The sequence below is a fragment of the Cornus florida genome, unplaced genomic scaffold, assembly GCF_030987335.1.
Source record: "Cornus florida cultivar Cherokee Brave unplaced genomic scaffold, ASM3098733v1 CherokeeBrave_3.0.0_Hap2_Chr05, whole genome shotgun sequence".
Classification (NCBI taxonomy): Eukaryota; Viridiplantae; Streptophyta; class Magnoliopsida; order Cornales; family Cornaceae; genus Cornus; species Cornus florida.
The window spans coordinates 31,220,050-31,292,138 of record NW_026775575.1 but is presented as its reverse complement, the minus strand read 5'-3'; the positions used below and the strand labels follow the sequence as shown (position 1 = coordinate 31,292,138).

General features: G+C 36.7%; 2 protein-coding genes and 1 pseudogene across 5 annotated transcripts; 2 read left to right on the top strand and 1 right to left on the bottom strand.

Annotated features, from left to right (window-relative positions):
• The first annotated feature begins 23,937 nt into the window (after window positions 1–23,937).
• LOC132310683 (small nucleolar RNA R71) lies at window positions 23,938–24,036 on the top strand (annotated as a pseudogene).
• Window positions 24,037–30,807: 6,771 nt separating this feature from the next.
• LOC132309121 (uncharacterized) lies at window positions 30,808–31,284 on the bottom strand. The gene has a single exon (XM_059807471.1). It carries the CDS (start codon window positions 31,282–31,284, stop codon window positions 30,808–30,810), a length of 477 nt encoding a protein of 158 aa, XP_059663454.1.
• A 4,189-nt stretch (window positions 31,285–35,473) lies between these two features.
• On the top strand, window positions 35,474–51,731 carry LOC132306242 (beta-glucosidase 11-like). 4 transcript variants are annotated; one of them, XM_059803565.1, is made up of 13 exons: window positions 35,474–35,649; window positions 35,993–36,059; window positions 36,254–36,309; window positions 47,746–47,821; window positions 47,916–47,987; window positions 48,068–48,155; window positions 48,259–48,514; window positions 48,789–48,904; window positions 49,073–49,293; window positions 49,538–49,566; window positions 49,654–49,741; window positions 50,444–50,534; window positions 51,341–51,731. In XM_059803565.1, exons 1-13 carry the CDS (start codon window positions 35,515–35,517, stop codon window positions 51,585–51,587), a joined length of 1,542 nt encoding a protein of 513 aa, XP_059659548.1. In that variant the 5' UTR covers window positions 35,474–35,514; the 3' UTR covers window positions 51,588–51,731. The 4 variants fall into 4 exon arrangements, 3 of the variants coding, with proteins under 3 accessions (XP_059659548.1, XP_059659550.1, XP_059659549.1); XM_059803567.1 differs by lacking the exons at window positions 35,474–35,649; window positions 35,993–36,059; window positions 36,254–36,309 and adding an exon at window positions 47,270–47,354; XM_059803566.1 differs by lacking the exons at window positions 35,474–35,649; window positions 35,993–36,059; window positions 36,254–36,309 and adding an exon at window positions 47,349–47,367.
• Window positions 51,732–72,089: the final 20,358 nt, after the last annotated feature.

Below are 72,089 nucleotides of genomic sequence, written 5' to 3'. Positions count from 1 at the left end.
ATCGGATATGAACTGAATCTTGCATGCTTAGTATATGTTAAATTGCTCATTTGTATGTGTTTAACTTACTCTGGAATTGTTCTTGCAAGTTTAGATTTCACTATTTGATCTTACAGACTAATTAATCGGTAACTGTTTTCATTATTGTTTCTAATGTAAACTGTTTTAAATAAATGATGGGGATCATACTGGATGAAATTTAGACTGTTAAGATCAATATTTTTGAAGAACAGAAGGGTTGGAAGTGGCCGGAGACGAAGCAGAAGGCCAGAGAAGGTTCAGGGCTCTCCGAGAGAGAGAGAGCTTGCTCCTTGGAAGAGGGAGCCGGCTCCCCCAAGTGAAGAGCCAGCTCTGGGGGATGTAGAGCTGGCTCCCACCCCTCTAGAGCCGGCTCCATGCTTGATGGAGCCTGCTTTCAAGTTTTGAGAGTAGACTCTCTTATGTTAATACATTCTGGAATTTCTCTCGGGCACTATTTGAGCAATTGGGTCTTCCTGAACTATTTTGGGACTTTACTGGGGGTTTTTATTATTAATTTCATGTGTTATTAAACCCTCTAATGGCATAATATATTCCGTATTGCTAATAGAATGAACAGTACGAAATTAAGCAACTTTGCATGCTGTTAATAGATAGAAAGGATCTAAATTGTTTAATTCTGTTTTAACAATTCAATGGACTGTAGTGGACTCTAAACATTAGATTATGCTGTATTAGAACCCACACTACAGAATTAATGCTTTCAGGATATGGGATTTAACAGTAGGAATGTTTAAACAATCTTGCATGCTGTTAACGGATAGAAAGAGATTAAATTGTTTAATTTGGTTTTAACAATTTAACGGACTGTAGTATGATTATAAATCTTGCTTTGGATGCACAATAGGGTCATTTACTTATCAGACTTGATCTATGCTTACTTAGGATTCTAATTGCTGAAATAATAAACGCTGTTCTACAATTACATGGATTATTGTTTTGGTTACTAATTGCTGAACTATTAAACTAGGTTCTGTTAATTACATGGATTACTGTTTTGGACTTTAATTGTTGAACTATTATATCATGTTCTGTCAATTATATGGATGTTATGGATTGTATGCACTGGTATGGGATGATGGCATACTAGGGATGGATTAGCTCAAAACGCTAAGTCCTACCTTCTTGGAATAAGGGAATGGATTGTAAAAATTGAATCCTACTTGTCAGATTAACTGAGTAAGCTGAGTGACTACCTGGATTAATTGTTATTTGTGGTTAAGTCAGATCAGCTGAATAAGTTGAGTGACTAATTGGATTAGTAATCTTATGTCAGATCAATGAACAATTGAATGACATACTCTGGTTTTGAACGGACTTTAAATATATAACTATGATACCACGATATGAGCTTGAGTTTTAGGATCGTTGGTTAGGGAGCGTATATGCATGGGGATGCATAGTTGGCTATGATGGTTGAGGTGTACCCTGTTAGGTCTAGGTACTCATGCCCACCTCTGGTGCATTTTGCATGGTGCCTTCTATTCAGGTTGAGACTACTTTGTAGTCCATTGAGAGTCCCTTAGTGTGGATATATATATATATGTATGGACTAGATAGATACTGTTGAGATATCTAGGATGTATCTGCGTATCGGGTCTCTGTTTAGATTGTAGTTAGAATAGAACTTATTCGTGGGCCTGACCCACTATTATTTTTCAGGTATCGGACGGTTCCAGTCTTAAGGCTTGTTCGGGCTGAGCAGAGATGGTCATTCACTCTACCGACGACGTAGGATTTCATTCCATGTTTTAGATTTGGATTTTATCTTCAGTTGTTTATTTTTCAGTAGGGATTTTATTTAGAGGTCCACTAGATGGATTCCCGAGTTGTACTCTTAGAGGTTTTGGAAAGGTTGGATTATATTAATCTTTAACATTTGAGGATTTTATATTTAGAATTCTTTCAGCTTTATTATTTATTTCTTAAATCTTTTTGTATTCCTGCTTGTTTATATATTAATTGTTTGGTATTCCCTTGGGTTTGGGCATGGGCCTGATCAACCCATGTCTCGGAGTCGAGGGGAATCACAGCTATGTTCTTAATTTCGAGGACAAAATCTTTTTAAGGATGGTAGGTTGTAATGACCCGGTCATTTTCTTTCCTTTCCATTTTCTCAAATTTTACGAATTTTTTTTTTTTCGTCGATTTTTTCTTTTCGAGTTCGGGTTTTCATCACTTTGTGTTGTTTCGAGTACTCAGGAATTGTTTTCAAAACTTTTTCTTTTGGTTTGACAACGTCCTTGAGAGGATCGCGTCATTTTCACACTTTCAGTTTTTTGACATTTTTCTTTTTCACCTTTTTCCCGGTTTCGTTTTCTTTTGTGTAACCTATTAGGTCGTGCTCAGATTTGATTCTAGCCTTGCATGCATCTATTTTACTTGATTTTCCTATGATGCACATTTTTACTTTTGTAGAAAAGTATGCTAGATGTTTATTTTTACCCGTAAGGGTGTAAATGCAAAGATTCTTGAAAATTATTTTTTTTACTTTGGGTCTTTTTCGTAATTATCTTTTGATGATATTTTGTATTTAGAGTATTTATATATGTATATTTTGAATGGCACTTCATTTTGGGATTTTTGGGAAATTCACTTTTTGAGTTATCTAGTGGAGGGTTCTTTGTGTAATTATTGAATGTTTTCAGAAAAATTTCTCGTTTTGTATTCAAATCTTCATGAGGGGTTCCTTTTCACTTTTTATGGATTTTGAAACTTCCAGAATATTTTTTGGATTTTTATTTCATTTATTTTGAATTTTCAAACCCCGTTAGTTGTCAAATTTGTCTAGGGCATATCTCCTCGCCCGGGACTCGGTTTTTGACGCCGTTTCTTCTGTTGATCTTAGAATTCTATTTAGAAACTTTTTTGTTAGCATACTATCTTCATTTGAGTGCGTCTTGATAGTTTTCACTTTTTGGACCCGGACGGGGTCCGTTCGGACGATTCGGGACACATTTTTGACTTATTTGAGGTAGGTGGAGGAGAGAGAATCACTTTTTCATTTCTTCTCCTCCAAGCTCACTCCCAGCCGCCATTAATGGAGCAAGGGGCTGCCATCATCTCTCTCCTCTTTTCATTTCTTCCTCTTTGATTCACCTTTTCCCGATTAAAACTTTTTTGATGGCCTCGACGACGCGGTGATTTCTATCCGTCCGGATTTCAATTTGAAGCATTTTGATTTTTGGGGTGTGAGTTCAGGCTTGGATTTGGGTGTTGTCACAAGAGAATTTCTTGCTCTCCTTGTTGTCCCCGTCAAAACCCCAAAGTTTCATTGCATTTGGTGAAGTTCGATTTTGGTGTAATTTGAAATTTTCAACTCAAAGTGAGGTAGGGGGTGTTTTATGTTTATAATCTTAGTATTTTTCATATTTTTGGGGTTTATATAACTTGTATACATGTTTATAGTTTAGATCTAGAAATGGGTTTTATTTTAATTAAATGATGATTTAATTTCATGGTTGTAGCATGTTTAGATTAGACTAAAAATATGATATTTAAATAGCCCATGACTTCTTGTTTATCATATATTAATTTTGAAATTTTTGGATGACTTTTGAAATCTAGAGATTTATAATTAATTAAGTTAAATAAAAATTAATTTAGTATTTTAGTGGCCTAATTAAACTTTTGACTTGATATTTGTGATAATCATGGTATGTTTGTTGATATATGTTAATTTCATGTCATTTGGAGATATTTGCAATCTAGAGAAATTAATTAATTTTTGTTTAATTAATTTCCATTTATTTGTCTTATGATTTAATAATGTCTTTGATGTTGTTCAATGTTTATTATGTTACATGCCATGGTAGTTGAGGACTTAGGGCATGTCTTGTGTGCTTCCATAATTTGATTGTACATGGTATTTGATTAAGTACATTTAATATATGTGTATATACTTGTTGCGCATAATTTGTTGATTTTGAAAACTTGGGGATGTCGTAAGAATGACCATGGCTAGGGCTCTACTCTAGTACGGGGGATTTGAGAGCCCTCTATCTTTTAGTGCTCACTTAGGGGAAGGTACCCACGGGTTAGTAACCCAAAAGTGGCCTTATATGTCCGATTCTATTCTGGCATGACGTCTAAGTATCCATTTGGTTGAATTCGCATTTTAAATTCCAAGTAGTTTACTTTGAGAATTTATATTTTATTATTTGGTGTTTGATGTTCTAATGTTGTATAAGTTGCATTTCTATTTTGGTTTATGATGTGAATGTTTTAATGTAATTAGGATGATCCTATAGTCTCACATTGAATATAGACGTTAGGTGACATGACCCACATGGATTGATTTATATCAATTTGTAAAGACTTGTAAAACTTTAGGTTATACACATGTTCATTTCGTACGAGTAACTTGTTTACCCACCCTCGTTGTTTGGGACATTTTTCAGGTAAGGAACCGTGTTTTAAGGATGTATAACATCCTTGAACTTGCTTTGTGGCTTGATGAGTTTGGCATATTTCCTTACATGCACTTGCTAGCATGATTTTGCTTTATTTTGGGATAATTATGTCAAAACTGATGATTTCTATTTGGGATTTGTATTAAGTGCTTAAATGCACCCTTTGAGACATATTTAACTTATATGTGATGAGGCCAAGGGCCAAAGACCTTATGCTTTACTTTTATCCTATTTGACTGTATGCTTAAATGTGGGGAAAATGGAAAATTGTGATGTTTTAACATGTCATTTTCAGCTTGGATAGTGGGAAGTGTGCTTTAGCACATTCCCTAGTGCTTATTCATTATATATGACATGTGGCTAAGGGCCAAACGGTTTTTTGAATGTATCTATGGTGATTAACTTTACATTTTGCTTAAAAGGCCATTTTTCATGTTTTAGGGGTTTGGACATTTCATATTTTTCTTTGGGAGCATTTTGAGGTCATGGACCATTGAAACGCATTTTATTATGTATATTACGCTTGCAAGAATGTTCACTTTGCACAAAATATCACGGTTGCATGATATGGATGTTAGTAGGCTTCAAATTTCCATTTAAAGCTAATTTTGAGGTTTAATAGGTTGGATTTTGATTGTACATATTTGGGGGTCACAGACCAATCCCGTACGCTTTAAAGCACTTATTATGTTTGCGTGCACAATCGTTAGAGCACACAACTTTATATTTGGTCATTTGAACACTTGAAGCAAACTTGCATTTTTGGATTTTTCGTTAAAACTAATCTCAAGGGTATTTTGGGGATCTTACGTAAAAAAATAAAATTTTCTTTTGACATCGTCAGCTTGGAAAATTATTTTTCCAAAAAAAGTATTTCGGGGTTCGAATTTGCTCTCAGTTCTAGGATTTTCTGGGCAAATAGTTGCTGTCAGCAAGCTGACTTGCCACGCGTATGGGCGCGCGCGCGCGGTGCGTGTATGGTGCTTGGTTTTGGTGTCCCCTTGGTCGCGACGACGTCTATTTTGTTTTCGATCGTTCTCCTCCGTCCGGACTCCGAATTAAGCGATTCTTGAGTTTATCTTCGTTACTTTTTTGTTGTCTATCCAATGGTGTGCTCTGTAACACCCATAACTTTTTAAAAATTACTATTTTGCCCCTAGGGCTAAACTTATCCGTTTTTAAAACGTCGCTTCCACATTTTGCTTTCTTTTAAGTTCCGTGGCTTCATAGGAAGTCATGTTTGTGTCTTAGGGATGACGTACATCTCTCGAGACTTTGTTTTCTTGTAAAATGACCATTTTTCCCGCGGGGGCTTACTTGGTCAATTTTCACCTTTTCGCTTCTGCATTTGTTTTCTTTTGGTTCCGTGACTTCATGGAATGTCACCATGGCATCTTAGGGATATTGAACATTCCCATAGACCTTATTTCTTTGTTTTCGCTTCCGCATTTCGGATCCGTTATTGGATCAACTTTTGGGTCACATTAACATATCCGGGTTTGTGAAAATTCGGAACGTCACAGAATAAGACTCCTTAATGATATGGCACTAAATCAGGGAATTATTTATATATATACTATCAATGCTGACTTTAGACTCTAATTTTGAAAAAAAGTCCTAATAGTAACATGTTATATATCTTCCCATTGGTCCAAGTTTTTGCATCAACTTGAAGTAATCCTCTATTATTGCAGCCCATTATAAAAAATCATTCACCAATTAATTAACTATAATTAATTGGATTAAGAACTTTGTCAAATTATTCAATGCCATATGGCCGAATAATTTTAAGGCGCAAACATAATTTGAGTTAGAAGGTTAGGACACTTACATACATGGAATGTTTTTTAAAATTTCAAAATCGGGATTTTTCTAAGTGTTTAATCCTTCTGTTCAAGTCTGGCCAGCTTGAACCGGTTCCATGTGGCTGAACCGGTTCAAGATGCATACTTCGAACTCCTTAATTCACTGGCCAACTTGAACCGGTTCAAGAACTGTGAACCAGTTCAAGCTCTTCTGCAGATTTAGGTAACTTTGTTTCCTATTCTGTTTAAACTTCCTATTTGATATAGATTTCTTTCCAAATGATCTATGCAAGAAATTAACTTCTTTTCTAAGCATATCTAGGTTTTTGAAAGTTTATATAAACATATTTTCTCATCTAGGTTTGTGTGGCTTTTTTGTATTAAAACTTCTGATTTTTTTAAAAGCCTTTTTGAAAGATATTTTTCAGAAAATCGATTTTGATTTTATTTTTGAACACACATAGAAACACAAGAGTGATTTTAGGGTGTTGTTCAAATCCTGATCGTGTTCAAAGTCTATTGAATATTGCATCTACAACAATCAGAGAAAGCTGATCTATTTCTTCGATCAACATCAAATCAGATCTTGAAAAAAAAGGGTGAAGCGATCACACTTTGAAAGGGTCAAAGCATTCTTAGAGTGTTGTTTGATCTACCAGCAATCCTTTTACAGAGATCAAGAGTAAGCTTGGAGTCAAGAGCTGTTGGATGGGACATCGCAAAGCTGTAGATTGTTAGTAATTGGTTTTATGGTAGAACGATAGGGTGTGAGCCCGCATCAAAGTTCATTGTACTTTGTTTCAAACATAATGGATCGTTTTGCTATCGACGCACCGTCCACGAGGTTTATTCCACAATGATTGGTCTATTTTGCCAATTGAGGTTTCCTCACTAAAAATCCTGATGTCATCTCTCGAACTTTATTTGCTTTTATATTGCATATGATTGTTTAATTATTTGCTAATTTAAGTAAAACTAATTGAATAGAAAGACACGTGATTAAATCCTCTCTAAGTAAAAATTTGAACTTTCCACAATTTATTCCGCCTGAGCAGCTCACACTCTGAAGCAAATCGAGCTCTTAAAAAAGCTGTAGATTTTGTTGGAAGCTCTCTTCTTTGCAGCAAACTTAAAGCAAACCGAGTTCTCTTCTCTGCAGCAAACCCAAACCGGAATCTCTCTTCTTTGAAGCAAACTAAGCTCTCTAATCTATAGCAAACCCAGAGCTTTTACTTTGTGATTTTGTATTCTTCGTAAATAAAAAAAAATGTTAGCAACATTGGTTTATCGTCTTTGGAGGCAACCCAAATTTGATATTGGGTTTTCAATGAGTTCAAACTAGCATTTTTAGCTCCGATATGATGTAAAATTATACATCTGTAGCCCACTAGATGAAATTTAAAATATGTTTGGTACTTTGGTTTTCTAAGTTATTTGGAATCAATCTCACTGAGACTTTTGTTTTCAATGATATTTCGAGTCAAGCCAAACATCATATAGGATTTTGAAAGATTCAAAGCAAGGATTTCTCTGCATCCGATATTTAATTTGTTTTGTCACTGTCATATTTATGTTTGAGTTGCAAATACCCCCAATAAAATGTTTTATCTGTTATAATGCATAATAAATGTTAGAATGTTATAAATGATTTTGTAATTGTGTTGTGTTTTCTATTCGAACATGTTCTATTTTGTAAAACCATTGATTTTTGATTTCTTTATGGTTGACTTTCAAATACCCCAATGAAATCTTTTATCTAAGCCATAATAAAATTTGGAAGTTGTGTATATAATGATAAAATATTTTTTGGTGAGGATTTTATTTTTTGGTTTTGAACTTTTAAGCCTAGCCATTTCAAAATCTCAACTGTGAATTCCCAACTAAAACAAAGACGCGAACTTTAGTAGAGTTTTAGGGTTGTGCAAAAATTTAATGCTATTTTTCAGATTAAGTTGAGAGTTTAATAGACAAATAAACGACGACAATAATTTTGGTGAAGAATACCAGAGAAACCGACATGAAGACTAGACCAAGACGAAGAGGGAGACAATGTGCGAAGACCTATTTTCATTTAAAAAAAATTGATTCTGGTTTAAAAGGGAAAGCTAAAGTACTTGAGGGAAATATAAATATTGTATATGATACGTATAGAATATAAAGTATAATGTATAAATTATTTGTGTTCTATATGCAAAAGCTTCGTGAAAAAAAATGAAATGAGGTGGGATGACTCAATCACAACCAATCACTGCCTCACTAGAAAATTTGTGTTCTATATTGTATATGAAAATTTTTTATTGGTTGTGATTGAGTCATGCCACCTCACTTTAATTTGTGTTCTATATTGTATATGAATTTTATTTTATTTTATTTTTTTATTTTATTTTTTGAGAAGAACGAAATTCAATGTAATTTAAAATATATCATGGCTTATATAACAAAATAATATAAAATTTAAGAAATAAAAATAACAAATGTCTAATTATAAACTGTAAATTAATTATTTTATTCATGATTATATTTATAAAATAGAAAACTATTATATATATACATAATAATAATATATATTATATTATTACTTTTTAGGGTAAATTGCACTAACACCCCCTAAGGCTTCAGACAATGTCACTTAGAATGCAATTAAGAGTAAGTAAGAGAGAGAGATCTTGGGGTTCAGAGATCACCACCAAGCAATGCATTTCTATATCATTGACAAGTGATTAATGAAGGCAAATAGTGTGCTGCAATATTGGTGTGTGTGTATTTGGTTGATTCAACAAGCAAGGATGACTAGTTAAGCATGTATTGTCTAAACATCGTGTGAAATGCACAATATATCTAAGCAATGAAGCATCTATTATCTAAAAAACATATGAAAGGCACAATAAATCAAAACAAGTCATTAATCCTTTCATTAAGCTCATAATCCAAATACAACACAAGGAAAGAGACATATGCTAATTGTATTCAGAAGCTTGGATCATCAAACAACAAGTATAGATTGTCCTCCCATTTAACACTACACTACTAGCATGAAAATAAACTAAGGGAGATGCACAATCCATCAAGAGATAAGCATGAACTATCAAGAGAATCACAAAAGCACTCCTTTAAGCACTATGTTTTGACGATCTCCAAATCTATAGCATTAATACACATAGATATGCATCAATAACACAAAATCTAGAGACAAGCACATGAACATCTATTCTAGCATACATAGACATATGGATAGAATGACATGATCAATTGGAAGCATTAAACCACATAAATCATTGAATAAACAAGATCTATATATATCAAAGTGTCAAAACATCAATTACAACACTAATCCTTCAATAATACACAAGATTAAGATTTAGAAAGCCTGGTTGGGGCTAACTCTAGCCCCAAGAGGATGTCTAGCCACTCATGGTGATGATGCTCTAACCCTCAAAGGCTAATTTCATGGTTGAAATCTGCTCCTTGTTGATGAAGAACTCCTAGGATGTCTAGCCACTCATGGTGATGATGCTCTAACCCTCTAAACTTCCTCTCCAAGAGATGATACGAAAATATATGTTGGCTCCTCTTTTTTTTTTTTTTTTTTTTTTTTTTTTTTTTTTTTTGTAAAAGCAATCCTTATCCTTATATAGGTAGGTCAAAATGACACCCAAAATAAGCTGGGGTTGTGCACACAACATTCCCTAATGATTGGATAAAGGACAACTTTCAATGAGATGGAATTTTAACTTTTTCGCACTGGAGGAAGTTCGATCGATCGAACCTTGAACTTGGATCGATCAAAAGTAAGTGAGATTGATCGAACTTAGGTTGGATCGATCCAACTGGCTGAGCTTTTTGGAAAAAGACAAATCTAAGATATTTATGGGAGATATTTATGGGAAAAGGACAAAAGTGGTTAGTGGGTGGTATAGCTGTGGATAGGATCAATCATTTGAATAAGGACAAAAGTGTTCGATCGATCGAAGGATGGTGTTGGATCGATCGAACTTTTGGAACTTTATGCTTTTGGGTCAAGGCTTGGATCTATCTTGAAGTACTGAGATCGATTATTGTTCGATCGATCGAACCTTGAACTTGAATCGATCGAACTTTGCTGCTTCCCAACTTGGCTTCATTTGCTTCCTTCTTTCTCCACTTTGCTTATTTCTTTGTTTAATCCCAGAATTACTTCAATTAAGCTCTTATTTGGCTGAGTTAGCTTATTTTCGGGATAAGTGACTGAAAATAGAAATAATACAAAATCAATCTAAAATGGTTAAGTAAGATAGATAAAGGTACTAGAATGCCTTAGCTTAAGGGGTTTAAATACGCACTTTTTAGTGCTCATCACCCCCCAAACTTAAATATTGCTAGTCCCTAGCAATAAACTAGAAAGTAAAGGAATGAAATGAACAACTATACAAGTATGAACTAGAAAACAATAAATGGATAATGCCACTTTCGTAGGGAACACGATTGCACTTAGCATATGCAACAAGCCTTTTAAACTCCTAGGTTATCCCTAGTGGACGAGTGAAGTCTCGTGAGGGTTTCCAGAAATGATACCCACAAACATTAAGCTCATTCTTTCAAAAGAGGTACCAATATTGCAAACAAGCATTGGGAGAAAAATACCTCAAGTATGCAATGTTTCAAACATTTCCAAGCAATCTCCTAAAATTTCAACATCAAGCAAGCAAGTATGGTCCTCCACACATCAAGAAAATGATCATGCAAATCAAAATAACTCTAGAATCCTTTTGAGTGGACCGGCATAAAATGTGTTGCTATCTTAGCCAACTAAAGAATTAATCACATCCTTACCCTCAAACTAGTACACAAATCTAGTACCGATCATCAAGACAAAAAGTAGACCTTTTATTAAAGCTTTATTCATCTAGGTACGCTTATTCTTTTCACTCGATTTTTTTTTTATTTTTTATTTTATTTTTTATAGGATTAAAGATGGAAGTATGGTGTAATGTGTTGATCTATTAAGTTTTCTAACGATTCATGAGGTTAAGCGTTAGGTCAATGACTCCCAAACCAGACGACTTTAGGGCACTAGGTGTTCAAACACCCCTACGGACTTACAAGCTCAAATCAACTAGGCTACAAATCAAGACAACAACCATCTAATCATTTCCCACTTATCACCTTTTGGGAGAAGTGTAATACCCCTAATTTTCAAAAGGATAGTCTCGGTATTTTGTTTAATTGTTTTCTTTTCATTAATTGTTTTATTTAATGTTTTAATTGGTTTAAGTTTAATTAGTTGTTTTCTTTTCATTAATTGTTTTATTTAATGTTTTAATTGGTTTAAGTGTAATTAATTGTTTTCTTTTCATTAATTATTTAGTTAAATTTTTAATGGTTAATTGTTTAGTTGCTTGAATTATTTGACTTAATTGTGATTATTTGTTTTATTTGAATTATTTGCTTTATTTGAATTAATTGCTTAAGTTAATTATTTAATTGTTTTACTTGAAGTTATTTAATTCAATTTCCTTATTTATTCTATCTTAACGTGTCAGTATAGAAGGTTGCACACAGATAGTATTACATTAGGGTTATAGTTTATATAGCCGTCAATGTTTTAAACCTAGGTTGTTCAATGGGCCGAGTGATTTGTATTAGAGTTTAATTGAGCCTAGGGTTATAGTGGTTCATAAATATTCATCTAAGGGGTTTGTCTAGGGTTTTAGCATAATACTACGACATAGTAAGTCTGTGAGCAGTTTTAGAGACGACAGGAAACAGAGAGCAAAGGAAGGATTCGACGGCAAATTGAAGCGAACGTCCGCGTAAGGCAAGTTCTATCCTCACTCTCTCCCTTAGGTTTCATGTTCTTTGCATTCTTAAACAATTTTAGGATTAATCAGATCAATTAAAACATTCTTTGTTTGTGCTTAAACCGGAACTGGTCTGTAAGTTTTCACGCTTTGTAAAACTGTTAAGAACCTGTTGTTTGCTTGCATGAATCTCTGTTTAAAGCAATGTGTGTAATGTTAACTGGACTTAAGCACGAACTGGGATGTACTGGGAGTGGGTTACAGTCTCCAGAAATCATGGCGTGAGGTAGCAGAGGCGTAAAAACGAAGATAGAGGGCGAAGAGACGAGACAGAGAGGGAGAGAGCCGGCTCCCTTTTTAGGTGGAGGCGGCTCCAAAAAGTGGAGCTGGCTCCAAGGTCTAAAGGAGGTGGCTCCACTTTTTGGAGACGTCTCCTTTGGTGAATTTTGTTTTCTTTTCGTTCTCTGTAGGTTTTTCATGCAGCCGAGTGATTTCTGGGATTTTTGGATGAGTAGGGTCTGAGTGTGGAAGGTTTAACTAAGGCTCATGGCTGTGTTAAGGTTCCAAGAGGTGTATTAATAAACTAAATACCTAGGTAGCTTGGACAGTGGATGGTTTAAACAAATTAACGCACTGCTTAGAGCTAGAGGATTTAAATTGCTTAATCAGTTATGTTAGTAATCTTTTTGGAATGAACAATATAACTGGAACATGTTTCACCATGTATCATGATCAGTTGCTGAATTACATCTGTTTTGGAAGAGTTAGTGTTCAATAATATTAAGATTCAGACAACTTAGCACTACTGGATTCTGGGAAATACCATGGATTAAGCATGTATATATACGTACTGTAATTCTGTCTTGATACTTGCATTAATACTATTAGTATCAACTGTTGGAGGAATGGACTTTGTTAATGGTTACTTTAAATGTCTGTAATATCAACTGCTGAGTATTGAATGATAATTTGAAATAATCTTATCATTATATCTGATTGAATGAAACAATCTAAACTGAGTACGTTTGTGTTTATACAGTAACTATAATTCTTGATACTTACATTATGTCTGTTAGTATCAGTGTTGGATATAAAACTGAATCTATTTATGTATATATCTGATTCTTTTTATTGATGCTTACATTATGCCTGTTAGTATCAGGAATGGAAATATGGATTTAGCTGATGTTTACTTTAATTGTTGATGTTATCAACTGCTGGATGATTGGATAGTATACATCGGTATGGGACGGTGGTATGCTAGGGATGGTTTGGTTTCAAAATACCAAAACCTACCTACTCTGGATTAAGAATTGGATTAACTAAAGGTTAAGTCCTATTAATTGTAGTGTCATGGCAACGACTAGTTGAGCGGCACTACTAGGATTCGGGATGGAAATATATTGTTATGGTACCTCGATATGAGCTTGAGTCTCAGGATCGACGGTTAGGAAGCGTATATGCATTGGGATGCATAGTTGGATACGATGGTTAGAGGTGTACCCTGTTTAGGTATAGGTACATATGCCCACTTCGTGTGCATTTTAGCATGTTACCTCTATTCAGGTTGAGACCGGCCTGTAGTCCAGTGAGAATCCTTTAGTGTGACTATATATATATTTACGGACTATTAGTTACTGTTAAATTGTTTAGGATGTACATGCGTATCGGGCCTCTGTTTGGATTGTAGTAGTATAGAACTTGCGCGTGGGCCTGACCCACTTTTATTTTTCAGGTACACGATAGTTCCAGGCTTAGACGTGTTCGTGCTGAGCAGAGGTCTCTATTCACTCTTCCGACGATGTAGGATTCTCTCCATAGTTTTATTTCTGGATGTTTATTACAGTAGTTTTATCTTCCGTTTGGATGTTTAATAGGGGTCCACTAGAGATGGATTCCCGAGTTGTAAACTGATGGAGTTTTGGAGTTTGGGTTTGATGGATTTTAATAATTGTATTATTTTGCTAATTTTATTTTTAGTTTTCTTTCAGCTTTAATTTCATTTCTTAATTCATTTTGTATTCCGTGTTCATTATAAAATATTAATTGTTTGATATTCCCTCGGGCTCGGGTCTGGGCCTGATCAACCCGTGTCTCGGATCCGAGGGGTATCACAAGAAGTCCTCACTTTTTTTTATTGCTTTTGCTATTTTTTTTTTTTTTTTTTTTTTTTTTTTTTTTTTTTTTTTTTTTTTTTTTTGAATAAAGCAAGTTCAATTATTAACTTAGAGTTTGGCCCTTCCACCTTTCGGCGTGAGAAGTTCAGTGCTTGATGAGGCTAGAATGCCGGCTACTTAGTGAAAAGGGGTTGTTATCCACCTTTATCAAGAATGAAAGCTTTCAATGCACTACTAGCTCAATTGGGATGTAACCAATTCAATAATTAACAAAGCATGTACCCCACAAATGAATGCTAGTGTGCACCGGTGCTAGTGTAGAAGACTAGAGTGAAACTTAAAACAATCACAAAATCAAGATGATGTAGACCACAAGTGCAAGCATGATATCAATTTTTTGAAAAATTTACTCCTAAATGGCATTCATAAGGCATACAAGGAGTATTGGACTCTCAAGTCAAGCAGTTTTTAAATTTTAAGCAATATAGTCCTCAAAAGATCAAAATCATAGCTAGATATGGACCAATCATAGAATATCCATCAAATACACAAGTCATGCTCAAAATTTGAATTTAAAACTAACACTGTAAAGCATCATTCCCCCCAAACTTAAATTGCACAATGTCCTCAATGTGCAAAGAGAACAAAGGAAAGAGTATACCAGTGCAACTAAGCAAGAATGATCGGGACTGAAGTATCCAAAGAGGGTGGCATTGCCCCCCCAAACTTGGGATGAACTGTGGTCCTGAAAATTGGCACTTGGATAAACTTATCAGATAACAAAATGGGATAATCAGTGCACAGTGGACATGCAAGTGTAAATGGGATAAATAGATAAAGAAATGAGAGAGGTATAAGGGTGGTCCTAGAAATTGGGTAGCACTCTCTCACTGAAATCACTGTGATGCAAATGATGGAGTCAAACATACAGATATGAGAATATAATCATATGACTTCCATAGCAAAAATAGATATATAAAACGGATAAAGTGCAGGTACAACAAAAATATCAAAGCCGATAGACCGGCTGTAAAAATAATAATGTGGCAATAGTAAAGTATCAAAAGAAGAGAGAGATCATAAGATAGAAAAGATTGGGAGCTCAGGAGGATGAGGTAGGACAGGCAGGTCTGGCTCCGCGGATGTCTCTGGATAAATCTCTGAACATGGTCGCGACATCCATGCGAAAGGTAGCAAACTCAGCTTTGTGGGCTATGAGGTCAGCTCGGATGGAAACAATAGCATCCTCAAGCGTCTGCAGACGTACTCCAAAGTCGGGGGTCATATTTGAAGTCTCAAGCATAAATGAATCAGAAGAAAGCTCTTCAGTCTGCTCCTGCGCATGAATGGGCGACCTGGTTGGAGAGTCCTGCTCTACATCGTCTGCAGGGTGCTTTAAGTCTATGTTTAAATGCTCGGCAGTTGGGTCGACTGGTGCGTCGTCCGCTGCGGGATGTGCTGCTGCTGCTGCCTCTGCCTGGGCCTGGGCCTGGGCCTGTACCTGTGCCTGCTCCAGCTCCAACTTTGCTGCAGCCAGTACCATGTGGTCCTGAAGCCTGGTAATAAGGGAGCGGTAGGTCTTGTTCCAGTCCTTCTTGAGGTAGTGACAGGAACCTCTCTCGAGGTGTTCCCGAGGATGGATGGGGTAGCGCTGGTCAATGAGAATCTGGGTGATGAGGTGGCTGAAAGGAAGAGACTTAGCCCGTCCAGGTGTCTTCTTGCTGATGTACTCGTCATACAGCTTCCTCATCATGCTCCAGATGAGCGCCAGAATGGACACCCAGTGCCCGGTGTAGAAAGAGTAAATGGCTGTTAGATAATCGCCCCTCCTCTGAATCTTGTGCCCCGCCATGTAGATATTCCGATAGAGAACGGAATCCGTAAACCAAAGGTCATCGGAAAGGAATGTCCGGGTGGCGAAGGTCTCACCACTAGCATGGTGACCTATAAGGAAAACTGCCATGTCGGCATATGAAGGCCTGAATAGCCTCGGATATGTGTCTTGAAGCTCTGGAGGATATCTGTGTGGACAGCGGCAACAGCGGGCTAAAATGTCCATTGTAATAGTGATTGGATGGCCATTGATAGAAGTGACCATCTCGGCTGTGGTACGCGACGATGGTTGGAGGTTCTGGTAGAACAACCGAACTTGCCGTGGGTAGACCGACTCTGTAACGGGGAAAAAATAGCGGCTAGACCCCTCTGAATAATATCCTGGTAGGCGGATCGGGTCAGCACTGATCGAGAGAAGAAGGTCGTGTCAAACTCTGATTCATGGTTGTGTCATGTGCGCATATCGAGGCGTGGGCCTATCACGCCGCAGATGAGCTGGCTGAGCAGGCTGAACTAGCTGAGGTGGTATATGTGAATGCTCAGCTCCAGTCTGCGGTGGAGATGGTGATGGAATGAAAGCTGGATGAGCAGTAGAAGTGGATGGTATGTGGTCATCCTCAGGCTCATGAGATGGTGACTGAGGCGTGGTAGCCTGTGCTAGCTCCCGTTGTGCATAAGAGGGCTCTGCTGGCTCCTCTGTCCATGGTCTAGTATGTCGGGTGGGCCCGTGTTGCCTGTTGGCAACGGTTTTCCTCTTTACCATGGCCTACAAAAAGAAAAAGAAAAACTTGCAATGGGAGTTAGTGCCAGAATAAGAAATTTAAAAGCACGAAATAGAATCATGTATGTCAAGTAAAATAGATAAAACAAATATGACATGAATCTATGCAAGAGGAAGAATATGAAACATGCTAAATAATGTAAGTATGAAATGCATCCAATGTGGAATATCACAGGCATTGGGCATAGATATAATAGCATGAACATAAGATATGATGAATGAAATGTGTGTGTGAGATCTGTGAAGTTCGATCGATCATAAAAAGAAGTGAGATCGATCACAAAAGTTGGATCAATTGAAAGTAAGTGAGATCGATCTCACTACTTCGAACGATCGGAGACATGAGTTTTATCGATCTCTCAAGATCGATCGGAGATACTAGTTCGATCGATTGAACTGTGCGACATTGAAAACTCAAAGGTACAGATCTGTGACCTTGCAAGCATGGGGCCCACACGAACGTGTTCGTGGGCCCATCAACACAACAAATCATCCAATCCCATCACAAATCGAGGCCCATACTCCCAAATCGAATCAAATCATCAAAAATGTATACACATATATATACATATATATACAAATGCTTCAAGCTTCAACAATGGAGGATTTTTTCATTTATATAGCATGTATTCAACATATAAAGCATGTATTGTAATACCCCTAATTTTAAAAGGATGGTCTCGGCATTTTATTTATTATTTTTATTGTTTTTGGGTGATTATTTGGCTTAATTATTTTTATTTATTATTTGATTTAATTGCTTAACTATGTGACATGTGTTATCTTTTATTATTTAATTGGAATTAATTGTTTAAGTGTTTTAATTGTTTAATTATGAATTTTAATTTCGTTAATTGTTTCTTGTTTTCTTTAATTGGGTTGTGTATTTAGTTATATGTGTATTTTCTGTAATTGGATTAGTTTGGTCATTCTAATGTGTAAATTAGTTTATTTAAATGTTTTAATTAGATTAAATTATAGATTAAATTAGTAACAGTTACTGTATTAAAATAAATTAATAACTAGTCTAATTTTAAACAGTAGGGTTCCCTAAGAGGTTACGCGTTTGTAGCTGAGTATCTTATAACCTAGATTGCTATATGGGCCGACTGATTAGAGTTTTACATTAGGGCTTTGGCTTTAATTAAACAAGGATTATGGTTTAGGATTTTTGCACCTATATATACATGGTTATAATTTGTATCAAGGGTTGGAAAAACCCTATTCATGTACAAAAGATACAGAGAGAGAAACAAAGAGCAGTTGGGGGAAACCAGAGTGAGGCTTAAGAGGAATTGTACAGAGAGGACCAAGGAGGTTGAGTAAGGATTAGAGACGGAGTTATAGGAAGCTTGACGGCATTCAGAATTGCCAGAAAACTTAGAGACGACGCAGGGATTTCATAATTGAAATCACAGGCAAGTTCTTATCTTCCTCCTTCCCTCTGGCTTGTGTTCTGTGCACCTAGATAACCTCTAGGGGATTAATTGGCCATTAACTGAACCATGCATTATTTGTATATGTTTACTTGAGGATCTTTTAACCGTGAAAATTTATCTGTAAAACCATTCTGTCAGGTATGTGTTCTATTCTTTGTTTTGGCATAACGTCTCACTGTTCTAATTTTTATTTTGAATCTTACTGAAATCAACTAAGGTCTGAATGGATACTAGATGTAATTTAAGACCTTTAAATTTAAATTGGAGGAAGAACAGAGGGGTTGGGATAGAACTGATGTTGCAAATTAGTTTCAGTGTTGTTCTTCAATAATGCTAGTTTAAATGGCTTGATTAAACTCTGTAATTGTTTTCAAAATTATTGTAAACAACCTTAGGGATGCTTCTGGACTAAATTAAGACTCCTAAGATTAGTTTTAAAAACCAACAGAGTGGTAGGAATTGATCAGAGAGGGAGCAGACGGATTGAAACGAAGCAAAACGAGGACAGAGGCTCTCAAAGGAGGTGAGAGCAGGCTCCATGGATGTGGGAGCCGGCTCCCACAACAAGTAGAGCCAGCTCTAAGGACTCCTAGAGCCGGCTCTAGGCTAAAAGAGCCTGCTCCCAAAATTTGGAGCAGGCTCCATCTTCAATTTTGTTTTGTTTTGTTTTTTTGTTTTTTTTTGTTATTTTTTTTAGTTTTCTACATACTGTTTAACACTGTTGGAGCATGGAGACTATTTGAGTGAATCTGGAACTTTACAGAGGGATTAAGGAATTATTTTTGAGTGTTATTAAGATCCTAAATTGATTAAAGTTTAATTCTAAATTGTCGGGACAAACAGTGTAAAAATTAAGGCACTTCCTATGTTGTTAACAAATGGAAGTTAAATTAATTGTTGAAATAAATTTCAGCAATTTGATGGAACGTAATGTGTTTATAAAACTTGTTTTAAAATACATTCAAATGCATGATAAGGTCATTTAATTATTAATTTTGATCTATGCATGCTCGGGAGGCTAGTTGCTGAATTATTAAATCGTTTCCTGCAACTATATGGTTAATGCTTGGATTTAAATTACTGAAACATTAAACAATCTTTTGAAATTGTTTTAACAATTTATTGGATAATAATAGGATTATTTAACCTATTCACATGCATGATGGAGTCCTTGACATATAAAATTTGGTCTATGCATGCTTTGGATGTTAGTTGTTGATTTATTAAATCGTCTCCTGCAACTATATGGTTAAATTCTTGGATTTAAATTGCTGAAACTTTAAATACTTTTCTGCAATTATTTGGATAGTGGTTTTGGACTGTAGATTACTTGTTCATTATGTATATATTGTAATTTACCTGGATATGGAGGATGGTATGTACCGGTATGGGACGGTGACATACTAGGAACGGTTTAGCTCAAAATGCCTAAACCTAACCTAACGGATTAAATGAATGGATTTATAAATATTGAATCCTAATTTTGGTTAAGACATATCAACTGCAACTAAGTTGAGTGACTTCCTGGATTAATGGACGGTAGTTAAGTCATATCGACTGAATAAGTTGAGTGACTAACTAGTGGGTTTGTTGTATGTCAGTTTATTATTTATTTGAACTACATACCCTGGATTTGGATGGACTTTATATATATTTTTATGGTACCACGAGCTGAGCTTGAGTCTCAGACTCGTTGGTTAGGGTGTGTATATGCAGTGGATGCGTAGCTAGTTATAATAGGTTGAGATGTACCCTGTTAGGTCTAGGTACTCATGCCCACCTTTGGGTGTGTATTCGTATGTTGCCTTCTATTCAGGTTGAGACCCCTATTATAGACTAGTGAATGTCCCTTAGTGTGGATATATTTATATGTATGGACTAGATAGATATTGTGAGGTGTCTACGGTGTATCTGCGTATCGGGTCACTGTATGGATTGCGGTTAGATTAGAACTTGCTCGTGGGTTTGACCCACTCCTTCATTATTCTTTTCAGGTACAGGACGGTTCCAGCCTTAGAGCTTGATCGTGCTTGTCAAGGATAGTCTCACCTTCATCTAATTACGTAGGATTTCTCTCAATGTTTCTAGCATTATCTATTTTCAGTTTCAGTTTCAGTTAAACTTTTGGTTAGGGGTCCACCAATGGATTCCCAAGTTGTAACCTTGAAGTTTTGGAGGATTGGAGTTTTATTATTCAGTTATGCATGGAGGGTTTTATAATTAATGTTTCTTTCAGTTTTATTCCATCTTTATTATTTCATTTGTCATCTGTGTTCACTTTAAAATACTTTAATTGTTTGATATTCCCACGGGTTTGGGCCTGGGCCTGATCAACCCGTGTCTCGGATCCGAGGGGTATCACATGTATGCACAAGATTGAAGCTTAAATCATGAGGGACATTCTCGGATCTTACCTCAAACAATGAGAGAAGTGTAGATATGGAAGAGTGGAGATGAATCCGAGAAGGGAGAGAGAGATTGATGCTTAGATGCTCGCCGGAAAGCTTCGCCGGAGATGGCGAAGTGGTTGGACAGTGACGGTGACGAAGAGAGGTTAAGGTTTTGAGGATGAGGGTGAGTTAGATCGATCTTTGTAATCGATCTTACAAACCCTCGGTTCTATTTTTTAAAAACATTCCTAACAGAGTTCGATCGATCGAACTCAACTATGATCGATCGAACTTTGATGAACTATCTTCAAAGTGTTTTTTTTTTTTTTTTAAATCAAATTAAATTGAATAAACACTTAATAATTAAAAATTAATTAAGATATTTTGGGATTTTTGAAAAATTTTTGAAAAATAAAATAAAATATAATAAAATAAAATGAAAATAAAATAAAGTAAAATGAAATAAAATAAAATAAAAATGAAAATATTTTTGGATTTTTGAAAATTTGAAAAGTCAAAATAAAGTCAAAATAATGAAATGAAGATTGAGATCGATCGAAACAAGAGTTCGATCGATCAGACAGAGAACAAAAATATGCAGGTTTTTGGTTCAAAAATTTGTCTAAGTATTGGAACATGAGATTGATCGAACTGGGAAGTTGGATCAATCGAAGAACTTTCAGATCGATCTTGGAATGTTTCGAACGATCAGATAGAGAGCTAAAATATGTAGGTTGATGCAGGCTCAAAATTTTTCTAATTGTTGAGTCATGAGATCGATCGAACTTGGAAGTTAGATCGATCGAAGGTCTCTTGATCGATCTAAGAGTTAGTTCGAACGATGGGACAGAGAGGTGATTTGGATGCAGGTTTCTACAGGTCAAATTTTTTTCTAAGTGTTGGATGCAGAGAAGAGTTCGATTGATCGAACTCAGGTATGAGATCGATCGAACTATGCAGAATGCTCAATAATGACATGAAAGCTTATGCAATCCTCACCAAAGTTCCTTGAAATGCATATGAACCAAAAATAAGTATCTAGACTTCGCAAGAAATGAAATGAAAGATAGAAATGGGGGAGGAATAGGGTTTTGACACCCTACGAATGCTTTTGCTAGTCTTTAACGTCTCTAGCAAGACATTAGGCTCTTTTAGCCCGAATCAAAGATCTTATAATGCATCCTCTCCTTGTTGGGGTGATAAATTCTTTAAACTCCACCCAACAAATGGTTCTTTGAAGAACTTGTTGGATTAAGCTCAAAAGAAATCTTTGGTCCCTTGTCTATGCAATTACAACCTTTGGGCTTCCATACCCTTTCAAAGCAAGAGTTTGAAACAAGACTTTTAGAATGCAAGGTTGAAGATGATCCTTTGGAAGTTTTGGTTTTACACAAAAGCTCATTTCCTTGACATTGAAGATCATGACATTCATCTACAACATTAACTTCTCCTTCATATTTGTCAAATGAATTGGGTGTGGGATTAAAGATATACAACTTCACCTTCATGTGGCCAAATGAGATCTTCATTATCCCCGTCCTACAATTGATGTTGGCATTAGCGGTTGCCAAGAAAGGACGGCCAAGGATAACGGGAATTTGGCTCTTAGGATTGGGAACCGGTTCCATGTCTATGACAATGAAATCAACCGGGAAGAAGAATTTGTCAATTTTTATTAAAACATCCTCAATTATACCCTTAGGCTTCTTAATGGATCGGTCGGCAAGTTGCAAAACTACCGATGTCGGTTTCAATTCACCTAAGCCCAATTTGACATAAACCGAGTATGGAAGAAGGTTAACACTTGCTCCTAAGTCAAGAAGTGCCCGATTAATGATATGATCACCAATAATGCATGATGTAGCGGGTAAACCAGGGTCCTTAAACTTTGGAAGAGTGTTATGTTGTAGAATTGAGCTTACTTGCTCGGTCAAAACCACTTTTCTTGTTATTGGCTTTTGTTCTTCCACTTTTGGGTGCACAAGTCTTTCAAGAATTTGGCATAAGCCAGAATTTGCTTGATTGTATCTAATAGTGGAAGATTAACTTTCACTTGCCTAAACATTTTCATGATTTCATTGGTTTTTGCCTTTTGCTTGTCTTTTGAAATGGATCATTTTAAGGCATCTGGAAATGGAACCTTTGGTTCAAACATTTTTTCAAAATTTTCTTTTGAACTCTCTTCAACACAAGAAGTTTTCAAATCATTTTTCAATAAAACCTTTTCAACATTAATTTTCAAAACTTCTTTTTTAAACACATCTTTTAAAACTTTCTCATTTACAAGATCATGTATATGCAATGAAGGAGGAATGGGATGTGAAACGGGATGGGTGACAACTTGAGGTTGCACTGGTTCACTCTCTTCATTGGACATTCCAACTTGATTTTCCACAATCCTACCACTCCGCAAGGTGGTCACCGCATTAACATGTTCAATGGTGTGGCCTTCCGATAAGGAATGGGTTTCCACAACACATTATTGCTTAGGTGGGACATTTATAGGCATCTTTCCCTTCTCTCTCGCATTGAGAGTGCTTGCTATTTGCCCTACTTGGGTTTCTAGCTTTGCAATAGATTGAGAGTGAGAATGAAGCAATTGAGTGTTAGCCTCTAAAGTGCCCAAAGCATTCAAAACTTTCTCTTCAAAGGCGGGACTTCTAGTATTACCTTGGGAATAAGATTGGTTGGGAAAATGAGAATTAGCGAATTAATTCCCTTGTGATTGATAGGGTCTATAACCTTGGGATCCTTGGTTTTAAAGTGGAGGTGGAATGTACTTCCCTTGAAAATCGCCTTGGGAAGGGTTTGAGCCCTCTCCTTGGTTTTTCCAAGAGAAATTTGGATGATTCCTCCAACTTGGATTATAATGAGTACCATAAGGATTGTTCCCTTAGTTCACAAAAGCCGCATTGACTTGTTCATTAGGTTCACTTTGCTCTTGTCTGTGAGGACAATGAGAAGTAGAATGAAGAACACTAGAACAAGTCATACATGTTTCATTTGATGCATGATGAGAATGGTTAGGGAAGGAAGATACTTGGTTCGCTGTGTTTTGGTTAATAAAAAATTGATCAAACCTTTGAGATAAAGACTTCATTTCGGCGGCTATTTCATTTGAATGGTCGACTTGATATAAGCCAACACTCTTCCTACCTTATGAATTTCTACCAATTTTGGATGATAGTGTTCTATGCAAAGAATTTTCACTCGTGCTTTCATAGAGACGCCACACGTCATCCTCATGCTTATCAATGTATGAGCCACCCATGGAAGCATCAACCATACCCTTATAGTTGTCCGATAAGCTCTCAAAGAAGTATTGAACTAATTGCCATTTGGGCATGTCATGATGTGGACACTTCCTAAGCAATTCATTGAAGCGTTCCCATGCCTCATGAAACGTTTCTCCATCCCCATGTGAAAATTCTCGAATTGAGGTTCTCATGGCTTTGATCTTAGAAACCGAATAGTACTTCTTCAAGAACTCTTGTTGCATTTCTGCCCAAGAAGTGATTGAAAAAGGCCTAAGATTGTTAAACCAATACTTTGCCTTGTCTTTTAAGGTGAATGGAAACAGTTTGAGTCTTAAAACCTCTTCCGGCATGTCCGTATATTTTACGGTGGAACATACTTCAAGAAACTCATCCAAATGCTTGTAAGGTTCTTCACTTGGAAGCCCATGATAGTTAGGAAGCATTTGAATGGTTTGTGGCTTAATTTCATAATGATGTGCTCTAAATGGAGGCAATTAGATGCATGTAAGTGCATTATACTCATTAGGCACATAATGGTCTCTTAAAGCAAGAGGTGGATTAGCTACTTGAGGTGCAACATGAACACCTTGGTTTTGAATTCCTTAATTGTTGATGGGAGGTTGTGGTGCATACATTGGCCTTGGCATTCCATATGGAACTTGGCCTTGTTGTTGTGGTGGTTGGTGAATGAATGGCCTAGGTATGCCTAATGGTACTTGTATATTCTCATTGTGCACATTGGGATGAAGGATACCTTGTTGGTCTATGTGACCAATGTCCTCAACATGATTATCATTATGGTCATCCATTAAAAGATTGGCTCTATTTGAACTTCTTCTTCCCCTACTTTAACAACAATGATGTAAGACAATTAAAAATAAGCCTTCACGCGGGCCGACGATTTAACTAAGGGATTGAGTAAAGAAAGTCTCACAAAGGTCCTTTAGCACTTCAACTCCAAATTTAAAGCTTAGCTTAGCAATTTTAAAATTTTTAGCCTTTTGCTTTCTTTGTTTGCTTGAATTGAATGCTCAATGGCTCCTTTGCTTGCTTCCTCTCCAACAATGCACCTAGTTAAGTAATCAACACAATAAGTAACCAAAAAGAAAAATAAAAATAAAGTAAAGACACGATCAAAAGAGTACTAATCCTAATAAATTCCACAAATCCGACGTTGCCAAATCTAATCAACAAATCCCCGGCAACAGCGCCAAAAACTGTGATGCAACCGGAACGTGTGCACAAAATAATGCACAACACTTTGAGTTTGGAAATTATTGTCAAATGGGCATCGTACTTAAATTTATAAACCGCTTAACATCTATACTATGTAGTATGAGTGAGAAGGGGTCGTCCTAAGGGATTATGAGGATCGAGCAATGTCGTGGAATCACAATTAGGGCTAGTAGGTCAAGTGATCAAACAATTGGTTGGTTGGTTGATTAAAGAGCAACTAAATTAAACTAAGTGATAGCAAAAGAATGCAATTAAGAGTAAGTAAGAGAGAGAGATCTTGGGGTTTAGAGATCACCACCAAGCAATGCATTTCTATATCATTGACAAGTGATTAATGAGGGCAAATGGTGTGTTGCAATATTGGTGTGTGTGTGTTTGGTTGATTCAACAAGCAAGGATGACTAGTTAAGCATGTATTGTCTAAACATCATGTGAAAGGCACAATATATCTAAGCAATGAAGCATATATTGTCTAAACAACATATGAAAGGCACAACAAATCAAAACAAGTCATTAATCCTTTCATTAAGCTCACAATCCAAATACAACACAAGGATAGAGACATATGCTAATTGTATTCAAAAGCTTGGATCATCAAACAACAAGCATAGATTGTCCTCCCATTTAACACTACCCTACAACTACACTACATTTATACTACTAGCATGAAAATAAACTAAGGGAGAGGCACAATCCATCAAGAGATAAGCATGAACCATCAAGAGAATCACAAAAGCACTCCTTTAAGCACTATGTTTTGACAATATCCAAATCTATAGCATCAATACATATAGACATGCATCAATAACACAAAATCTAGAGACAAGCACATGACCATCTATTTTAGTATACATAGACATATGGATAGAATGAAATGATCAATTGGAAGTATTAAACCACCTAAATTATTGAATAAACAAGATCTATATATATCAAAGTGTCAAAACATCAATTACAACACTAATCCCTCAATAATACACAAGATTAAGCTATAGAAAGCATGCTTGGGGCTAACTCTAGCCCTAAGAGGATGTCTAGCCACTCATGGTGATGATGCTCCAACCCTCAAGGGCTAATTCCATGGTTAAAATCTGCTCCTTGTTGATGAAGAACTCCAATGGTGTCTCTAGCCTCCTCCTCCTCTAAACTTCCTCTCCAAGAGATGATATGAAAATAAATGTTGGCTCCTTTTTTTTTTTTTTTTTTTTTTTTTTTTTTTTTTTTTTTTTTTTTTTTGTAAAAGCAATCCTTATCCTTATATAGGTTGGTTAAAATGACACCCAAAATGAGTTGGGGTCATGCACACAATATTCCCTAATGATTGGATAAAGGACAACTTTCAATAAGATGGAATTTTAATTTTTTCGCACTGGAGGAAGTTCGATCGATCGAGCCTTGAACTTGGATCGATCGAAAGTAAGTGGGATCGATCGAACTTAGGCTGGATCGATCCAACTGGCTGAGCTTTTTGGAAAAAGACAAATCCGAGATATTTAAGGGAGATATTTATGGGAAAAGGACAAAAGTGGTTAGTGGGTGGTACAGCTATGGATAGGATCAATCATTTGAATAAGGACAAAAGTGTTCGATCGATCGAAGGATGGTGTTGGATCGATCGAACTTTTAAAACTTTATGCTTTTGGGTCAAGGCTTGGATCTATCTTGAAGTGTTGAGATCAATCATTGTTCGATCGATTGAACCTTGAACTTGGATCGATCGAAGTTTGCTGCTTCTCAACTTTGGCTTCATTTGCTTCCTTCTTTCTCCACTTTGCTCCTTTCTTTGTTGAATCCCAGAATTGCTTCAATTAAGCTCTTATTTGGCTGAGTTAGCTTATTTTCTGGATAAGTGCCTGAAAATAGAAATAATACGAAATCAATCTAAAACGGGAAAGTAAGATAGATAAATATACTAGAATACCTAAGCTTAAGGGGTTTAAATACGCACTTTTCGGTGCTCATCATCTACCAAGACCCAATTAACTTGCTGAACACCCCTGGCTTTGCGACTCCCCCGTTCAACAACTCTTGACTTCAGACTTACTTCTTCAACCTTGTAGAAGAATTATTGGTAGATCAATAACACTTCGCAAAATGCTTTAACCCCTTCAAAGTGTGATCTAAACACCTTTCTTCTTTAAATCTGAATTTGTTGTAGAAGGAATGAATTCTACTTTCTTTGATCGATATTGATGATATCTTCAAATTTGTACTTCGATCAGAATAAGAACAACACTCTAAATCACTCATGTATATAGTGTTATTGCTCTCAAAGAAAAATACTAAAAAATCTCACAAATATGGCTCTCAATTAAATCAGAATATTATGTGCAAAAAGTCGTGAAATCCCTAGTGAGAAAACATGTTTTTATAGACTTTTGAAAACCTAATTGATCTTGGAAAATAAGTTAATTTTGTGCATAATTAATATGGTAAGAGTCTATGCAAAATAGGAAGCCAAAATAGATCAGGAAACTAAGTTATCAAAATTGTTTGAAAACCTTGAACTAGTTCAGAGTGGTTGTACCGGTTCAAGTTGGCCAGTGAGTTTTCGAGGAAAACAACGTTGACACTTGAACTAGTTCAGGGTGGTTGAATCGGTTCAAGTTGGTCGGGCTTAGCAATTTTGAAATTCCAAAGTGTCCTCACATATTCTCTTACCTTCCCAAAGCATTGTTCTCATCATCCCAGAGTGTATCAAAGTATGAACATGATTACTTCTTCAATTCCGCTTCCGATCTTGATGCTTGACAAATCGAATTGAAAATTTACAACTCAATCGAACTCGTTTTGACAACAAAATATGCCAATTACAAATTTATATCTCATACAATTTATCCTATTTTTTTAACATATCTATGTGTTGACGCTAAAATTGGTTGTCTTAGCCAATTCTAAATTGATCTGTCGCGGGCGTGCCATAACCAATTTTACGGTTTAAGTGTGCTTAGTCAACAATAGTCTTTTTGAGAATTTTGACTTTCAGGCGATATGAAGAGAAAGAGAACAAATATACTCCTCTGTGAGTTCAGGATTACCTTAATTAAAAGGACTTTTATCAGTGAGTAAATATAGTAACAATTTGAGAATAGAAAATGGAGAAAATATAGATATAGAAGGTGATAGGGAGAAGATATATATATATATATATATATATATATATATATATATATATATATATATATAGAACGAGATTGAAATAGAGAGGGAGAGAGATAGAAATAGCAAGGATGCTATATGGGGAAGGAGCTTGAGAAAACAACAACAATAATAAAAGATTCTAAGGGTGCTGGACCTTTTTCTTAGCATGCCTCTATGATTATTGATAGAAAAATATATAAACCAACTCCTACAGATAAGTATTTCACTTACATTAGAACTCTATAACCCAATTAACTATAAATTTAAATTAAACTAAACTATGGATAACCACTAATATTTAACTAAAACCAACTAAAAGATAAATACTAGCACTTGATCCCTATCCATTAGCTAATTCAAAGGCTTCTCCAATCTTTATCACTCTTACATGAAATTCCAATTCTAATCCACGTGAAAAATACCATCCACCTGTACTTCAAACACTTCCACGTCACTACCCATGCAATTTTACGAAAAAGGGTGTCAATAATGCCCCGAATTTTAAATGTCTTATTAGTTGTTGGCTGCCTAAGCTAATAAGATATTTGAAATTTAAAGTACATTGAAAGGAAATTTTGAACAAGGGTTGCGCTAGTCACTTGGAATAAGATTGCAAATCAACAAGCTCCAAAGCTTTATTTCTTCTGAATCACCTCTAAGATGATCGTTATTTCATATTAGCCAAATCTGCCGATTTAGGCTTCTTCATAGATTCTCAGAAAGTTTGTCGATATCACTTGCCCATAAACCCAGGAAGGACTTGCCCCTGTGCATTTTCTAACTCCATTAGCAAGTCATGATCATGATCGACAGGAATTAAATTATTGTGAAGCGTCATTCTAGCCGATCTGCCTATTATCTCTATGACATTGTGCCAGGAAGGAGTTTTCTTAGCTAATTTCCTTTTAGCCGATTTCATCATAATTGATTTTGCATTCAGCTCCATCGACAGGACTGCATCATGCCCAAAAGTCCATTGATTGGCAAGCATGAACTTACTATAATTGGTAGGCTGAAGTGAAGCGTATGGATCAACTAACTTTTGTTGAGGGTTAGTAATCACATGCCCCGTGGCAGTCATTGGTCTTTTAACTGATTTTGTCTCAGTTGATTTTCTCAACTAAGCTCTAAGTAAACCTTTTGAAATTAACATCGGCTAATCTTTTTTTTTTCTTTTCTTGAAATTGGGCTGAGCACAGCGAATTAAAACAATTCTTTCAGCTGATGATTGTTTTTGCCAATTATTAGATATCACAATCGGCAAAGAATTCTGGTATATAGGCTGTTTTGCTTTTAGCCAATTTGTACCCTTCCATTCATCAGTACCAGGCTGATAGCTTTTCCAAATTTGTTATTGATAAATCATCTATTGTGACTGATTTACCACCTGTAGATAATCGGCCGTTGGAACTTGCTGATAATCTAATACTGGTGGCTAAAATTTTGATGGTGACCGATAATAATCGTGCCGATCATATGGCTGATATTCTCTATCGTTGAGAGTCGCAAAATCATTGTTAGGCTGAAGTGGAGCATATGGATCCACCCAATCTTGTTGTGGGTTTGCTATTATCTACCCCTTGACAGCCGCCGGTGGTACTAGTGGAACTAATGGATTAACTCTCCCTTGGTTCTAATTGCTCCCTTCTTGTTATTCTCTCTGAGGGGGAATCAACATTGCATGCGAGCATTGCTAATTCTGTTTTTGCTGGTGAATCACCGGCGGTTGATTTATTAGAATAATCAGCATCAATGGTGTTTACGGTATTATCGGTAGATTGTCATCGGGTAAACTAGCAGTTACACTTGGCTGGCTAGGCCCTGCCATTGTAGTTTGTTGCACCTAAGGGATGTGTGTCAATGGTAAAGAAATATGTTGAAGAATTGATTCATGAGATGCTGAGCTTTCGGCTTGATTATGGTAACTCTGGGTAGCCAATATCCGAGCCATCATTGCTTTAATCTCCTCCCTCGTTTTGGCAAATACCTTTTGATTAAATTCTCCCATTTGGGGATTTACCACTTGCCGATAATTGGCTGCTGGTGATTGGTTTTGTAATATTTTTGTTTTCCACCATTTTCCATTTCCTAGAATGTTCTAAATTTTTCGAGGGTATTTTCATCCTTCCTCATTTTGTGTGATGGACACTGTGGAGTGTGCCAGGTGTGTTCGAGAGTTGATTGTGGCATTTATTTGAGTTCAGGACTCCTAGAAATGCAATGGTGGTCATTTTTGTATTTTTTCATTTTTCGGGCCGGACGGTCCCGGGTGGGATCCGCTACCGGAATTGTTGTGTATGAGAATTTTATTTTGGGTCTAGTTGCACCTCATTTATTTTATTTTATGTATTTTATGTGGTTGTGAATTATTATGTGTATATATATATGTATATATATATATTGGTGGTAAAATTAAAAAGAAAAGAAAAGATATTTTTAAAGCGGGACCCACCACCAACCTTTAATTTGCGGCCAAGAGACCACTTTGGTCTCATTCTTTCTCACTCTCCTAGCCATGTCTCTCTTTTTCTCTTTTCTTGCCTTTTTTCTTTTTCTTTTCTTCTAAATTTCAAGTCTTGATTACTCTCTAACCATAGTTCCGTCTGGCCCCAGGCATCTCATTACTTGATGCAGAGTGGAAGGAACACCTTGAACTCTGTGGATCCACCCTCTACCCATCAGAAGGTTGTAAGAGGGATGAATCTCGACAACTACAAAGGTATCCATCAGAACCCTCTCTGCAGCGTGTACTGCTACCTCCACCGTACCGATGGGCTCCACTTGTTTTGCATCAAACCCTAGCAAGGGATTTCCAGTGGGCTTAAGCCGATCCGGCTTGATCTCGAGCCGATCAAATATGTCCCTCGGCATGACGTTCACACTAGTTCCAGGATCAATCAGAACTCTGCGTACCAAACATTCGGCTACTGTCAAACTGACGACCAACGGGTCCTCATGAGGGATCTGAACAAGCAATAGATTTGTTCTGTCAAACTTTATCTGTGTTGATGCACTCTGTTGGTGCAGATTGTTGACACTGCCTATCCTCCTCTTCATCTATGCCTGGCGAAGGCGTGTTCGTAGTAGTTCATCTGACTCCTCAGTAAGATCAGGTCGACCGTGAATTGCATTGATTATTCGAACTGGTTGTGTATTGTGAGAGTTCGACTTCTAATTCCTATTCAAGTGCTCCATTGGTTGGTTTTGTTCCGCCGCCGGGCCTTGAATATAACTTGCGAACTCCCCTCTGGCTATCAGCATCTCTACCTGTCTCTTTAAGTTCATGCATTCATTAGTCTGATGGCTAAAATCAGAATGAAATGCACAGCTTAGATTGATCCCTCTGTTCGAGGGGTTGTCTGATCGGTAAAGGAGATCGAAACTTATCTTTATTTTCTTGGTACAGACTTGCTAAGGTGACTTTCAACGGAGTAACCAGCTCTTCCTCCCTAGGCCTCTTCTCAGATTTCCACAAGGTCTGACACTGTGGCTGAACCTGCTTTTGTCTGATCTTTGCTTTGGTTTTCTCCTCTATGGATATGACGGATGTCTTCCGAGCGTTAGTTGCCTCTTTTTCTTCCAAGCGCCCAAATCCATCAACTCTTTCATTAAGTTCATCCATAGTCTTCGGCGTATTCACGACCAAGCTTGTGTGGAATGGAGTGCCACGAGTCACGGCCAGTATAAACGCTTGAACCGTGGTAGAAGGATGACATTCAATAATCATACTCTTCGTAAGGTTAAACCTGGTTAGGAAAGCTTGGAGACGCTCATCCTCATGCTGCTTCATTGTGAATAGGCTCAAAATGTCATTTGCTGGATGCTTATTTCCATAATATTGGCTTATGAACTGATCACACAAGCTTCGGAAACTACCCACTGAGCCCCTCGGCAGGTTCTTGAACCAATTGAGCGCTGGTCCAGCTAGACTTGTAGGGAAGCACTTGCACATCAAGGAATCATTCTCAGTGTTCAGAGCCATTTTCAACTGGATGTGATACACATGATCAATCGGATCGGTCGTTCCGTCGAACAAAATGAAAACTGGCATGTAAAATTTCCTTGGACTCGGGGCATTCAGAATTTCATCGGTGAACGGTGAATCAACCGTTCGAGCTGCTGAATGGAGGGCTTCATTTTCGCTCTAGAACCCCGCGATTGCTCTCTGATCTACAGATCTCCTCTCGGAGCTGCGATAGTCGAACGTCGTCATGGAAGGTCGATAAGTCGGATCGAATGATCTGTCCTCAATAAACTCTTTGTGCCACGGCGATATAGCTTTGTGACGATCAAACTCCATTGCTTCTCCTTGGCTAGGCGTTTCTTGACGTGGATCGAAAGTCATGGCTTCGTTTCGCCTGATCTGCTCATGCCGTGGATCCATATGAGTTGATCCTTTGCGATCATCAACACGACGAGGATTTGGCGGCAAATCATTTGGCCGGACCTCCTCGCGGTGAAGATCTGTTTGATTGTTCCCTACTTCCTCACCGTGATGTGCCGCATCGGTACGTGCAACTTCTTCTCCTGCCGGGAGCGGTCGCGGAATCATCAGAACTTCCTGACGCTGCATTTCAGTCCTTAGATCTGCATTCTCTCTCCTGAGAGCTTCGATTATGCTCATCAACTCATCAAGTTTCATTTGCTGGACATTCTCTACCGTATTGGAGTTCTCACCCCCTATCATGATTCCAGAGCAAAGCAAAGGCATGAATCACGAATTCCTAATCAGATCTGAGCGTCACCGATGTGAATTCTGTCAGATCTGGACTTAACTTCACCGAATCGTGGTCACCGTTTGCTAGATCTGAGCTTTTCTAGCGTTGAACTCATCGGATCTAACTGCAATTGAATAAATCACAGTTGCGTAATTCTGAAGCAAATGCCTCAAAATCAACAATAATCAAGAATCTTCTCTGAACAAACTACAATCTCACTGATCTGGATTCAACTTCCAGAAATTAAACTTTTTGTTCACGAATTTGCTTGAATCAACATGATATTGATCAAACTCGAATCGATCATCTTCGTCATTCCCACAGACGGCGCCAATTGAAGATGCAAATAATTTTATATCTCTCTTTTGACAGAATCTGATTACATTTTCAATAAAAATCAAAATTCCCCCTCTTTTACTCTCTTCACTGCCCTTTTATAGGCAATTACAAGTGTTGCTAGACTATCAGTTTTGGGCCTTCTTTCCAATGGGCTTGGTCTTCTTCGGTGGATCCTCCGAGCTCGGCCCATTCTGTAGTGCTTTTGCATGGGCTGTATTTAAATTGTTTGCCTCGATGCCACGTCCGCGGACTACAACCGGCCCATATCACTTATTGTATCCTCAGTATATATATATATATATATATATATATATATATATATATATATATATATATATATATTAGTGGTATAAATTAAAAAGAAAAGAAAATATATTTTTAAAGCGGAACCCACCACCAAGCTTTACTTTGTGGCCAAGAGGCCACTTTGGTCTCATTCTCTCTCACTCTCCCGACCATGTCTCTCTCTTTCTCTTTTCTTGCCTTTTTTCTTTTTCTTTTCTTCTAAACTTCAAGTCTTGATTGCTCTTTAACCATAGGGAGTTTGATTGTGTCGTTTGCGGCAAATTAAAGAGCTCTTCAAGATCTACAATTTGATCGGACCCCCGGTTTGGGTTGTTACAGGTTTGCCACTTGCTAATAATCGGCTGCTGGTGACTGGTAATATTCTGGCAAACTTTGCTGCCGATTTTCTGGTAAAATTTCTTGTCTAGATCGGCAAGGTTGGCTAATTTCAGCACCAGGCTGATACTTTATCCAACTTTGTTGTTGATAAATCATCTGTTGTGATTGATTTACCACTCGCTAATAATCGGCTGCTGGAACTTGTCGATAATCGACTGTTGGCATCTACCTATAATCATTTGTTGGCGTCTGCCAATAATCAACAACTGGTTGCTGATAATTTTCTGGCCAACCATATAACATATTAGAATACTGATACATTGGCTAATATGATAGATCAGAATATTCGTACGTCGGTTGAGAAGCCGACTGCATATTTTTACTATAAATCAGTCACCTAGTGGGGTCCCACGGGGCGTGCCAAGAATGTTGACACTAAAATCAACTGGCTTAGCCGATTCTAAATTGATATGTTGCGAGCATGCTAGAACCAATTGTATGGTTCAAGTGTGTTTAGTCAATAATAGTCTCTTTGAGAATTTTGACTTTCAGGTTATGCGAAGAGAAAGAGAACAAATATACTCTTCTGTGAGTTCAGGATTGCCTTAATTAAAAGGATTTCTATTAGTGAATAAATATAGTAACAATTTGAGAATATAAAAGGGGGAAAGATATAAATAGAGAAGGTGATAGGGAGAAGAAATAGAGAGAGAGATAGAACGAGACTGAAATACAGAAGGAGAGAGATAGAAATAGCAAGGATGTTATATGAGGAAGGAGTTTGAGAAAGCAACAATAATAATAAAAGATTATGAGGGTGCTGGACCTCTTTCTCAGCATGCCTCTATGGTTATTTATAGAAAAATACGTAAACCAAGTTCTACACATAAGTATTTCACTTACATTACAACTCTATAATCCAACTAACTATAAATTTAAATTAAACTAAACTATGGATAACCACTAATATTTAACTAAGACCAACTAAAAGATAAATACTAGCATTTGATCCCTATTCAGTAACTAATTCAAATGTTTCTCCAATCTTCATCACTCTTACGTGAAATTCCAACTCTAATCCATGTGAAAAATACCATCCACCTGTAGTTCAAACACTTCCATGTCACTACTCATGCAATTTTACAAAAAAAGGTGTCAACACTCATGTCCTATTTTTTTGAGATTTATTCCTTTCTGGTTTCATGTTTTCTAGATTATTTCAAACAACTAGGTTGACCGAATTTTTTTTTTTTTTTTTTTTTTTTTTTTTTCACAAATTTAAGTTTGAGGTAATTTAAAAAAAAAAAAAACACTCGAGAAGTTGGAGTGCTGCTAAAAAGCAAGAGAATAAAATAATATCAAATATATCGAATCATATAAAGTAAAAATGCAAAAAAATACAAAAAAAAGAAAAAAAAGAAAAAGAAAAAATATGATAGTGTACAGTGTACAATTTCTAGATTAAAGAATATTCCCCCGTCTAAAAAGGTGAAAAGGACCAATGGTTTGGCTGACATAAATAAATTTGTGGACAGAGGGCCTTTGGCTCTTATATATGAATGAATAGTGAGTGATAAGCCCAAAGAATTAAGAAGAAGCTGTGACAATGCTGAGCCTCTCTTTCTGGCTATGCCTTCTGCTAAACTTAGTGGTACTTGTTTTCAGCGCAGAGAATTTTACCAGAGATGACTTTCCACCACCATCACTGTTCGTTTTTGGTGCAGGAACATCAGCGTTTCAGGTACTTTCAATTTGTTAAGTTTGCATGCTTATTTTTGTCTTTCTTTTCATATATATATATATATATATATATATATATATATATATATCTCTATAAAGAGCTTGTCCAGTGTACCAAGACTTCAATCATTGCGGGATCTAAAGTGGATTAGATGTATGTTTTCCATTTTAAAATGATCAAGGAGCAATCTTATTGTTGTCCCAATTCTGATCCATACACACACACACATATATATATATAATGCATATTCTTAATTTTTTTTATATATAGTAAGTTGAAAAAACAATTATTGTATACAAGAAATATGTTGAACTTTGTTATGTATGTGTATATATATACAAAGTTTGAAGGTGCTGAATCAGAAGATGGAAGAACTCCTAGCATTTGGGACACCTTTAGTTATCCTGTTGGTATATTTTCTTCTTTACCTCTTTGTACCTTTTTACGTATTTTTCTATTCTAGCAGTATCTTGGTTGTGACATTTCTTTCACTTTTGCGGGGTGTGATTGATATGTGAGTCCCAAAGTTAGTAAAATGCAGAGTTGCTATATTGTTTGGTACAATTATATTAACTATGTTGGGTCCAAATTAATCAAATTTCAGGAAATTTGCAAGGAGAGAAGGGGAAAAAGACATGCGATGGGTACCACAAGTACAAGGTGTATGCTTAGTCATATTCTTCAATTTTTTTTTTTCTTCCTTCTCCCCTCCAAGGTTAAATAATCCTTTTCAGCAGTAGCTAGTGTGGAAGAATATTATGATATATTTAATTACATCTATGAGTTCAAAATTTACTTTTGTTTCTAATGATCATGAAAAACTTGAGAAGCTATCATGTTCCAATTGATAATAAAAGTCATTTTCACATAAAAGCAACTAATTAAGAGGCCAATTGTAGAAATACTCCTGTTTCAATATTGTGAGCTTTCCAAACTATCATGTTCCAATTGGATGTTATTATGTTAATGTATTGTAAAACATGTTTACTTTTGGAAAAAAAAAATGTACTTTATAGGTTTTCACTTGATTGTGAAAGCTTTCAAAGATTGTTCCTTATGCTTCATTTGGTAGGAAGGAAAAAAATTGGATGAAAGAAAATTGGATGAAAGAAAATTGGATGGAAGGGAAGAGATTGTGTCATTCCCTCTTTTTGTTTGGTTGGATGGAAGAGAAGAGAATGAGATAATCCCATAATTTTTTTTGTTAGGAGAGAAGATAAGTGAGTGTTAATTATAAGGAAAGTTTTGTGATCTAAAAACATAATAGCCTTGCTTTTTTTTATTTTTATTTTATTATTTTATTTATTTATTTATTTTTTCACAGCATCTTGTGGAGGGATAAAAATTTGTGAAGGAGGAAGGATGACTCATCCATCCTCTTTTCTCTTCTGTTCTTGCCTCCTTTCTACCAAACAAGGAAAGTTTGTTTCTTCCTTCTTATCTTCCCTCCACTTCTCTTTCTTCCTTCTTACCAAACGGAGCATAATAATTAAAATTTCTATGGCATACCATCATGCTGAGCAAGTGGTAGTACAATTCAATGCCTTCTAAGTTCTGTGTCTTATCGGCAACATCCAAATAGAATTAGCAGAAACACACTAGATCTTATAGATATTCGCTTTCACTTTTTGTTCAATCTTGAATTAATGCATGGTTCTGTTAAAGATATAATTTATAGTCAATGGACAAGCAGTAATGTACTTTTTCTGTAATACCCCGTAATTAATTAAAGAGTTTAGTGTATTTAAATTCAATTATGTGTGGATTCCTGTACCTATTATTGTGCATGCTTCATTGTTATATTAAGTTCATTAAATGGTGCATGTAAATTAATTGTGTATGTTAAAATAGTAAATTTATTCATTTAATTGTGCATGTATTATTATAATTAATTTTATTTGTTGATTATGTTTAATTAAGCAATATTAGTTAATTAGAATATTATATTTGTGTTATAAAGTATTATGATGATATAATTTTTTTTATTTTGTAATAACAATAATAATAATTATATTAGTTTAATAATAATAATAATAATAATATAATAATAATAATAATAAAAGTTTAGTAATAATAATAATAATAGTTATAATAATAATAATAATAGTATTAAACCAATGTCATGATGAAATTTGAGATTAGGATAGGATTGCATCAATGTTTATAGGTGGAATTGAAGCCTTATGGTTGGGAGGATGGTTAGTTGATGAAAAAATAAGATATTTGTAATATTTATATTATATATTTTGTATATAAATTAACTAGCTTGCCTTAGAAGAAAATAAAGGGAGTTAGAAGCAAAGTATAAATTCTAGAGAGCTATTTTATAAGAGTGAAAGGAAAAGAGAAAGAGAAAGAAGCTTGGACCGGTGTAGGCAATTTTACCCGACTACGCGCAGACTGGCGGATTTATTTTAAATCCAAAAAGGCAAGTTATTATCTACTTTTCCCCTTTGAATTAATAAATTAATTGTTTAGCTTATTTTTATGCATAGAGCCAAGGTTAGGAGGTTAATAAATAATTAATTTTATTTTATTAAATTAATGGAATTTTAATTATATAGGATGGTATATATTTATTTAATGTCCTATGAAATTAATAATGGCTAAAAATAATTAAATAAGACTTTAGGGATTTTTCTAGAATTTTCTAGATTTTTCCGAGCATTTTCTGCAATTTCCGGCGACCTTCCGGCGAGTTTTTCGGTCGCCGGCAGTGGGGGAGACGACCGGAGTGATCCGGTGCGACGCGGCGCACCATAGTAGGGTGTACGCGCGCATCCTGGCCATTAATGGAGTCTGATTGATCCGGTGCATCGCGGTCCATGATACCGCGGTACACCCGGATCTGTGGGCGTTGGATGGAGGGAAGATAGGGTGAGATGATCCGGTGTGACGCGCATGTAGGAAAGGGGATGCAGCCAACCAACCGGAGGACGCCACGTCAGCAGGAAGCCATCAACGCGCGCGTGGCAGCGCGTGCGCGCGCATGGGACTCTCCAGACGCGCGTGGGAGCGCGTGGCTCATGCCAGACGCGCGTGGAGGCGCGTGGGAGAGTGGGGAAGGTTGGGCTGTGCGTGGGGAGGCTCTGGGAGGCGCGTAAGGGCGCGTGTGGGGTCCCTACAGCTGCTGGAAATTACCAGAATACCCCTAGGGCCTGTTTTGTAAATTCCAGAACCTTAAACTTGGATTTTTAGGTACTGTGTTGGTAATTACGGGTTTAACGGGCCACGAAATTATTATTTTAACACCCGTTACTTATTCCTATGACCGATTAATCTTTTCTAAGCATTTATTGGCTCGTTCTCAGTACGGATACTAATGTGGCTTATTTAACGACATTGTTAAATATAAATAGTGTTATTATCGTATTAAATGGTATCAAACATTACTGTTAAATTAAATAAGGCCATGGTTTTAGTCAGATAAATTATCCATGATATCTTATGGGATGTTTATACTGTTAATTGATATTTAAACCATGATTATTATGCTGTGTGCATTTCAGGAAATAAATGGACTGTTTAATTATGTCGCATTTATATTATATGGATGTGTTGCCATATAGAACCATATGAGCTGGCTAATAAGTTTAGACTCATTTATACCTTATGCATTCGTTGCGATAGACAGATGTGTGGCTGTCGGGGTATGTGGTTTAATATTATTGGCATGTGTTGCCTAACTGACATACTCGGTATATTTATTAATATTATTGGCATGTGTTGCCTAAATTGACATTCTCGGTATATTTATTAATATTGTTGGCATGTGTTGCCTAATTTATATGCTCAGTATATTCATCAGTACTTTGTGAGGTGTTATCACTGTGTAGTTCGTTATAGTCTGTGTTGTCAGTACCGTGCACCATGTATAATAGCTGATTTCCCGGGTAGGGAAAGGCGACACTTAACCACCTAGTGTGAGTCTAAGTGATCACCGTCTATTCTGGTTGAGGTCATGTTATACATCGGATAGTTCCCATAGGATGTATACAGATATAGTACTCATCCGATTCATAATGATTAATTTATTTGATTCTCTGATTTGGGTCATAGTAGAGAGGACTTGCTCGTGGGGTTGACCCACCATTGTTGTTATTTCAGGATACGGTCAGTATCCGTTTCAAGGCTGAGGTTAGCAGTGTGGGACCATCATCCGAACTCATCTACTCTTACGATCCAGTGCAGGGTAGAAGTTTTATGTAATACTTCAGTTTCAGTTTTTATTTACTTTTGACGTTGAACTCTCAGGGTTATATTTAGGGATCCCTGACGTAGGATTTCCAAGTTGTAATGAAGTACTGTATTAAATAAAGGACGGATGGATGTTGTATTATTTAATGTTTCTTTCCTGTCTAAATTCTTTTATTTCCATCATTTTGTATTCCATGCTTGTATATTGCCAATTGTTTTTGATATCCCTCGTTTTTCGTGTATAAGCCTGATCAACTTATGCGTGGAAACTGTGGGGGTGTTACAGTTGGTATCAGAGCATTCCAGGTTCGAGTGTCTTAGGGATCTGTGATTACTATACTTCCGCGTTGTGTATTCTGATAATTAGAGCCTAAGTATTAGTGTTCTTTGTATTCTTTTAGTCGGTCCATTATAATGTACGGACGTTAGATTTTTCTGAATTTAAAAGAAGGATGTCTCGGCGTGGGACAAGGAATGCGAACCGTCATCGCAGTATTTCCCCCACTCAAAATGAGAATCAGGAATTTTCTCCTCAAGTTGCTGATATCATTGCACGAGCTGTGGCAGCAGGAGTAGCATCTGCTCTACGAAACCAGCAACCTCCTCCGATAGTACCTGTTCCTGAACCAGTGGCACAGCCAATGTCATGGGACAAAGTTCGTCACTCGTTCATCCGGGGGAATCCACCGACATTTGCAGGGTCCACAGATGTCCTGTTAGCATATCAGTGGAAACAGGAGAGCGAGCGTCATCTTCGGATGGTAATCTGTACCGAAGTGCAGAAACAGATGCTAGCTACGTTTATGCTGATAGGCAATGCATTGCAGTGGTGGGAGTCTATTACTACTGTCGAAGACAGGACCAGATTGACTTATGCTGAATTTCAGACTCGCTTTGACGACAAGTATTTTCCTATGTCAGTAAGATCAGCGATGAAGACTGAATTTCTGGATCTGCAACAGGAAGATATGACTGTGGCTGAGTATGAACAGAAGTTCATTAATCTGTCATTATTTGCACCAGAGGAGGTCAATACGGAAGAAAAGAAGCGAGACCGCTTTGTGAAGGGGTTGATATGGCCGATTAAAGTGGTGATCTTAGGTAGTCCGGCATATACTACTTATATCCAGGTGGTTAATGCCGCCTTACAGCACTGCCAGATGAGGAGTGATTACCGGAAGTCCAAGGGAGATAAGCGGACTAACCGAGACTACCAGACAGTGGAGAAAGGAAGCAGCAGTGGTGCCAAGTCCAATGATCGGGGCAGATTTCAAGGACATCAACCTTGGAAGAAAAACAAAGGAAACCCAGATGTGCAGAGGGATGGAGTCCCTAATCAGGGTAGACAAGGTGGGATACCTCAGACCGGACAGGAACAGTGGTCGGGAAATCAACAGAGAAGGCAGACAGGTCCTTTTACGGGACGTTGTTATCACTGTAGAGAGATTGGGCATCCGGCCAAGATGTGTCCCAAAGCTAAGCAGGGACAGTATGGGCAGCCGAGACCTAATCAGCCGTTTCCTCTACCGGCCCCACCGATGCCACGTGGGCAAGTTCAAAATGTTCCGGCACTTCCAGCACCACCATTTCCTCCGGGGCAACCTCCACAGCAATTGCATCATGGCAGAGTTTATAACTTCATGCCACATAATGCGCAGGCTCCTCAGGCTATTGAGGGTATGTTTTCTATACATGGTAGAACTGCTCGTATACTATTTGACACTGGTGCATCACATTCTTTTGTGTCTAGATCTTTTGTTATCTTATCTGGTATGACGACTCAGTTATGTGACCAACCTCTTAATATTTATACACCATTGGGAGTTGGCGCAATTTTACGAGAGTATAGCGGTGATATCCTTGTAGATATGGGCCGGCTTCGATTTCTTGCAAATTTGTTAGTGTTAGATATGCATTCGTATGATGTTATACTTGGGATGGACTGGTTATCTCAGTACCATGCTCAGGTTAACTGTTACGAAAAGTCTATTGTATTTTCTATACCAGGACAGGAGATGTATCTTCTCGTTGTACCACAACCTGATAGAGGGCCTAGCACTTATTTATTCGTTCTTGAGGAGGACTCACAGGAAGCGACTGCGGTATCTCTTGACAGCATCCCGGTAGTACAGGAATTCCAGGATGTATTCCAGGAAATTCCAGGCTTGCCACCGAGTCGAGAGATAGACTTTGTTATTGATTTAGCTCCAGGCACTACGCCTATTGCTAAGGTGCCGTACAGAATGGCACCAGTGGAGATGCGAGAGTTGAAAGATCAAATTCAACAGTTGCTCAGCCAGGGATTTATTCGCAGGAGTACTTCACCATGGGGAGCACCAGTACTGTTTGTCAAGAAGAAGGATGGATCTCTTCGTCTTTGTATTGATTACAGAGAACTGAACAAGGTCACTGTTCGCAACAAGTACCCGTTGCCCAGAATTGATGACCTGTTTGATCAGTTGAAGGGAGCTACTTACTTCTCAAAGATCGATTTAAGGTCTGGTTATCATCAGCTACAAGTCAGAGAACAAGATGTTCCAAAGACAGCATTTCTCACGAGGTACGGATCTTATGAGTTTCGTGTTATGCCTTTCGGTTTAACGAACGCTCCAGCTGTCTTTATGGACTTGATGAATAGAGTATTCAGAGAATACTTAGATCAGTTTGTCATTGTTTTCATTGACGATATTCTGGTTTACTCTAAGTCGGAGAAGGACCATGCCAGACATTTATGCACAGTATTGCAGACACTTCGAGAACATTAGTTATTTGCGAAGTTTGAGAAGTGTGAATTTTGGCAGAAAGAGGTCAAATTTCTGGGACATGTAGTGTCAGAAGAAGGGTTAGCAGTAGATCCAGCCAAGGTTGCGGCCGTTATGGAGTAGGGACAGCCTACCTCACCGACAGAGATTCGCAGTTTTCTGGGATTGGCGGGGTATTATCGCCGGTTCATCCAGGGATTTTCCAAAATTGCGGGTCCACTTACTCATCTGACTAAGAAGAATGTACCATTTGTATGGGATGATTCTTGTCAGACTGCTTTTGCTGAATTGAAGAGTAAGTTAACTTCTGCACCTGTCTTAGCCACACCTCAGAGTGGAATCGAGTATTTAGTATTTACCGACGCTTCTCTGAGGGGTTTGGGTTGTGTGTTAATGCAAGAAGAGCGACCAGTTTCTTATGGGTCTAGGAAACTTAAGCCTCATGAGCTTAATTACCCGACTCACGACCTAGAGCTCGCCGCAGTGGTTTTTGCCTTGCGTATTTGGAGACATTATCTTTTGGGGGAGACTTTTCGATTGTTTAGCGATCATAAGAGTCTACAGTATTTGTTCACACAGAGGGAACTGAATATGAGACAGCGCAGATGGTTGGAATTCGTGAAAGACTATCACTTCTCTATTCAGTATCATCCAGGGAAAGCGAATGTTGTAGCAGACGCACTCAGCCGCCGACCCTATGTCAGCCTTTCAGCTTTGTTTACAACAGAGTGGGATGCTTTGAAGACGGTTGATGAGTTAGCAGACGCTTTTATGGCATGTGTGGTAGTAACTCCTTCTATCATTCATCAGGTCATTCAAGCGCAACTCTCAGATCAACAGTGTATTGATCGGGTTTCGGAGTTAGCCTCCGGAGATGTTCCTTTTTATTCTATAGGGACTGATGGAGGATTGAGGTACAAGGGACGTTTAATTGTGCCTTCAGCTGACAATTTGAGAAATGTTGTGATGAGAGAGACACACACTTCTCAGTTCTCGGTACATCCAGGGGGAGATAAGATGTATCAGGACATGAAACGCCAGTTTTGGTGGGCCGGCATGAAAAGAGATATAGCTATCTTTGTCTCTAAATGTAGCACCTGTCAGATGATTAAGATTGATCATCAGAGACCGCCAGGATCGTTACAGCCACTTCCCATACCAGAATGGAAAAGGGAAAGTATTTCCATGGACTTTATAGAGGGATTACCTACTTCACAGCATAATCACAACTCTATTTGGGTCATTGTTGATAGATTGACCAAGTCCGCTCACTTTCTGCCTGTTCGGTCAAACTTTACGTCAGAACAGTATGCTAAGTTGTATATTGCAGAAATGGTGAAACTTCATGGTGTACCATTGTCCATCGTATCAGATAGAGATCCGAAGTTTGTCTCAGGATTTTGGAGAAGCTTTCAGCAGGCTTTGGGTACAGAACTTTATCTTAGCACTGCTTATCATCCTCAAACAGATGGACAGACTGAGCGAGTTAATCAGATTTTAGAAGACATGTTGCGGGCATGTGTCCTTGATTTTAAGGGCAATTGGGAGAAATATTTGCCGCTTTCAGAGTTTGCGTATAACAATAGTTATCAGAAAACTATTGGTATGGCACCATTTGAGGCTTTGTACGGTAGACCGTGTAGGTCTCTTGTCTGTTGGCTTGGAGTTGGTGAGAACAACTTTCTGGGTCCTGAATTTATTAAGGACACGTCAGAAAAGATCGCTATCATTAGGGATCGGATGCGTACAGCTCAAAGCAGACAGAAAAGTTATGCTGACCGTCGAACTCGTGCTTTGGAGTTTAAGGTTGGTGATCAGGTTTTGCTTAAGGTTTCTCTTACGAAGGGAGTAATGCGGTTTGGGTCAAAGGGTAAGTTATCGCCTCGTTTTGTGGGTCCTTTTATGATTACAGATCGGATTGGGGCAGTAGCTTATCGTCTGGCTCTACCAGATAATCTTCATAGGGTACATAATGTTTTTCATGTATCTATGCTGCGAAAATTTCTACGGGACGAAGATCGATATCAACACATTGATGTGGGTGAGATTGAGTTGCAACCTGATGCAACCTATTTGGAACAACCTTACTGTATTCTCGATCGTAGGAATCAGATACTGCGCACGAAGACTATTCTATTAGTACGTGTACAGTGGAGTCATCATAGTGCTACAGAGTCTACTTGGGAACGGGAAGATATTATCCGTGCCAAGTATCCAGAGCTCTTTAATACAGGTATGTAGTGAATTTCGGGGACGAAATTCCGTTATTAGGGGGGGAGAATGTAATACCCCGTAATTAATTAAAGAGTTTAGTGTATTTAAATTCAATTATGTGTGGATTCCTGTACCTATTATTGTGCATGCTTCATTGTTATATTAAGTTCATTAAATGGTGCATGTAAATTAATTGTGTATGTTAAAATAGTAAATTTATTCATTTAATTGTGCATGTATTATTATAATTAATTTTATTTGTTGATTATGTTTAATTAAGCAATATTAGTTAATTAGAATATTATATTTGTGTTATAAAGTATTATGATGATATAATTTTTTTTATTTTGTAATAACAATAATAATAATTATATTAGTTTAATAATAATAATAATAATATAATAATAATAATAATAATAAAAGTTTAGTAATAATAATAATAATAGTTATAATAATAATAATAATAGTATTAAACCAATGTCATGATGAAATTTGAGATTAGGATAGGATTGCATCAATGTTTATAGGTGGAATTGAAGCCTTATGGTTGGGAGGATGGTTAGTTGATGAAAAAATAAGATATTTGTAATATTTATATTATATATTTTGTATATAAATTAACTAGCTTGCCTTAGAAGAAAATAAAGGGAGTTAGAAGCAAAGTATAAATTCTAGAGAGCTATTTTATAAGAGTGAAAGGAAAAGAGAAAGAGAAAGAAGCTTGGACCGGTGTAGGCAATTTTACCCGACTACGCGCAGACCGGCGGATTTATTTTAAATCCAAAAAGGCAAGTTATTATCTACTTTTCCCCTTTGAATTAATAAATTAATTGTTTAGCTTATTTTTATGCATAGAGCCAAGGTTAGGAGGTTAATAAATAATTAATTTTATTTTATTAAATTAATGGAATTTTAATTATATAGGATGGTATATATTTATTTAATGTCCTATGAAATTAATAATGGCTAAAAATAATTAAATAAGACTTTAGGGATTTTTCTAGAATTTTCTAGATTTTTCCGAGCATTTTCTGCAATTTCCGGCGACCTTCCGGCGAGTTTTCCGGTCGCCGGCAGTGGGGGAGACGACCGGAGTGATCCGGTGCGACGCGGCGCACCATAGTAGGGTGTACGCGCACATCCTGGCCATTAATGGAGTCTGATTGATCCGGTGCATCGCGGTCCATGATACCGCGGTACACCCGGATCTGTGGGCGTTGGATGGAGGGAAGATAGGGTGAGATGATCCGGTGTGACGCGCATGTAGGAAAGGGGATGCAGCCAACCAACCGGAGGACGCCACGTCAGCAGGAAGCCATCAACGCGCGCGTGGGACTCTCCAGACGCGCGTGGGAGCGCGTGGCTCATGCCAGACGCGCGTGGAGGCGCGTGGGAGAGTGGGGAAGGTTGGGCTGCGCGTGGGGAGGCTCTGGGAGGCGCGTAAGGGCGCGTGTGGGGTCCCTACAGCTGCTGGAAATTACCAGAATACCCCTAGGGCCTGTTTTGTAAATTCCAGAACCTTAAACTTGGATTTTTAGGTACTGTGTTGGTAATTACGGGTTTAACGGGCCACGAAATTATTATTTTAACACCCGTTACTTATTCCTATGACCGATTAATCTTTTCTAAGCATTTATTGGCTCGTTCTCAGTACGGATACTAATGTGGCTTATTTAACGACATTGTTAAATATAAATAGTGTTATTATCGTATTAAATGGTATCAAACATTACTGTTAAATTAAATAAGGCCATGGTTTTAGTCAGATAAATTATCCATGATATCTTATGGGATGTTTATACTGTTAATTGATATTTAAACCATGATTATTATGCTGTGTGCATTTCAGGAAATAAATGGACTGTTTAATTATGTCGCATTTATATTATATGGATGTATTGCCATATAGAACCATATGAGCTGGCTAATAAGTTTAGACTCATTTATACCTTATGCATTCGTTGCGATAGACAGATGTGTGGCTGTCGGGGTATGTGGTTTAATATTATTGGCATGTGTTGCCTAACTGACATACTCGGTATATTTATTAATATTATTGGCATGTGTTGCCTAAATTGACATTCTCGGTATATTTATTAATATTGTTGGCATGTGTTGCCTAATTTATATGCTCAGTATATTCATCAGTACTTTGCGAGGTGTTATCACTGTGTAGTTCGTTATAGTCTGTGTTGTCAGTACCGTGCACCATGTATAATAGCTGATTTCCCGGGTAGGGAAAGGCGACACTTAACCACCTAGTGTGAGTCTAAGTGATCACCGTCTATTCTGGTTGAGGTCATGTTATACATCGGATAGTTCCCATAGGATGTATACAGATATAGTACTCATCCGATTCATAATGATTAATTTATTTGATTCTCTGATTTGGGTCATAGTAGAGAGGACTTGCTCGTGGGGTTGACCCACCATTGTTGTTATTTCAGGATACGGTCAGTATCCGTTTCAAGGCTGAGGTTAGCAGTGTGGGACCATCATCCGAACTCATCTACTCTTACGATCCAGTGCAGGGTAGAAGTTTTATGTAATACTTCAGTTTCAGTTTTTATTTACTTTTGACGTTGAACTCTCAGGGTTATATTTAGGGATCCCTGACGTAGGATTTCCAAGTTGTAATGAAGTACTGTATTAAATAAAGGACGGATGGATGTTGTATTATTTAATGTTTCTTTCCTGTCTAAATTCTTTTATTTCCATCATTTTGTATTCCATGCTTGTATATTGCCAATTGTTTTTGATATCCCTCGTTTTTCGTGTATAAGCCTGATCAACTTATGCGTGGAAACTGTGGGGGTGTTACATTTTCTTCGTTAACTTCACACAATGATGAGGAGTTAATATAGATGTCATCTATCTGGTGTGTGCTCCAATATACATGAATGCTTCCATTTATCTCTTGCAGGAGGATGTCCAGCTCATGGCGGATACAGGTTTGGAGGCCTATAGATTTTCCATCTCATGGTCAAGACTTATCCCTAGTATGATCACCAAACTCATGTCTCAATTAACTGAACAAACATAAAGCAATTTTTTGGTTCTTTTTCTCACCCTTGTGCTCGCCTTCTTTGTCAGATGGAAGAGGACCTGTCAATCCAAAGGGTTTAGAATATTACAACAACCTCATCAATGAACTTACTAGCCATGGTTACAGCCAATTTACATCAGTCATAAATCTCATTATAACTTTTTGGTTTTCATTTTTGACATCTTTATTCTCGTGACAGGAATACAGTTACATGTTACATTATCACACTCTGATCTACCACAGGTTCTTGAGGATGAATATGGAGGTTATCTCAGCCGAAAAATTGTGTATGATCCTCAGTTCTCATATTACTTTTAGTTCATTCAAATATTATACTTGTGGTATATGGCTTCAACAAAGGACAACATGCGCAATTCCATGTGTGCGCAGTAAAGACTTCACAGAGTATGCTGGTGTCTGCTTTAGAGAATTTGGAGATAGGGTTTTGCATTGGAATACCTTCAACGAGGCCAATATATTTATAGTGGGTGGTTATGATCTGGGAATAACACCTCCCCAGCGTTGCTCTCCCCCGTTTGGGTTCAACTGTGCTAGAGGTAACTCCTCAACTGAGCCATATATTGCTGCTCATAATATTCTGCTGGCACACGCATCCGCTGCAAGATTGTACAAGGACAAGTACCAGGTATTATATGAGCTTCTTCTTGCATTAACTAACGAGTCTATTGTGCATGACTACATGAGTTTCAACTCAAACCCTTCTCCAATATTTAACTTTCTAAAGCCAAATCTTCCAATTCAGATAAAATTGGATTTATATCTACTTGTTAATTTAGAACATAAATCAATTTTGACAATAATTTTTTTCTTTTAATCCCGGCAAATATTAGAACCCGTTATGACAAAAAGAAATATCACACAAATGTGTATGATTATTAGAGCAACATGTCATGATGCAGGACAGGCAACATGGATTCATAGGAATAAATCTCTATACTATTGGGTTTTTTCCTTATACAAATGCAACTGAAGATTTGATTGCAACCCAGAGAGCCAATGCGTTTTTTATTGGATGGTGAGTCATAAACCATAAATATAGATAAAATGACGTCTATATCTCTTTGATGTTCATATATCAATGCATAATGGCACTGAAAACGAATATTTGACTTGGGTTTTGGGGATATTTTTTGTTTGTGAAAGCCACCCTTAGGTTATTGTTTCTGTTGAATTTATATTGCAGGTTTGCCAATCCCTTGGTATTTGGTGATTATCCTGACATAGTAGAGAAAAATGTGGGCAAAAGATTACCAGTCTTCACCAAACTTGAATCCGAACAAGTCAAGGACTCATTTGACTTCATAGGATTGAATCACTACACCACATCATACATCAAGGACAACCCCAGCAGCCTGAAGATGGATATTAGGGACTTCAATGCAGACATTGCTGTAGAATTGATAGGTAAGTACTCAGTATACTTGATAAGCTGATAAAAGAATACTTGTGATCTCGATATAAACTTGGATGAGCCAACTGTGGAACTCTGCTGAGACAAATAGACTGACAGAAAATAGGAAAAGATGAAATCATGTGAACCCCAATATCATTGCTTATTTAGTAGGCTTTTATACCATTGTTCATCAATCAATTATACAACCGTTAAAATGGATTAATGGAATTGACTGATTTTTTTCTGTTTTTGTAGTTAAAGGAGATGCTTCAATGACAGATGAGGTGAGGATTCAAACAAAATTTTATGAAGTTGGTTATTTACATTTCAGAGTTTATACACTTCATTCTTAATCAGTTTATTTGATGCAGTATCCTGTTCTGCCCTATGGCCTGGTTGAAGTTCTAGAGTATTTCAAGCAAAATTATGGCAACCCCCCTATTTACATCCATGAAAATGGTCTCTCTCTCTCCCTCTCTCTCTCTATATATATATATTATGTATATGTCTCCAGGTTGTGTCTAATTCGACGTAGTGGTAGGCTGTCTTCAAATGAGGTGCAGGACATATTTTTCATCTATTGTTATGCATCTAGTACACACTAAAGAATCACCTATGAAAGATCAATATGATTCTTTTTCGAGCATCTCACTTTCATTTTTCGGTATTTCTGGTTACATTGTCAAATGCAAGGACTAGAATTATTTAGTTATTTTGTTAAAAAAGAGGATTCACTCGATAGTATTCCAAAACACGTTGCTGTCCATGAAAGTGGCTGAAAAGTATTTCACTACAATAACTTGCCAGCTTCAAATAAGCTGTGACCTCAAAGGAGATTATTCAATATTACATTATTACTGGACTGCATAATAAATAAACCTACTATGACAATCATGCATGAGGAAGAAAATATGTTTTCACCATACGGTCCAAGCAATCCATGAAGCTTTATTCTTCATTTTACAATTCTACTACTCAGTGGTTATTGCATGTAGCATCTGGTTGAGCAACCTTTAATCGATCTTTTAATTTTTTAATTTTATTTTTTTTCCTTTTTCTTTTTTGTCCAATGTATCTGGTTGAGGAACCTTTAGTCGATCTATTTTCTCTCTCTTTGTTGTGATAATCTTATTGTTGAAACTCTTATTACTTGTTTGACAGGCCAACAAACACCATATAGTGTAGGATTAAATGATACATCAAGGATCAACTTTATACAAGGTTTCATTGGGGGTTTGCTTGATGCTGTAAGGTATGTCTACTTTACACCAAGTTGGATCTCATTCTCCTTTTGGCTTGAGGTTGTGGAAACTGAACTTTCTGAGTGAAAATACTTCAATAACAATAAGGACAGTCAAATATATATAGTGAATGTCTAGATGTTTCATGGAAATTGGTTTACTCAACTTTTTCCAGTGATTTACAAATTCATCCTTGCGGTTGGCATCATCGTAACAGATGGCGGCCATTATCACTGATGGTAAAATTCCGCTGTGGGCAAAGGAAGCTTCAGATGCACTCCTATTTGTATTTTGCTTTACAGAACTTACATCCCATAAGAAAAGAAAGTATAGTGTTAACCCTTTTAGACAAACTAGGGGAGAAGGGAACATGAAAAAAGAAAAAAAAAATGAAAAGACAGTTGTAACCCTCTCATCTTGTTTGGGAAAGAGATTGGACAAAAACGAAAAGAAAGAAATGTTTGTTATATCCAAAAAAAAAAAAAAAATAACCAGGGATTTTACTTTTGGAAAATATGGTAAAAAGGATAATAATTTTTCCTCTCCTTTCTGGATGGAAGGAAACTAAATTGGGCCTTTGGAGGGTCAATAATGTCCTTTTTCCTTTCCTTTCCTTCCTCGTTTTTAAACCAAAAATGACATGAACTTTCCCTCTTTTCCCTTTCCTTTATTCTCCTCATTTTTATGAATTTAATATGATTCTTTTATTTATATATTTTTATATTCCATTGTTGCAACTCTAGAAAGAACTTTGTTTCTTTTTCTTTTCATCTCATTTGTCTTGTTTTTGGTTTCTTTTGTTCTTTAATGTTGGAAGGAATGGATGCAATGCAAGAGGGTATTTTGTGTGGTCCTTTTTAGATTTATTTGAGTTACTGGGTGGCTCTCAGTTTAGCTTTGGTCTGTACTACGTGGATTTGGATGACAAGGATGTGAAAAGATACCCCAAGCTCTCTGCAAAATGGTACTCCAGGTTTTTAAAGGAAAGAAGCATCAAATCGGATGGAGCTATTGAAGTTGAGAAGAACATGTCTGGTATTTCTCAATCTCACCTTTCTCAATAGGTTCTATTTCGCATAATAGTATGTTGGTTTGGCTTCGTATTAATTAGTTACATTACTAGCTTAAATTATTTGTAATTTGTGATATTGCACGTACACTGAACCTTCTATAACTATTTATTGTGAGATTCTGCAATTTTGTGATTACATTAATGCTTACTTTTGAGAATATTCTTTTGTATAATAAAAGTAGGCATGTAAAATTGAAGAGAACCAAGAGGGGGGAAGGGGTGAATTGGTTCACTAAACCTTTTCTTTCTGAGAACTAATCTTTGTATATGTGTAAAATGAGAATAAGAGGGAGTTTACTGATGTTTACACAACTAAAAACTGAAACCCTAACTTTCACCAAGTGTTTGATGGAAGTTCACAACCACTGAAAGGCTCAATTGACACCAGTGGTTTTTACAAGGAAAAACCTCAAAGTAAGGTTAAAAAACCTTGGAGCTGTGGGAGCTCACCCAACCAATCCACTATGTATGCTTCAAGAACTCCCTGTCTCGCTCTCAAGCATACACACACCAAACTCACAACAAGGAGCATTCAACACTCCCCTGTTCACAACACCCCTAAGCTTGAACCAAACATCTCACAATCTCTAACAATGAAATGAAATACATCAAATATAGAAATTCAGCAAAGATAGCTTAGAGATACACAAATCACGACTTACATCAGTCATACTTTTGAAGCATTGAGGTGTGAATGGTCAACAATCAGCTCAACCTCCGTCCTTGCGGATTTCCTGCTGAAATAGCTTCATCTGTGAACCTTTCACTTGCTTGGATGGATTTCTGAGTGAATGAAAGCAGTGAGAATGGAATCAATGATGTTGAAGCTCTTCTATAGCAATACTGGCTTAATCTGCTGGTTTGACAAGTTGAAATGAGTTGCAGCTTGAAGGTATGAACCGAGAGACGGAAAATTGCTGAGAAAGAAGGAAAGAAAAGAGGAAGAGAAGGCCGGACCTGTGGAGGACGACGACAAGGTGGTCGGAGCTGCAAATCAGAATAGAGAAGCTTGCAGCGCATCGGTTTCATTTCGGAACCTTTAGGCAAGTTCTTTTCTAACTCTCCTCTTAGAACCCATAAGTTTAACACCTTGGGAATCAGAATATGTAGATTAAATTGCATGTTATTCACCTAGACATAGGATTAAAAGTAAGAATTAAACTGATGTGTATATATGGATATATATATATATATATATATATATATATATATATATTTATTTATATGTGTGGATGTAGAACATGTTTAATTTAATATGTTTTTGGTGTTTCCATTTGATGATTTACACATATATGGATGTACATTTAAGTAAGAACCATCTTAGAATTTATTTGGGGTTGGTACGCGATTCGAGGGTATTTACAAGCGTAAAACAGATTTGCGAAACTACTGCCACGACTTTGTGCTCGAGCACAAAGGGTTGTGCTCGAGCATAACTACCTCTTCAACAGCTGGTGCTTGAGCATTAGGATTTGTGCTCGAGCACAGACGGGTTGTGCTTGAGCATAGACGGGTTGTGCTCGAGCTCTGGGAATAGAACTTTGCTGAAATGACTTCAAGTGATGCCAGATTGGTTCGGGAGGGTCCCAAATGTGTCCTTATGCATAGGAACAGTGTCATAAGATGTAATTACCTAAAAATTCATTATACTCTTGTGATTCGGGGTTTAAGGGAAAAGATTAAAATTAACTATTAAGTTTTTATTTAATCTTTTTTTGTGAAATTAAATGCATAAATATTATATGCGTTTTTTAATTGATCTAGAACATGATCCTTGGCTACGTTTAATGTTTTTTCATTTATATATGTGATATTGATGAGTATGATGATGATATATAATGGAAATCATAGTAGGTGGTCTTGCATAATTTATTCTTGCTTAGAATTTGAATGGGATGCCTATTATTTGATTTATTGTGTAATTAATTATGATGTTGGTACATGGTTAAATTAGAGGCATGGATGAGTTGCCAAAGGCATAAATAGACTGCCTTATAAATTGTATAAATAAAATACATACATGGGAAGCATGGAGGATTTGCTAATTAATAGTATGAACAAAAACATACTTTTGGAGGCTTGTATTAGTTGTCAAGACATGAACAGATTGTCTTTGTTAATTAATAGTACAAACAAAAACATACTTTTGGAGGCATGTATTAGTTGACAAGATATAAACAGATTATTATTTAATTTGTATGGATAAATAAACATACTTGTAGAGGCATGATTGATTTGTCAAAGCATAAATAAACATACTTGTAGTGCCATGGTTGATTTGCCAAAGCATAAATAAATTGCTATATAAGTTAGATGATTAACTATACATCCATGGATATTGTGTTTATAAGTTATAGGTGATAAATATTTTTATATTAGAATAAACTAATGTTTAAAGGATATTATATTATTTTATAGTATGAATAAAAATAATATTTGTGGAGGCATGGATGAGTTGCCAAAACATAAATCTTTGCTATGTGATTTTTATATATAAAATCATACATCGGAGAATATTGGGATTTGGATTAAAGTAAAATATTTTTTGAATTTTTATTTATTATTTAATGGTTAATTAACTATTTAAAATGGATTTGGGGTTTAATGAGTTATCTCTTAAAAGTGAATGTACTTGATGGTTAGTTGAAGTATGGATGCAGTCTTATCATTATTTATGGTCTTGGATTTTAGTGAAGGTATTAAATGAACCTATTTACATATAATATAAATGTATCATCTTATATTAAAGGTTAAAACTTTAATTAGGATGAATTTGGTTAGAGATATTTTATTTATCAGTTTTTAGAGGCTTGGTAGAGGGAGCTTGCTCGTGGGTCTAACCTACACTTTATTTTTCAAGTTATTAGAGGTTCTATTCTTGAGGTTGAGGATTCGCAGCTTAGAGACTTGTCATTCATCTACTTATCTCATATACTTCTAAGCAGTGTTGATAGTTATAGTTAGGTGTTAGTTTATTTATGTATGAACTAATGGATTAGTAGTTTATGGTTTAAGGGTCTTTGATTTATGGGATTCCCAAGTTGTATTTTGAAGATTTAAGTTTATGAAATTTATTTTTGTAAAGAAGGATTTATTTTATTAATAAAATTTCTTTCAGCAAATTATTTATTTTTCTTGTATTTCGTATTCGTTTATTGCCATATTGTTTTTGATATCCCCAGGTTTTCGGGTGTGGGCTTGGCCAACCTACAAATGAAAATTTTGGGGGTATCATAGTTGGTATCATAGCACTCTAGGTTTAAATGTCCCTAGGGTGTCTTTCTGTGACGGCCCAAGTTTTGCAACCCGGTGCGTCAGTGATGAACCGAAAGTTGACCTGAAAACGGATCCGAAATGGGGAAGCGAAAGATAAAACCAAAGTTCTTTGAGATATAAATCATCTCTAAGACACTAATGTGACCTTTCATGAAGTCACGGAACTCAAAGAAAGGCGAATGAGCAAATGAGAGTCAAAACGGGTAAAATCCGTTATTCAAGGGTAAAATGGCCAATTCACAAATAAAGAGAAACTTGACTCTAAACATGTCAAATGAGGTCCATACAACCTAATCTAATCATTTCAAAATATTCCAAGAGGTTCTAAGAACTTTGGCCAAGAATCCCACAAAAACGCCCATTCCCGTTTTAAGCAAAAACTGACACTACTTCACTAAAACATGAATAACTCCCATTGTGATTTGAATCTGAGAATGGAATTAGTACCATTGAAAGGTAACTCAAAATCCTTGAGTTAAGGCTCAAGAATCACCCCATTTGGGTTAGAAATAAAGAAGTTATGACCATTTGAAATTGGAACATCAATGTTGAAACAAAACCTGGAAGGCTAGCGTATGCAAGCTATTTCGGGCGACCGAAATGACATTTCGGACAATCAAAATAGACATAAACTTTCCTCAAAGCTGGTTTTTGAGGGGAGGTCACTTCGGTAGACTGAAATAAGGCATCGGTAGATTGAAATGAGCCCAAACAGTAAAAATGGCTACTGGAATGTGTGTTTTACTGTTCAATGAAGTTCCCAAAAGCCATTGGTAAACCAAAATGGCATTTTGGACGACTGAAATGACTTGAAAAGGTGCTGTAGGACCTGATATACACCAAAAATATTGAGGTTTAACCCATGCCTCAAATCTCATCATGAATTGGTTCGAAAACGAAGGTTTAAAACTGATTTTTAAGGAGATGTGAGTATGTGAACATGTCAACAACCTTAATATGAATAATTGAATTCAAAATATTGGCTCATGACCTCATACATATCAATTACAGAAATTTCATATGGCAAACCTCCCAAGTTGGTTAAAATATATTTTTGAAGCAAAATATAGTACCAAATGAGTACAAGTACAAAAGTAAACATGCCCAACCCTTGGCCTCATTACATACATGATTAGAGTGTCAAAAGTAAGTACTTAAGTACCATTACACATCAAGGAAGCTACATTGGCTTCTAAAATACCATACACCCATGGTATACAAAATATATCATCAAAAGTAAAGTATGCTAAACACTTGTATGTTAATATACAAAAATGCTTCAAATTGCTCATAAGTCCCTAAGGATGATGAGCATCCAAGAACATATTCTCTTTACCTGTAAAACAACTCAAACCACTAGGGTGAGTAATCAAGTTACTCGTAGGAAGAAACATATGTGTATACCCTAAAGTTTTAATATCATTGTAAGATCAATATAGACGAATACAAGGGAGCATTCCACTTAACGTCTATGTTCAAGGTGTTATAAGGGATCATTTTAAGCTAACTTAAATGATTCTTTAACAACACATATCAATATCAATGTACTTAACAACATCAATTCACCAATAACCAAAATCACAAGTCACAATTAAGCATTGGTTTTCAACTTGGAAAATGAATGTGAAATCAATTAGTGGAATACTTGGACATCAAATCTTGAATAAGGCCAAGAACTAAATGGTTATTCCGGGCATTAACCCACTAGGAATACCACCTTAGTGCGTACTATAAATGGGGAGAACTCATACCTCCAGCATCAGAACCAAACTCTAGCCATGTCACTTGTAACAATGTCCCAAGAGAATCCAAATTATAACAAGTTCAAAACTTATGCAAAAATATTAAGGCATATATACCACCTTCCATGAATAAGTATTTTTGAAACCACACAAACCATGTCTTAGGGTTCCAAGTCTAAAATGGCATAATAAATGACAAGTCCTTAACATGATATAATGTGCAATACAATACCACCAACTTATCAATTTAAACCATGCCTCAACAATAAGTTTTATATTCTAATCTTTAACATTTTAGCAACAAGCTCCTAAAATAATCACAATAAGTCCTCAACAAGTATATAGAATTATCACCACTATAATATAATAATTCAAGTCAATAGAAATTGTATATAGCATTTATAATTCTACAAGAGTTCTATATTACTACCACATGTGAAAATACTAGAATTTATTATACTACTAAATCATATAATCTTTCTACACATGGTATATGCATATCTTACATGCTTATATCAATAAACCCTAAGTCAAAAGTGAGGGTTTCCGATAATATGCAAGACTATCATATTAAAAGCATGTACACAATATATATTAAAACCCAAAGGATTATAAAACACTTAAAATATAAACATACTACCACCCCTACCTCTGTAGAGAATTGAATCTCTATAATCCAAAGCAACCAAGCATAAAATGGATAAAAAAGTCTAGGGTTTATGAAGAGGAGAGTGATATGAAACTTTTATCTCCCAAGGTTTATGGTCTAAGGTGAATGGAAGGAGGCCAAAAATGAAGTCAAAGCTCTAAACCAAGCTTTTCCTTCAATGGTGGCTAGGTTAGGGTTTTAAGAACAAGTGAAATGAAAAAGATGAAGTGAAAAATGGTGAGTGGAGGGTCTAGTATTCCTCCACTCACTATGTGCTCTTACACTACCTCTCTTACACACACAATGCAAGACTAAATTATGAGCCTACACTTGTCACCAATCTATGTCTCCCTCCTAGGCTTAATCTTAAGCCTACACTTGTCAACCATCAAAGCCAACACGTGCACCAATCCTAGGCCAACAAGTGGGTATATCTCCACCCTTCAAATGTCACAAGATCATGCTTCCAAGTTTCCCCACCCAAATGCCAACAAGTGGCTCCATGAGAATGTGACACTTGTCACGTTTTTTAAAAATTGCAAAAAGGTCATTCTCCAAAATATCTTCCAAATTCAATTACAAAATAGTCCCCAAGATGAAAAATAATTATTTTACATAATTATACTAAAACCCCAAAATTAAGAATAATTCCAAAAAGGTATACATCCATGCCCTTTACGAAAAAGTAAGCAACTAGAATGTGTTTTTTTTACAAAAGTAAAAATACAATATCATGTAATTTAAATATTATGGATGCATGCAAAGCCGAAATCAAATCCGAGGATGACCAATGAGGTTATGTAAGGAAAAATGATAAATGGGAAAAAGATGAAATAGGGAGAAGGACGAAAAAAGATTTCACTGAAAAAAGAGAGGAAGGAAATTGACCAGGTTATTACACTTTCGTTGTGTGATTTTTGCGTTGCATCTCTTGATACTTAAAGCCCATAATAGGATTCATTGTACTTTATCTACGGTACGTTAGGACGAGCTGATGTCAATTATATTCTGTAATTTCAGAATGGTTGACACTAGGAAAAGGAGGAGGTCTGAGGTGAAAGTGATGGAGGACCTGATGAAGTAAGAGAATACATATTCGATTTCTCTGCTAAAGAAGAACTCAGAATCCAGAATTAGAGATCAAAGATCCCAATGGAGGAGATTGTGTAGTATCCAAGAAAAAGGTTCTGAGTCTCGAAGATGAGTGGTCTCATGAAAGAGATATTATTTGCTAGAAGTATAGCGAATGATATTAGAAGAATGAGAGTTGTGTAACTTACATATAGTTAGCTTTATGTTTATCTCTAAAAGAGATATGTGGGGGAGTATTCACCAGGAGTTTAGGGATTTGATGAAGTTATTTTTAGAATAAACCATTTGATTATAAATATTTATCATACCCGCGAGAACATTGGTATTATAATATGATGTTTCCATTATTGGATTTATAAAGTCATGTAGGATAATTTACAATAAGAGTATAAAGAGGATTAGGGTTGAGCCCTTGGTATTTGGTTAGGTAAATAGATTTTGCCTTTATTTATGTTTAAAGGTTATGATTCAAGGTTGGATGATTACCTACAAATCTGAGAAAGAAAATTTTATGAATTAATTTTATAAGTTTGATTTCCAGGGAAGATTTTCTTCAAGAGAATACTACTTTAGAATTGGGTAGATTTGAGAGTATCTTTGTTTAAAACCGTTGTTGTGTGTGCTAAGACATGGTACGTATTTTTTCAATACCATGACCTTAGAGTGGTGTTAGCACTTGTTTCCTTTACATGAGAGAGGCTCTATAAAGATGACTACTAAAATGTATGATAGTACTCCAATAATACTGGAGTAATAGGATGTCTTTTAAGAAATTTCAAGAATGTCCTCAGGAGGAAAGATAGACCTCACCGTAGTAAAGGGTACTAAGGAACGTATGATAGTTGCAAGATTTGAAAATTTTCAGCTTCTTAGATAAGGGGGTTATTTGTAGGAATACTTCACTATAAAAAACATTGGTGTAGTGTGTAGGAAAGGAAAGTTAAATAGTATCTCTTTATAATTTGAAGGAGTTATATAAGGTTATGATTCACAACAATTAAACGTTGCTCGAAATTGATGACTTGGCTTGGTTGGTCGAATAAGACTATTTATTTTATTTTATTTTGAGGACAGACTTGTATAGACGCAAGTTTTAATATCATTATAAATGATATTCTGGGCTACTCTGGTATAGAAGGCAGAGTAATTGGGGATTATGTACAGATCAAAAGAAAGGTATATCAGTAAACTTAGTTAAAGCTTTGAATTGTTACCGAGTGGGGATAAAGGAAGAAGGAATGACAAAGAATTGAAGCTTAAATATTATGAGTTTTATTATTCGCCTCACGATCTAAAGGATTGTGGTAGTGGGTGAGCCTTACATAATATGAGGCATTTTTGTTGGGAAAGTTTATTGAAGTGAGTATATTATAGAGATCTACCACACCAGTTCATCACACAAAGGGAATAGATGCAAGATAATGTAAACAATTGATCTGTGGGAAGTTATTTCTTCTTAAAAATTAGTATTTTTCGAGGAGGACGAAGCGTGGTAGTAGATACTCTTAACAGGCAACACAATAGAAGAGGTTTTGATAGTCCATGCTTATTCATTGCAATTTGTATTATCTTCTTGATTATTGATGTATGCTTATAGCCACATTTTCATTACAATGAGTTTAGCCCATTAATTAAAGGCATTTGGTTTAGTTGCATGAGTTTAGTGGTGTAATCAATGCCCTAAGCCCCTCTCTCCCTATCACTTAACTTAAGTTTAATTTAGTTTTATTTTAATTGCATGCTTCACATAGTTCAACATTAGTATAATCAACCAAACAAACTTCTTTTCAATCTCACGCTCATTGATATCAAGTTAAATTGCAAGCCAATAATCCCTGTGGACGATCCCATTTCAATATAATAACGTATAAGTTTTTAGTGGATTTTATAAATATAAAAGTAGATGCCCACTTAACACATACAAAATAACACATTTGTGGTACACAATAGAGAACATCAGGGGGTAACCTAGGGATTTAAAAGGCTTGTTGCATATGCTAAATGCAATCGTGTTCCCTATGAAAAAAGGAGTTATCCTGTTTTTACTTTTCATAGTTATTGCTTTCATTTAGTTTTTACTTTGTTCATTGTTAAGGAACTAACAATATGTAAGTTTGGGGGTGTGATAAGTGTTGAAATATGCATTATTTAGCCCTTAATCTTCATTAGTTAGTAACTTAGTTTATCTTTACTTTCCTATTTTAATCTCGTTTTGTTTTATTTTTCACTTTTATATTTTGGAGATCAAACAGGGTTAATTCTAGTGTTTTAAGGATTAATAGATGTCAAGCCTTGGGAGAGCAGTCAAAAGAAGCTCAAAGTCAAAGACAGAGGAAATCTAATCACTCGAATTGTGTTCGGATCCGCTCGAGCGGACTTTTGACCCGCTGGATCGAACTGTACAAAAATCATATTTTAAGCCTTGATTCAAGGGGGCTAGAGGTGAAATCTATTAGGTGTCCTTTTGCACATATTCTGACCATTATGAGAACATTTGTAATAGCCCGAACACGTAGTTCCGAACCGTTAGCCGGGTCCTTACCCAAACCTGAGATTAATTAAAGGTACAACCATTATTTCCTATGTCAACACGAAGCATGAACCTTATCCATAACCATACAACTCTCCTAAACCATCAACATCATATAAGGAACTCAAAGCAGGGTGGAAGAAAAGAATTGGCCAGCTGGTAGACTTATATCGGCCGGTTGATGTTCAAGGTTCGGTCGGCTAAAACGATACACAAATGTGCATGCTCTTGGGACTTTTAAAGAATAGCCTCTTGGTCGACTAGAAGTTTGAGTTTGGTCAGCCGAAAGAGAAGGTTCAGTCGGCTGATGAAGTTCGTTGGCTGGCCGAAACGACACTTCCAGAGACTCAACTCTTTGGAATGCCCAAAACTATAATGTCAGTCGTCTGAGGCTCCTTGTCAGCCGGCCGACAGGCCCTGAAGTGCTGCTAGTTGCAGCTAAAAACATAAGGAAGCTGGACTCATTAAGAGTTGAACCTAATAGACAACCAATCCCGAATTCACGGTAACATAAAATAGCATTCCATAGATATATGCACTAATCAACTTCCCAAATTTATACATCATTTTCCCATTCAAGGCATAACATAAACATAGTTCCAAATACATCAAAATATTGTCGAAATTATAGATACAAAACATGGCTTTACTTTACACAAAACAATTACATTTCCAAGTGTTACTTTACAGATCAAGAATGGGATCTCATAAACAAAAGACTGTATAATAACTTCTAGTCCATCAAGCTTGTAGTGGATTTCCTTCCGCTACTTCTTTTCCATGCCCTGAAAATGTTTAATTAAGGGGTGAGCATAAAGCTCAGTAGAAATTGCCTAAGGCGTTAGTTTTGGACTCCTTTGAGCAACATAACACAAAAAGGGATACGAGATAAAAGGGGTCATGCAATGGGAGTTCACACAACATTTACAACTTATAGGCATCAAACTCAACACATAATACAATTTTACTAATGCCATGCATGATATGAAATGAAATGCACCCCATTGCAACTCGGTCTGAACTGGCCTAACCCACAACTTTCAAAAACCTACTAACTGACTTTACTGAGGCGAGATTGATAACTATCCCCGTTTCCAATTCTGGTAAGGCCAGGGAACCATTAAAGGGCTTAGTATCAACTTTTTCACGCTCTTTACCGGGCCGCACTCCCTCTAGGTCAACCTAGCCCCGGACTTGCGAAATCCGTTTTATTTTTTTAAAAATATCCCCATTTCAAACAACAACCTTTCCTTTAAAAGTCCTTTATAAACTCTTTCTAAAATTTCCCTTTCCTTTGCCATGTTATGCAATGCATGGTAACATCAATGAGATCAACATAACAATTTTTAGACAATAAGCATGATTAAGCATTCCATATTCACACTCAACTCTCTAGAATGCCCAAAACTATACTGTCGGGAGGCATAGAGAAAAGAAACTCAAATTTTGCTTAATTAAAGTCAAAACTTAGACATTAGGTAGACCCCTACCTCAATTAGAGAGCAACTCCTCAAGAAGCCCCAGTTTCAACCCAAAATCCTATAATTTTGAAATCCTTATGGTGGCTAAACGGAGATCGGCTCCGATCAAAACGAATATCTTGAAATGCTTGCCAACTTTGCCTTAAGTGGTAACACTAAAATCTCAAAGGCGTGAGAGAAATCAAGCTTAGAAAGTTGTAGAAAAGAAAGGAAAAGAAAAAGGGAAGGTGTAGAGAGAGAGAGAACTTGGCCGGGAGAGAGAGAAAAAGCCATAAAAATATCCCACTTTTGCAACATTGGTATAAATATTAAATGGAATTACTTTACCACCACACATTAATCACCCAAGAAAATAAATATGCACAGAATAAAAATGCATGGAATGCAATGGACCCGTGACACAACCTTTGTGTACAACAATCCCTATAGTGGTTTTACCTTGGACCTCTCGGTTCGAAAAATAGAAAAATGCCGAATTGGCAATCAATACATTTTCGAGAGTTTTAAACTCTAGGAAGTGTCCCAAACCACTCTGACACATCTGGCACACCCCACGGTGTCCGGTTCACAAAACAAGATAAGACAAAAATACCCTTAAAAATAAAAAAATTCCAAAAATTAAAAAATGACAAAATTCAGGAACATTACATTCTCCCCAACTTAAAAAGATTTCATCCCCGAAATCAACCTATACCTGAGGGAGAAAATAACACCGGATACTTGGAGCGAACCTCATGCTCAAGCTCCCAAGTAGCCTCCTTAACTCCGTGATGCATCCAAAGAATCTTCACTAATGGTATCGTCTTATCCCTCAACACCTTCTGTTGTGTGTCAAGGATCTTAACTGGTCTTTCCTCATAGGAAACATCCTCATCAATGTCCACATCAACCCAATCGAGAATGTGAGATGGATCCGGCTCATACTTCTACAACATCAATACATGGAAAACATTGTAGACCCTGTCCAACTATGGTGGCCATGCAAGCTTGTACATAACTTCTCCTACCCGATCCAAAATCTCAAAAGGTCCAATGAATCGTGGCGACAACTTGCCACTTTTCCCGAACCTCATTAATCTTTTCTGTGGAGACACCCGAAGAAAAAAGTGGTCTCCTATCTCAAAGGATAGCGGCCATCTCTGCCTATCCGCATAACTTTTCTGTCAGCTCTGAGCTATGAGTAATCTTTGTTTGATCAACTTAATCTTCTCAGTAGTCTCAAGTACAATGTCGGGTCCTAAGGCGGCTGCCTCGCCCACCTCAGTCTAATAAATAGGAGACCTACAAGGTCTGCCATACAACACTTCAAATAGAGCCATCTCAATGCTCGCCTGATAATTATTGTTGTTGGCAAGCTCAACAAGTGGAAGGTGGTCCCCCCAACTACCTCCCAAATCAAGAACATATGCTCGAAGCATATCCTCCAAAATCTAGATGGTACGCTCCGACTGGCCATCCGTCTGTGGATAGAATATCGTACTAAAGTGTAGCGGTGAGCCAAATGCCGCGTGAAGTCCTTCCTAAAACTTTGAAATGAACTTGGCATCCCTATCCGACATAATAGATACTAGAACTCCGTGCAACCGCATAATTTCCTTCACGTATAGTACACCAAGTGCCTCTACGTCATCTGTTGCCTTAATGGGTAAAAAGTGAGCCGTCTTGGTTAATCTATCAATAATGACCCATATGGCCTCATTTCCACACTGTGACCTTGGAAGACCTGTCACAAAATCCATGGCAATTTGCTTCTATTTCTATTGCGCTACCGGTAATGGCTGCAACAAACCAGCTGGTCTTTAGTGCTCGGCCTTCACCTGCTGACAGGTAAGGCATCTAGCCACAAACTGTGCAACATCCTTTTTCATCCTATTCCACTAATACTGACGTCTCAGATTGTGATACATCTTGGTACCACCTAGATGAATTGAAAAGCGAGAAGTGTGAAACTCCCGTAAGACGTCCTCATGACAACCTATGGGGATAACCAATAAACCCCTGAACCATAGACCTCCATCTGCATGCAAGGTCCAATCCTTCACTATCTCACGACTGGAGACTAAAGTGTAAATGGCATCCAAATCCGGATCCTGTCTTTGTGACTCAATCACTCATTCAACAAGAGTAAGTTGAGCCACAAGATTGAACAAAAATACTGACTCAGTGTCATCATCATTCTCGAAGCAATACAATCCCATTTCTGTCAAGTCCTCAAGTATCTTCCATTTCTGAATGGGTAATCCGGCAAAAATCCCACAGGATTTCCTACTTAAGGTGTCAGCTACCACATTTGCCTTGCTCGGATGATACTACAAATTAAAGTTGTAGTCCTCCAAGAACTCAGCCCATCACCTTTGTCTGTTGTTCAAGTCCTTTTGGGAGAAAAGGTACTTGAGACTCTAGTGATCCGAAAATACCTCAAATCTCTCGCCATACAAATAGCGTCTCCAACACTTCAAAGAAAACACAACTGCTGCTAACTTCAAATCATGAGTAGGGTAGTTATGCTCGTGAGTCTTCAACTGTCGAGACCCATAAGCCACTACTCTACCATCCTGCATTAAAACACAACCCAAACCATCCCGTGATGCATCGCAATAAATTACATAACCCAAGCCATGCTCGGGTATCACCAACACTGGAGTCGTAGTCAACCTTGTTTTTAACTGTAATGTTTGTGATTTTTTCATATATATATTTTTGTGGTGGAGAAATTTAAAAGGTGGGATTTTGTGAGTGGAGGGACCCGCCACTTGATTTTTAATGGCCAAAAGGCTATTCTAGCCTCATTTTTATTCTCTCTCCCGTAAGCTCTCTTCTCTCTTTCATTCTTGGTTTCTTTTTCTTTCTTTTTGCATCATAGCTTCAATATTTAATTACTCCTTCATTTCTTGGAATTTTTGGATGCTGTTTACGGCAAAACGGAGAGCACGGCGAGACCTACACATAGATGCAAACAATTCTTTGTTTGGTGCACTCTAGGGATTTCAAATTTTGGGACCTATTTGGGGGGTTTTTGCATCTAAGTGAGGTAGGGGCGTTTAATCCATAACTTCTTGGATTTTAGTGAATTATTCTTCATGTGTTGTTGTCTAGCATGCTAGAATTGTGATGAATTTTCTTTAATATGATTTCATTGGTGTATATGAAAGTTATAATTATGTGTATTGTTGCTGTTGTGTGAGAAACGCATGCCTAATGTGTTAAATTCCATGCCTTTGGTGCTTATTAATTTGCTAGAAATTGCTATATCAAAGTATGTTGAATTGTGTAATATGAAATATCTGAATATGTGTATTAATTGATTTGTAATGACCCGGTCATTTTCATTCCTTTCCTTTTCTCAGATTTTCACGGATATTTTTTTTTTTTCCCGTTGATCTTTTCCTTTCTGAGTTCGGTTTCTCACCACTTAATGTCATCTTGAGTGCTCAGGGATGGTTTCCAAGACTCTTTTCCTTGGATTGACGACTTCCTTTGAGGACCGAGTCATTTTCACATTTTTACTTTTGTGACACTATTCACTTTTTGTCTTTTTCTCGATCGTCACTTTGTTAGCATAACCTCACTGTTCGTGTTCAAATTTGATTCTGGTTTTGCATGCATCCACGATATTTAAATTCCATACGATGTGTATTTTCACTTTTGTAGAAAAGCATGCCAAGTGCTTACTTTTCTTCTAAAGGGTATAGACGCATATCCTTTTTGTAATATTCTAAACTTTTGGGGTTTTTGTGTAATTACTGTAAAGTAATTATTTTTCGTCTTAGGGACCATTTTGCAATTTAATTTGCAAGATATTTTCAAAAAGAACCTTTTTGCAATTTTTGGAAAATGTGACAAGTGTCACACTCTCATGGAGCCACTTGTTGGCATTGAGGTGGAGGGACTTGGAGGCATCATCTTGTGACATTTGGAGGGTGGAGATTCACCCACTTGTTGGCCTAAGATTGGTGCACTTGTTGGCTTGGATGGTTGACAAGTGTAGGCTTGGGATTAAGTCTTGCAAATTACTTTTGGGACACTTTGGGATTATAGTTTTAAGGAGGGGTTTTTGTGGAATTGACCATAGTTGTGTATGTTGACCATGGTGTAGGAACACATAATGAGTGGAGGTTTCTATTTCCTCCACTCATCCATTTTTCACCTTATGTCATTTTCTTTCTCATCACAAACCCTAGCCTCCATGGATGGAGCTTGATGCTTAAGCCTTGACCTTGATTTTCGAGGGCCTTACACTCACCTTAAACCATGAAGCTTGGAACACTTTTTGTTCCCCTCATCCTCCTCTTCATAACCCTAGAAGGGTTTGCCATTTTGTGTTAATTTGCCTTAAATTCTAGAGAGACTCTTCTCTAGTGAGGTAAGGGATGTTATAGGGTTATATTTTTGTTCCTTGCATGCTATTGATGCTTTTATAAGTTGTATGCATGTCTTTTGTTAATTTGAGAAATTAGTGATTTATCATATCTTGCATATAACTCATTTTAGACTTGGTAAATGGCATAGCCATGAATTAATCTTTGATATATATTAATCTGGGATGATTTAGATGAGTTTTCAAATCTAGAGATTAAATGGATTTAATTTGATTTAAATTCTAGTAAATTGTATTTTACTTGTATTCCATTTTAGACTTGAGATACAGTATGACCATGATTTGGTGCTTAATATATATTAATTTGGAATCATTTGAATAACTTTTGAAATCTAGAGATTTGTTTAATTTAAATTAATTAAATTCTATATGATGCTATCTTGCTCATTTGACACTTTTGATTTGATATATGTAATGAGCATGCTATGTTGTTTAACATATATTAAATTGAGGTTATTTGAATTTGATTTGAAATCTAGAGAATTTGATTATCTTGTTTAATTAAATTCTATCTAATGGCTCTATGGATCTATTGGTATTTTAGAAGTTGTTTCTATATTCAAATCATGGACTTGAACTTGTTATGTATTCATTTTGTTGTGTTTTGAGCATTTGACAACTTTGTTGTTATATTTATATTCATGAGAACAAGTTTTCTTTATGGAATATATTGATGCCATGTGTAATGAATTACACACTTTATAATTGACATTATATATGCCATTTTAGAATTGAAATTCTAAGGCATGGATTGTGTGGTTTCAACTTACTTGTGCATGGAAGGTGGTTTTCGTGCATTATATAAATTACGTATAAGTTGTGAACTTATTTGATTATTTTGGAGTCTTGGGACATTGTTACTGTGATATGGCTAAAGTTCGGTTTTAGTGCGGGAGGTATGAGTTCTCCCTAATTGAGATAGTGCGCACTAGGGTGGTCTTCCCAGCGGGTTAATGTCCGGAATAACCATTTTGTCCTCAGCGGAAATCCGAGACATGATGTCCAAGTCTTCCACTATTTGTTTTCGCATTCAATTGTAAGTTAACAATCATGTTTATATTGTAACCTGTGATTTTGGTTATTAGCGATTTTGATGTTGTTAAGTCCATCCATGTTTATGATTTTAATGAATCATTTTGATGTTGTTAAGTACATCTATGTTTATGATTTTAATGAATCATTTTGATGTTGTTAAGTACATCTATGTCTTATGATTTTTGTGAATCATTTTGATATTGTTAAGTACATCTATGTTTTATGATTTTAGTGAATCATTATGAACTTTGATGTTGTTAAGTACATTATGCCTTATATGTTCAAATGTGGTTTAGGAATGATCCTATAGATTCATTTGGAACATAGACGTTAGGTGGCATGACCCACTTTGGTTATTATAGCATTTTAGATTTTAAGTTGATAACTTTGAGAATCTATATCTTGTTGCTTTGTATAGCATATTCCTATGTTGTTTGTGTTGCTCAAGTATAGACTCTAGAGGGGGGGTGAATAGAGTCTTTGGCAAACAATGGCCAATTTTTGGATTTGCAAATTCTACTAAACCCTTCTAACAATTATGCTATAATCAAGATATAAATATAAACAATTAATAGCATAAATATAAAGGAGGTAAGGGAAGAGATATTGCAAATATTCACACGGCGATTTTAGTGAGGTTCGGAAACTCCTACTCCTCGGCTCAAGACCCCTCTTGAGACTTCCCAATCCACTATGGCTTCTCCTTACGGGTGGAGGGCAAACCTTTACATGAAGCAACACCTTGCTTTACCTTGCTAAGAGACAACCTCTCTTAGTCTTCTTTTGGATCACACCAACCCTTACAAATTGAAGCTAGCTTGTTTTTTCTTTCTTGGGCCACACCAGCCCTTACAAATGAAGATTAGATTTGTTGCATACAAGAATATTAGATTTTCAGTACAAGATAATCTCTCACAGATTTGTAGTACTAAGTTTAAGCTCATAAGCTCACTCTAGAGTATATATATGAATACAATAAAGCTCAATACTCTTCTAATGATATAGGATGTTATGAGATGAAGAATAAAAGCTCTTTGGATGCTACAAGATGTTTTTATATGGTAGCAACACTTAATCCCGAAGTCCCCTTACTCTATTTATAAAGTTACAGCAGCCAATTCAAAAAATAGAGCTGTTATATACACTGCCCGAGAGGAAATAGCCGTTTGATTCAGATCTGGGCAAGGTTCAATCGACCGAAATGAAACACCTTTGTGTTTCGGTCATCCGAAATGATTTAGGATTGGCTGTCACTCTCAGTACTCTTGTTTCGGTAGACCGAAGTAAAACCCACACTTGTTTCGGTCGATTGAAATGAAATGAGATGTGCTGAGTGCCTTATTTCGGTAGGCCGAAATAACTTGCCTATGCATTTCGGTCTGCCGAAATGAAACTGCTGCTTATGAGTTGTGTACTGCTGCTTCATGAGTTGTGTTCTAAGTTAAGAGATGAGACAATGCTCTACAAGACATCTGCACAGACAAAATAACTTGCCTATGCATTTCGGTCTGCCGAAATGAAACTGCTGCTTCATGAGTTGTGTATTGCTGCTTCATGAGTTGTGTTCTAAGTTAACAGAGTTAACAGATGAGACAGTGCTCTACTGGACATCTACAGGACATCTGCACAGACCTTATTTTCATTGAAATCATTTAAGTATATGTCTTTATACTTTAAGTTTACAAGGTAAATAAGGAAGTACCCCCCATTTGGATTCAATAAAAAATACTAGAAAATTGAAATCCAACTAAATCAAAATGTAGAAATTCAGTTTTAGTACAAATTTGAATTTCCGACAGTTTTGGTAAAAATGAATCCACATGTAGACCAATGTAAACTTGGTCAAAAATTCTGATAAAATCAGTTTAGGCTAATTGAAATATAAAGAGTTATTATCGGGAAAAATTATTTTGAAATAATCATAATTTCAAAAATCCATTTTTCACACTTAGCTAAAAACACAGTTTTTCATGATGCGCATTCTGGGGTCCTAATGTCTGTTACCAACTCATGGTAATGAAGGCTTCTCATGCCTTAATTGTTGACCAATATGAATTATATGATTGATGTGTATGGTCTTGCATTTCAAGCACAAATGATGAGTTCTTTCAAAGTTTATGCAAGCTTGAACTAACTCACTCTTTAGCAATGACTTCATGTGCAATTAAAAATGAATAAAGTACATAGTCTATTGCTAATGGATATAGGAGCATATGAATGATGACATGATATGCATGGTCCTATAGAGATGAGCTTCAAATGGATTTATAAATACTTTGACATTGAATCCTAAACACTCACCATCCTATCTACGCTTTTTTTCAAGCTTTGTCCATGATATTTAGGCATTGAGGTAGACTTGTTTTCTTCCTTCCTTTGAGTTTCTTTCTTGCTCATTGTAGTCCAAGCTATCTTTGGATGGACTTTGTATTCGGTTCTTTGCAACTTCATGTCCTCTTTGTATTCATTGCTTTCCTTGATGTGATCTTGAATAATGGAATACTGATCGGTTGATCAACTAACATCAACCTTCGCAATAGCACGAATCATTGTAAAATAGGGCTATTGGTCGGGTAAGTCGAACCACTGGGACTGCACTAATCTATGGCAACCTAAGTGTCTAGAGTCATTTTAGAGTGATAAGGGGTGTTCATAGAGGGTTTGTTTTGTTTGTCATTAAACTAGGAAATTAAAAGTGCATAAAACAATAAATTGCAAGAATTCAAGGGAGTGAAGTACAAGTAAAGAAGGCTAGGGAAATGAATCCACCTCCATCCCTATACACATGCTAGGTTAAGATTAATTTAAGGGGAAAACAACATATATGATAGTCATGATACATAACAATACTAGGTTGCTATAATATCCTTAAGAAGTTCATTTAATTAGAAAGGCAAGAATAAACCATCAAAGGTTCACATGATCAACTACCTAAACTAAAATGTAGCTTAGAACATGCTTACTAAGCCAAGGATTATCAAGCCCTAATTTAAATGGTGAATGCACATAAAGCTAAGAATCAAGTATAGCCCATCAAAGGGAAACCCTAAGCCATGAACTATCTAGGTTCTCCAACTCCATGCCATTAAAACCATTCCATGATCTAACTTCCATTGTCACCATGGAAGTGCATGCAATATGATTAAGAAAAGCAACCATCCAAGACAAGATGAATAACTCACAATAATCATTTAAAACATTCAACATTCATTACAACAAAAATGAGGCTCTTGACCATGGAAAGACTATCAAAAATACAATGTAATCCCCAAAAATAAACTATACTAACACATGCTTACAAGGGAGGGGTTTCATCACCTCCCTAGATGAGGTTTAGTTACCCATTGGTGAGCTAGAAGAAGGAAGAAGCATCATCCTCATCTCCATTTTCGAGCTCCTACTGTAGCACTCAAGAACACCCTTCTCCTTGCTCTCTTCTCTCTCCTTTCTCTTGCTCAAGATAAAGCTTAATGATATATGTGGCCTTTGGGTAGCCTTTTATGCTCCAACAATACCCTCTCTCCTCCAAGGAACACCTCCAACCACTTCATAAAGAAGGAAGATGGCATTGAGGAAACCAATGTACAAGTGGGCTGAAATGAGCCATTTCCGAAGGGCATTCTGCCTGATTTTCGAGCACACGCTTGGTGACTTCGAGCACTCTAACTTAGTGCAATGTGCAACATGCTCCTCTTGCTCAGGGCTGACCTATTTTGGGAAAACTGCTATAACTTTGTGCCCCGAACTCCGAATGACGATCTGTTTGAAGCTTTGGAGAGCTGATTCAGTGCTTTAAAAACTTCATGTTTTGATGAAGACCCAATTCTCAAGCCTGGTTGGTCGAAAATGGGGAGAAAGGCAGTACATCAGTGCTGCTAGGTAGTTCTGCGCACCTCTGTTGTGAAGATCATAACTCTCTGCTCCGAACTCCGAATGATGAACCACTTGAAGATTTGGAAAGCTGATTCAGAGCTCTAAATCTTTCATGTTATGAGGGAAGTCCAGTTCTCGAGTTTGGAAGGTCAAAATGGCAAGCAAAGTCCAGGCTCTACTGCTGCCAGAATTCAGCATTGGCACCTTTTGTTGCTCAGGATTCCACAAGGCCTTATTCTTGTTCCATTTTGGCCAATGAACCTGAAAATGCATAAAAACATAGAATTGGAGTTAATCTACATAAAATAATTAAAAACTGGACTTTGTTAATGTAATTTAGGGCGCTTAAATGTACATTATTCGGCGCTTATCACACCCCCAAACTTACATTTTGCTAGTCCCTTAGCAAAACTACAATGAAAAACATAAAGAAAAGAC

What these genes read in the sequence shown, in the direction of transcription:
- LOC132309121 (XM_059807471.1), bottom strand. Translation starts at nt 31,284, where the DNA reads ATGAAGAGGAGGATAGGCAGTGTCAACAATCTGCACCAACAGAGTGCA.
- LOC132306242 (XM_059803565.1), top strand. Translation starts at nt 35,515, where the DNA reads ATGCTGAGCCTCTCTTTCTGGCTATGCCTTCTGCTAAACTTAGTGGTA. An exon ending in TGTACAAGGACAAGTACCAG is followed by an intron (nt 48,515 to 48,788) that starts GTATTATATGAG and finishes GTCATGATGCAG; the next exon opens with GACAGGCAACATGGATTCAT. An exon ending in CATTGCTGTAGAATTGATAG is followed by an intron (nt 49,294 to 49,537) that starts GTAAGTACTCAG and finishes CTGTTTTTGTAG; the next exon opens with TTAAAGGAGATGCTTCAATG.